The sequence below is a fragment of the Coenobita brevimanus genome, chromosome 110, assembly GCF_032717465.1.
Source record: "Coenobita brevimanus isolate Jiangsu-jjx chromosome 110, ASM3271746v2, whole genome shotgun sequence".
In the NCBI taxonomy this organism is placed as follows: domain Eukaryota; kingdom Metazoa; phylum Arthropoda; class Malacostraca; order Decapoda; family Coenobitidae; genus Coenobita; species Coenobita brevimanus.
In genome coordinates, this window is record NC_137063.1 from 45,996,939 (window position 1) to 46,069,027 (window position 72,089).

General features: G+C 41.7%; 2 protein-coding genes across 2 annotated transcripts; one reads left to right on the forward strand and one right to left on the reverse strand.

Moving 5' to 3' along the window:
* Positions 1-3,263: 3,263 nt before the first annotated feature.
* Positions 3,264-57,993, reverse strand: LOC145417491 (short/branched chain specific acyl-CoA dehydrogenase, mitochondrial). The gene is made up of 9 exons (XM_080286200.1): positions 57,797-57,993; positions 39,300-39,453; positions 37,627-37,727; positions 35,752-35,958; positions 33,063-33,233; positions 32,178-32,303; positions 23,090-23,272; positions 15,016-15,151; positions 3,264-9,833 (listed from the first exon to the last, which is right to left on the reverse strand). The coding sequence occupies exons 1-9, from the start codon at positions 57,812-57,814 to the stop codon at positions 9,655-9,657; spliced, it is 1,275 nt and encodes a 424-aa protein (XP_080142326.1). The 5' UTR covers positions 57,815-57,993; the 3' UTR covers positions 3,264-9,654.
* A 4,300-nt stretch (positions 57,994-62,293) lies between these two features.
* RpL26 (ribosomal protein L26) lies at positions 62,294-71,211 on the forward strand. The gene is made up of 3 exons (XM_080286160.1): positions 62,294-62,507; positions 69,347-69,487; positions 71,068-71,211. The coding sequence occupies exons 1-3, from the start codon at positions 62,340-62,342 to the stop codon at positions 71,191-71,193; spliced, it is 435 nt and encodes a 144-aa protein (XP_080142286.1). The 5' UTR covers positions 62,294-62,339; the 3' UTR covers positions 71,194-71,211.
* The last annotated feature ends 878 nt before the right edge of the window (positions 71,212-72,089 follow it).

Sequence of the window (72,089 nt, forward strand, 5' to 3'; positions counted from 1 at the left end):
GAGGTGGCACCATGGACGCAACTTCGTCTGAGCATTTGCCATAAAAATATCTGTAAAATAATGCAAGGGAGACAACATTCCTTCTTACTTGCAGGGGAGGTAGTTTATTTGTAATGGCAGGGTTGTTAAAGATGCTAACAGCTTTGTTCTGAATTTTGTCTAGTTGTTTTCTCCACATCCATTCTACAAGGGTGAGCAATATTCAAGCTGAGAGCGCACATGACTTATAAATTATAGCTAACTGCTCGTCAGTGAAGAAGTTACGGACTCTGTACAATAATCCAAGTTTCCTTGAGGTGGTTTTAGCAAGTGACCTAACATGTGAGGTCCAGCTGAGGGCATTGTTAAGTGAGATGCCAAGAATTTCAATACCTTTGGAGATGGGAATATTAGTAGCACTGAAGGTAATGTATGAATCTGGCACTATCTGTCTATTAGTAAATTGTATATATTAGTTTTATTAGCATTAAATGAGACAAGGTTGTTTTGTTCCCATTCACTGATCGTGGATAGGTCATGATTTATGGAGATAGCTGTACTGAGTTGAGAGGTAGAGATATAAGACTTTGTAAATGAGACAAGGTTGTTTTGTCCCCATTCACTGATCATGGATAGGTCTTGATTTATGGAGATAGCTGTACTGAGTTGAGAGGTAGAGATAGTTGACTTTGTAATTGGGTGTCTGAGTGTGAATGAACTATGTAGTGTTGAGTCATCTGCATATGAGTGGATGGGATTGTGGGTGACAGATAAGAGATCATTAATATGAACAAGTAATAGGGTTGGTGCCAGAGCTGACCCCTGCGGCACGCCGGTGTTAATTGAGTGGAAATTGGAATATACATCATCTAATTTTACTCTTATTTTCCTGTCACTAAGATATGAGGAAATCAAAGGAACAAAAGACGTTAGTCCATAGCAAGGGAGTTTGGACAACAGGGAACGGTGCCATACTCTGTCGAAAGCTTTAGAAATATCAAGGGCTACTGCATGAGTTTCTCCATGTCGGTCAATCAATCAATCATTTCCTGTGGCACCCTCGGGGATGCATAGGGCCTCGATGAACTCACACCACCACATCCTATCTTGTGCTAACTCCTCAAGATCTCCCCAACATTCATCTCCAGCTTCCCGTCTCATTGTCCTCACCCATGTCTCTTTTGGCCTTCCTCTACCTCTCCTACCAAGTGCCACCCACCCTGGTGTACCTCGTACTATTCCCTGTCTCCTATACACATGTCCTAGCCACTTCCATCGTGAGAATCTAACATATTCATCGACCGGCTGCACTCCCGTTATTTCTCTAATTCTACTATTTGGTATCCATTCCCACCACTTAACTCCTAATATTCTTCTAAGTGCTTTATTTTCAAACACCAAGAATTTATTTTCCATAGTCACTGTGCTGTACCAAGACTCGTGTCCATAAATTAAGATACTCCTAACCATTACCTTATAAAGTTTGATTTTTGTATGCACAGAGAAATTGTTATTATTCCAAATATTTTTAAGCATTCCCATTGCCTGATTAGCCTTCTTTAACCTTTCCTCGAATTCAAAGTTCAAAGAACCATCCTTGGCTAAATAAGTACCTAAATATTTAAACCTATCAACTTGCTTTACAACCATACCTCCAATTACACATTCCTGCGCATTTTCCATATTCATATTGATTATTTCAGTTTTTCCACAATTAATAACCAAACCCACCTTGTGACCTTCACTCACCAAACAGTCCAACACTCTCTGCATCTCTTCTGGGCCATCACAAATCAAAACTATATCATCTGCATAATCTAAATCCAAAAGTTTCCTGTTCTCTCCCCAAAGTATACCTGCACCGGTTTCTGTTACAACGCGTTTCATAATGTAATCAATGACCAATATAAATAGTAAAGGCGATAGAACACCACCTTGAATTACTCCGGACTTGACTTCAAACGAATCACTCAGACAGCCATCAACCATCACTTTACAAAATGTGTCCTCATGCATGTTCATAATGACCCTCACAAACTCCTCTGGTATTCCATAATGTCTCATGATCTTCCCCACAGTCTCTCTCGAAACACTATCAAAAGCCTTTTCAAAATCAACAAAACAAAGACTTAACGGTACTCTCATTTCATTAACTTGCTGCATCAAATGCCTAACTATAAAGATCTGATCATTGCAACCACGTCCCTTTCTAAAACCAGCCTGTTCATCCCTCAGAATACCCTCAACCACTGGCTCCAACCTATTTAACAACACTCTACTGAAAACTTTCAAAGCTATCGGTGACAAAGAGATTCCCCTCCAATTACCACATTCACTCAGGTCTCCCTTCTGAACTTTAACAATCACACCATTCTTCCAAACTGATGGTAGTAACCCCGTCACCCATATCTTATTGAATAGCTTGGTCAAGATCATTATTAATCTATCCCCCTCCACTTTAAACATTTCCGGAAATAAACCATCCTCCCCTGGTGCCTTATTATTCTTTAACTGTTTTACTGCTTTCTCCACTTCTGCAAGCCTCAACTCTCCTGTTTCTATATTTAAATCTTCCTGAGCAGACGGTATATCCTCTTCTGGTGGTATTGGTCTATTAAGAACTGTCTCAAAATGCTCTTTCCATCCATTTTTAATATCTCCATCTTTGGTCAATAAATTTCCTTCCCTGTCTCTAACTGGTATTTCCTTGCGTTTACCAGCATTACCACTCAGTTCTCTAATCGATTCATATGCTATTCTTTGACTCTGTCCATCATTTTTGTTTATTAAGATTTCAGTCTCTGCAACTTTTTCATCCACACATCTTCTTTTATCTCTCCTAGCTAACCTTCTTACTTCTGAATTCAAACTCCAGTACGCAGCTCTTGCTAATTCAATCTCTTGTTCATCAACGCATGTAGGTCAATCTCCATGTAGGTCAATTGATTGATGGATGGTATGAATTAGGAGATTATGTCAATGGTGGATCTTTCGTGGCGAAAACCATACTGCTAACCTAAACCCACAAACGCCTTTGAAACAAGATAAACTAAGCCCAAAAACAATTCATAACTCACCTAAACCAAAAAATAAAACCTGAAAATCATCAAAAATAACTCAGGAAAAAACTTAGTAAAGTTTACCCAAAAAAACTTAGTAAAGTTTACCCAAAAATGACAATGTTCACCCGACCTGTGACTAAAACACATTAATAATAAGTCTGAAAACAGTTTATAAATCAGCCTAAACACAAAGTTTAAGACTAAAATTCATCAAAATTGGTTGAAAAACAAACAAAACTCATTGTTATACTGGGGTTTGGCCATCGTTTGGTGGGGTAGGGTGGTACTTCTACCCCATCACTATGACAGAGTATCGCATCTAGGGTTATCATATCTCGGGGTCTGCCTCTCTGTGTGTGTGAATATATATATATATATATATATATATATATATATATATATATATATATACATACTGTATACAGATTACTGTATCATATTTTCAAACATCTTACCACAACTAGGTTTTACACTGTAAAAACATTGCTCATGTTATGACAAATGTATACAACTAATAATATTATACTATAAATATATACAACTAAACTATAAGTCTACAGGAATTAGTGCTCAAGTCAGTTTCAAAGGCTGCAAGGCAATGACACGACCAAACAGTTTACATCACATCTTTGGTCAAAAGATTAATTCTACAGGATCAGTCTATTGTACTCAAAGTGAAGCTTACATTACTTGCTTGCAGTATCCTTGTACCAGTTAATGTCATTTGAGTCTATTATATACTGGTGTGTGTGTGTGTGTATATATATATATATATATATATATATATATATATATATATATATATATATATATAATATGTTGCCAGACTGCTTAATCCCTTGAGGGGTGGCCACAAACAATTCGTCTTCATGTCGGCTGTCCAATGCCACTTCATTGCCCTGCTTCCAGCTCACATCTCCCTTTCTCATTTACCTCTCCATTCAATGCCTTTAGCTCTTCCTTGGTCTCCCCCTCCTTCTCTCTCCCTCCACCTCACTCACATACACTATCCTCGTTAGTCTCTCGCTCTCCATCCTCTCCACATGGCCAAGCCACCTCAGTGTATTTCTGCTTACACTTTCTGTCATGTCCCAATCCACACCACAGTACTTCACTTCCTCATTTGTCGGTCTGTCTCTCCATGTAACTCACATGCTCCTCTCAAATAACTCATTTCCACTGCTCTGATTCTTGACTTGTGTCCTTCCAAGAATGTCCAAGCGTCACTTCCACATGTTATGGTATATAGGTATCACAATACTGTCCTGCAGTGACTTTTTACTTCCATGCTCACTTCCCTGTTCCTTATCACTGCTTTCAAAGAACCAGCAACCTTTCATCCCTGTTGTACCCTGTCAAGCACTTCACCCTCTAAACTTCCATCCTTACTTATCACACTACCCACGTACTTAAATGCACTCACATTTTCCATATATATATCCATCTATCATCCAATCCTATGTCGCCCCATGAGGAGCATAGGAGCCCGGGGCAAGGCAAGGTGGTCCTGAAATTTAAGATGAGAGTGACCAGCCTCACTCATCCCTGAGTGGCAATACATGAGCAATGAACCCCAACCACCCCTTGGATATAAACCTGCACAGGCTCAGTCCGAATGGAGCGCCTTGATTACCCACTAAACCACCAGGTGCCATAATTTGGTTATATGGTTACCACCCAGCATAGTAAATGGTTTCCTGGTGTACAGGAAACCATTTGGCTTGTCACTCAGTGTAGAGTCACGCATAGGAAGACGGAAGAGGAAAGAACGAAGTAAAGGCAGAAGAGGAAGTGTAAAGTCACCTGTAAGCAGATGGAAGAGGAAAGAATGAAGAAAAGAAAGACAGAAGAGGAAGGAAGGAAGAAAGGAAAGGGCAGACACCCAAAGCACCACTACATCGAGTGAGTGGATGGTGAGTACCCCCACCTACCACTTATACCGGTATATATATAAGAAAATGGTCTGGAAAGAGGAAGAGGGAGTTAGACAGGGTAATAAAGAAGTCAGTCGGGAAGTGAAAGATAACAATGGTAGATTGCTAGTGGAGAAGGGAGAAAAAGTGAGGATCGACAGAACACTTCCAGGAACTGTTAAACATAGAGAAGGAAAGTGATGCAAGTATAAGTGGTTAGGGAATGGCTGGAAAGAGGGAGGTGAACAGAGAGGAAGCAAGCAGTAGAATGGAAGTATTGGAAGCAATGAAGAAAGTCAAAATGAGGAAAGCCCCAGGAACTGATGGGGTATGTGGTGAAATGCTGAAGCATGGGGGAGAGATAGTAGTAGAATAGTTATGGAAGATGTGCAGATTGGCCTGGGAGGAAGGTAGGGTCCCTGGGGATTGGAAATCAGGTATAATTATTCCCCTGTACAAAGGAAAAGAGGAAATAGAAGTGTGTGGTAGTCATAGGGGCATTTGTCTTGGTGTAATAGTAATATATGATCAGAAACTTACAGACAGAGTTAGGGAAAGAACAGAGGAATTATTTGGAGAAAAACAGGGAGGTTTTAGGAAGGGAAGAGGTTGTTTAGATCAGATATTCATTCTTATGTCTTCATTGGAAGAGTTCCTTCCTTCTTCTTCTTCTATCTTTCTTTCCTTCATTCTTTCCTCTTCCTTCTGCCTACGGGTGGCTTTACACTCCTGTCTTTCTTTCCTTCATTCTTTCTTCTTCCTTCTGCCTACGGGTGGCTTTACACTCCTCCTCCTGTCTTTCTTTCCTCTTCCTTTTGCCTATGGGTGAATCTGCATTGAGTGACAAGCCAAATGGTTTCCTGTACACCAGGAAACCATTTACTACGCTGGGTGGTAACCATATAACCAAAATATGGCGCCTGGTGGTGTAGTGGGTAATTATGGCGCCCCAATCAGATTGAGCCGGTGCAAGTTTATATCCAAGGAGTGGTTGGGGTTTATTGCTCATGTAATACCACTCAGGGATGAGTGAGGTTGGTCACTCTCTTAAATTTCAGGACCAACTTGCCTTGCCCGGGGCTCCTATGCTCCTCATGGGGCAACGCAGGCTTAGATGATGGATGGATGGATGGATGGAGGTCTTTACTGGAAAAGTTTCAAGAGAAGGGAAAGAAGTTGTATATGGCCTTCATGGATTTGGAGAAAGCATATGACTGGGTGGACAGATAAGGAATGTGGAAAATATTAAGAATATATGGAGTAAATGGGAAGTTGTTGAATGCTGTGAAGAGTATGTATCAGAGGGCTAAGGCTGCAGGGCATGTGGATAGTAAATTGAGTGAATTTTTCTGTTTGAATGTTGGACTGAAAAAGGAATTTGTCATGTCATCATGGCTGCTCAGTCTGTATATGGATGGGGTTATAAAAGAGATAGCTACGAGGTACGGCAGTGGATATTGGAGCAGCCTTAATGAGAGAGGGCAATGTTTGGAAACTCCCTTTACTGTTGTTTGTTGGTGATACTGTGTTGTTAAGTGAAAACGAAGGAAAACTGCAAGGCTTGGTGAATGAGTTTGGATGAGTGTGAAGGAAATGGAGTCTAAAGGTGAATGTAGGGAAGAGTAAAGTTATGGCCTTTGAGAGAAATGAAGTCACTGGATGTACAGTGAGGCTGGATGGCGAGGAAAAGGAAAATGTAAGTACATTTAAATACTTAGATAGTGTGATGAGTAAGGATGGAAGTTTGGAGGGTGAATGCTTTAAAGGGCACAACAAGAAGGAAAGGTTGGTGGCTCTTTGAAAGCAGTGATATGAAACAGGGAACTGATCATGGAAGCAAAAAAGTCGCTGCATGACAGTATTGTGATACCCACTCTAAAGTATGGAATTGAAGCTTGGACCTTGTTAGAAGGACACAAGTCAAGAGTGAGAGTAGTGGAAATGAGTTATTTGGGCGAGTTCAAATACCTCGGTACTGCAACAGAAAAGAGAGGAAAAGGTGCAAAAGAAGTGGAAAGTAGAGTGACACAAGGAAGAAAAGTAGCTGGTGCGATGAAGGCCTTAATAAGAAGCAGAGGCTTGAGTTTTGCAGCTGCACGAGGCTTACATGAAGGAGTGTTAGTGTCAACTTTAACATATGATTTGGAAACTATGGTGTGGTATGAAAATGAAAAGTCAAGAGTAAGAGTAGTGGAGATGGGACTGCTGAGGAATGTATGTGGAATACAGAGGGTGGATAGGATACGAAATAATGTGATTCGTGAAAGATGTGGAGTGAGGAAGTCTTTGAACACCAGAATCGAAGTGAGTGTACTGAGGTGGTATGGTGATGTGGATGGTGATGTGGAGAGGATGGATGACAACAGAGTGGTGAAAAAAGGTATATCTGAGCAAATCTGAAGGAGGAAGGAGGCAAGGTAGGTCAAGAAGTTGGAGAGATATGGTAAATGAGTGTGTGAGGAAGAGAGGTTTGGAAGTCGGCGAGGCTAGGGAACTGACAAAAGATTGAGCTGGCTGGATGAATGTTGTGAGCAGTGCATGACCAGGGATTTGGCACCCCTTTTTAAAAAATGTGGCAGCATCTGGACTGACTCTATCAGATAAGTTTATGTGATGCTACAGAACGTGGTGAATGTTTTTGGCATATCCAATAGAGCCAGGATTCCAGAGGCTTGAATGATGAGTGAATGGAAGCGTGCCCCATTGGACTGGGCAAATTTGGGCTGTCTGAACATTGCTACTCCTCACCCTGCCCTAGGGTGGGAAAGGAAGTCTGGATGATGATGATGATGATGAGAGGAGCATGTGGAGTTACATGGAAAGACAGACTGAGAAATGAGGAAGTGAAGGAGCATTGTGGTGTGGATGTGATGGAGATCATTGGAAAGGTGCACTGGAGTGGTTTGGTTGTGTGGAGAAAGTGGAGAACGATTAACTAGTGAAGGGAGTGTGTGTGAGTGGGGTGGGGGAAGGAGAGAGAGGGGGGAGGCCAAGGATGAGATGGAGGAAATGAGTGGAGAGGTATATAAGAGAGGGGAGGATATGAGCTGGGAGCACGGCAGTGAATTGGCGGGGGACCAGGTGACATAAAAGCAATTTGTTTGTGGTCACCCCTTGTGGAATTAAGGAGTCTGGCATAAGACAGATAAACAGCAATTCTTTAACATTAAATAGTTATTTGAACATACCAGGATCTAATCTAAATACCACAGAATGGAGCACAGTGATCCCACAGTTACGGTACACTTGTTTATCATGTTTTTCAGTATTGCTTCTAGATGAAAATATGAACTTCAGCTGTTGTAGTGTATTTTGTGGCTATAAAAACATCATTAACATGCTGCTGAGCAGACTGTGGTGATGCAGTCTGTAGTTTTTGATGGCTTTGAGGGATTTAAAAATAAGGCCCTACTCGAGGAGTTAATCCCAGGTGGTGGAGATCACTAACTCTCCTCCTCCTTGCCTTGGAACCCCTTACCTCAAGCCCATCTCAAGTCTCTCCAGTGTTCATGTACTCAGTGAAAGATTTAATATTCTTCCTTAATGTGCCCTTTTCATCACCTTCTGTTAACCAAACCATCTATATGTGTGTTACTGGTACTTTATACAGTATAACATTATGTTTGTGTATTTAGTGCATCTAAATTGTTGTTAAAAATGAAAATTAGGTATGAGCTTGGGGTGCATGGGACCAATTAGGATAAATTCCATAAGTTTTGTATAATTTTATCACACAAATTAGTTATCACTCACTATGTTTCATACCAATTATGTGTGACAGCCAAGGGATCACTGTAATTCTGTTGCATGCAATTAACCTAAAACTACAATACACAAGCTGCCTAAAGTGAGAGAGAGATACAATATGGCAATAATTGGCTTCAAAAATTCTCAAAGAAAACCCTGAAATGCACACAGTTTAATTTTGATAATTATTAGTTTGACACAGGTGTTGTACTTACTGTCGTGTGCAATAACACAGTATATTAAACCCTCTTACATAATTAACTCTTTACCAAACTTCAACTTTAACAAACTCTTTGAGGCAGCCAAACAGTCTCCTCATACTGAAAAAGGTTCTTTACTAACTGACCAAAAAACAGTGTCAGTCTAGTTCTTCTCCGTATTGTGTAAACGGTTTTGCTGCCACTCTGCCATTACACAGTTACTTTTATTGGCTTACTGTACTGTAATTACTGACTTAAAATTTATTGTGCTAGTGAAAGCAACATTATTATTATAATTGTTATAATATTAATACATATTTTTATTATTATGAGCTATATCAGACAGAGAATAGGAGTTGGATGGGCAGCCAAATCGAGGGAACAGAGGGACATGGAAGCAATTTGTTTGTGGTCACTCTAAGTTGGATTAAGGCATCTTGCAATAAATAGATGGGTAGACAGATAGATTACTGACAGCCTGAGTTGGTCCACTGCCAGATGAAAGCCTTTACCATTTTTCTTCACTGTAATCTGTTGGCTGTTATCTTGCTGCATCCAGTCCCAGCAAACCTCTAAGTGTAACCTCCTCAGCTTGTTCTGTGTACATCTCTTTCTTTCATGTCATTAGTGAGTCCATTACTCTGATTGTTCATCTGTTACCTGTTATAAAGTGGATATGACTTGCTCATATCCATTTCAGCTCTTTGATTGGCATCAGTCAAGACAAAGTTTGGGTAATTCAAAACAGTGATCTTATGAGCTGTATTCCTGGCTGACCAGTTTAGCAATGGTGTTAAGCTGTATGTGAGATGTTCCTTCATAAATGGTACCAATCTTGCAGTCACGGTAGAATTTTTCAACTGGGTAATCCTTGGTGAAGCCTACACCACCCATCAGCTCGATGCATTTGGATGTAACTCTGGTGGCTACCTCTGTTAAAAGAAATTACATTTTCAGTACAGAAAGTTCTCAAAGTAGGGGATTTGTTAACAGATACTGTATCAGCTTTGTACATACAACCGGTACTGTACTATAAAATGGGGGAAGTTGTCAAATGTGCTTTAGAAGTAGCACTGGAATGTTAATTCTTCTGCAACGTAACATTGACTTACCCACTTCAGTCTGATGACATACACCCATACCCCATTATCCGAGTTATCGATAACCGGCGCTTCGCTAGACCAAACACAAGAAATAGGGGAACATTCCCACAATCCGAACAATTTGAATGTTCGTCACCTCGCCTTTCCTCAGGTTTGAAACGAGACTCTCCCAGTCCTCCCATCCTCCCTCCATCCCCTCTCTTCCCCCCCCCTGTCCTTCCTCTCCCCCCCTCCCCCATCCCTCCTCCATCCCCCACCACACTCGGCACTGCCAGGTATGTCTCCCTCCATCCCCCTGCCTTCCCCCACCCCAGGTTGTCTCCCTTTCCATCCCCCTGCCCTCCCCCACCCCTGCTTGGCGCACTGCCGGCAGCCTGCCTAGCTGTTCAGGTACATTACCTATGGTGTTTCTGTCAGTCTCTGTTGATTTAGTAAGGTATATGAGAGTTTGGGTTTGGGTCTGGAACGCATCTCTGGCTTCAGTATCTCATGGGGAAAATTGCTTCAATATCAGACATACTTGCTGACCGAACACTCCCACTGGTACACAGCACTGCTGGATATCGGGGTATGGGTGTACCAGTATTTTTAGGTTTACTGTTATTTCCTGATAATTTTATTCACCTTGTATTTTTCTAACTGGAGGGGATAAACATAGATTATCATTAACCCATTCAGTAAGACAGAGCTTTCACAAATAAAGTAGAGTTGATGCTGTTGCTTAACTCCATTCTAGCTGAGGAGACCCATCGACCATAAGTAAGCAAATGCTTCGACAGGGTCATCCTATGGGTACAGCACAGTACGTATACTGTGCAGGGACCTGGTGCCCCCCATGTGGTAGACAGGGCCTCACCAGGATCAGACCAGGGTTCTTCCCCTGACAAGGTGCAGGGACATATGAGTAGGTTTTACTCCTGGTAGACTCTGCAGCATCTCCATCCAAGGTGAACAGTGCCACAACATGTGGGCTCCTCTTCAGGACCTCTGCAGCAGAGTAAAACTAAGTTTGTTTTGTTTCATATTTGAAGGCTCCAACATGCTTGCATGTGTCGGCCCGGTCACCTGATGGCGGTTCTCCATGTTGCTCGATCTCTGGCTGCCTTCCTATTTAGTCCCTTATCCCTGAGGTCACACTTAATGACCTCGTCCCGGTCTTTTTCGGTCTACCTCTTGCTGCCTTACTCACAGTATTAACACTTCTCACTTTCTGCACTCAGTTATCATCCCCCATCCTCTCCACATACCCAAACCATCTCAATCTACCTCTCCTCATTACAACACCAACACACTCCAGTCCCATCCTACCTCTCAACTCTTCCATCATAAACCTAGCCCCCCCCAGCCTTGCACTCAGGGACGCACTGCACATCCACCTAATCACTGCCATTTCTGTATGTTTGAGCCTACGAATATCCTCCTCCTTTACTGCCCAGGTCTCACCACCATACAGCATTATACTCCTAACACATGTCGCATACCAAGATCCCTTAGCATGGAGGGAAAGCCCTTTCAATGTCAGGAGAGGCAACAGCTCCCTGAACTTCTTACAACCACTCCTCAATTTAGCCACAAAGCTAGCTTCAGCCACACCTCCAGCACATAACACGTCTCTCAAATACCAAAACTTTTCCACACACTGAAAAAGACTCACTAACAAATTCAATTCTTTCATGCCTGACAGTCTCCACATGCTCTCCCCGACACATGAAATCAGTGTTATCTCGCAGTCTGCCACTAATACCACATCTCTTATGCACCTACTTATGACAAACACTGCAGAAGATGGAATTACTTCCCATGCCCTTGTGGCAAACTGCACATGGCCACTTTCCCTCTCATTTGACTGTACCGCCTCCAGCCCTAGATATCATCATGAACAAAATAAATATATCCTCAGACTGAAGTGGATCACAGCAAAAAGAGTTACAGAAAGTGTACTTCAGCATTTACTTAGCTTAGCTATCCTATTATACTGCACTTTTGTTACTGTCAGATAATTTTAATCAACTTAAGGCAGGGGTTCTCAACCAAGGGGTTTGCAAACCCCTGGGGGTATGCAAGAGGTTTTCTACAGAGTACTTTGTGGTATCATGAAAATTCAACATAAAATATAATGGGTTTAATTTAACTAATATGAGATGATTACTGAGAGTGGAAAAACTTTTTCATAAAGCATGCACATCATTAACACTCAAATATGTCACTGTCATAATTATAAAAATGTGTTAAGAATATTTTTATATTTGTTTGACAAATTAATTTATTAGGCTATTCAGTAATTTTACAACAGCTACTGTGTGACCATTCTACAAGGACTTAGTGGTACTGGAGTACCAATCTCTATTTAGTGCCTCAGTAATAGGGGTACAGGTTGATGATTTGATAACTCGGGTGGTACAATGCAACAAAAAATCTGAGTACCCCTGGCTTAACGGGTTTAGTAGTAAAAGGTTTGGTAGCAATCTCAATAAACTACAGTATTTTAGTATGGTTACATCTTTTTGTTGCTGCTGCCAAAATGATTCTGTTTAGTTTACAGACAGACCCTTCAGTATGATGGGGTTGATATGGTTCTGAAATATCATAACCACTTTACTGTGGTGGTGTCTTTTTACAGAATGTATTGCTACTTCAAGATTATTTTATTTAGTTTAAGAAAGATCGATTATATTGCTTGGGTTAACCCACCGCACGCCAGTGCCGTTTTAAAATGGTCTGACATAATTCCGCGACCAGTGCCAGTGTCATTTTAAAACGGTTTAAAATAAAAAACTTCACTGTGACCGCATTCTTCAAGATTCACGGGTAAAAATTGGCAGGCATGTAAGGTAACTGTTCCTCTACCATCCCCCAGGCTGTCAAGGCCATACACTCACTCGCTCCCCCCCTCACGCTCACTCTGCCTGTGTGCCTCACCCAGTGCTGTACAGTGTGAAGGTATTTTGTAAATATTTTCATGTAAGTGTAAGTTGTAAATATTTTCTTATAAGTGTAGGGACTATATAGTGAAGTCAAGTTGTAAATACCTTCTTGTAAGTACCAGGACTGTACATAATGAAGTCATGTTGTACCTGTCTTTAAGTAAATGTAAGATAATGCATTCACAATGAGAAAGACACGCAAATTGTGATAGATGCTGAAGTAATAAGTAATCAGAAAAGTGTACTGAACATTGCTATACCTTCCCAGCATAAATACCTGAGTATGCCTTACATAGAAAATGGCTTTCTCTCACATATGTGGTGAGCGTGAGAGAGCGGCTATACTTGTACACGCGTATGCAGGACTCAATAAAACTCATTTCCAAGCCTTGGTGAGCATTTTAATGGCAAAATCCGTTTATTCCACATAAAAAAAAAAAAAAAAAAAAAAAAAGGCCGGCACTGGGGTGACGCATAGGGCTAAAACTAGCCAGCATGCGGCGGGTTAATAAACAGTGTATCAGCTTCAAAATTCTCTCATACACCGAATAAAATCTTTAATGAGTGTCATCTGGCTGGTAAAAAAAAAAAAAAAAAAAAAAAAAAAAAAAAAAATCTACAATTAAATCTCTTGCTTTATTGATGAAATGTTTAAACCTATGACTAAAAAGCTTTAACCTTTTCTCCAAGCAACACCTCTTATAACACACCCTTAAACAGTTGGTCGTACACCACTTTGGGCTGATTTGTCAGTTGCTGCTACCTTGTTCTGATCCATATTAATACCTGCTCTTCTCTGAAGTCTGGATTTTAGCAGTTTTCCCTGTCACTGGTGGTTAGCATTGCTATCATATTAGAGTACTGGCACTAGGTTGGGAAGCTCACAAACCAACAAAATGGTAATTATGAAATTGATAATTATAGTTTGCATCAATGCTGTTATGATACGATGCAGTTTGATGCAGTTAGATAATATACAAGCAGACTGTGAAACAGATCCATTGTCTGACTCCCAGATCAGTTTTTGCCTTATAACTACAATTGCCTGACACTTGCCACTACTTAACAATAACCACTGCACTACAGTTTGAAAGGAATACCGTAGTGTTTTCATGAACAACAGGCACACACAAATCAGTTTCTTTACCTCTCTAAAGCCTGGTGTCTCCAGTAAAGATAGTACAGTATTGAGATTTTCCAAAGTTAATAAAGTTTGAACTTATGAGCTGGTACAGTAGAAATTTTGCTATACAGCTTCCTGCAAAATGTTTCATGCAGCAGGCTTGACTGTGGAATGTTAAATCATTTCCCCCTCCCCCTTCAAATGGGGGCATGGTGGATCAGCGGCAGAGCATCGGACTCGGGACATGGGGGTCATGAGTTCGAGCCACGCCTGGTAGCTGCCATACCGGGAGAGGTAATGCCCTCCTGTCACCTAAGAGAGCTATATGATCTAACAAAGTCTAGCTCGGGAGAACATTTCCTTTCTCCCCTTCAGAGGGAAACAACCAGTAATTAATTTTGAATGTGTTCTTACAGAAACTCATACAGTTCAGGTTTATAACCTGAATAATCAGTATATCAGACTGTTACATTATCTTCTGTATGAAGATCCTTTTCATTCACACTGTCACCTGCTTTGACTGTATCACTGGACAACCAGTGTAGCAACAACTTCCTCACATCACTGGAAAGTATAAGAGACCAGCCTAATGGTTTCCTGTAACCCAGGAAACTACTTACAATGTGGGGTGGTAACCATATAGCCAAATAACAGGGTAAAGTGGAGCCTACTATGAGGGCCGTTTACTGGGTTGAGAGATGCAAATGTTGCATCCATCCAAGAACCAAATCTCCACACTTTTCCCTGTGCCCTGTTGTGGTACGGCACTGTCTGTCACAAGGGAACATTGCTTCACTGCATGGGGATGGCCCCACAGGGGTGACTGATTGCCTGCAGTAGATGGGGCAGCTCGACCAGACAGACAAGAGTTATTCAACAACGACTGGAATGTATGAATTTTTAACAGCTACTCTACTAATACCAGATGACCACAAAACAGATGAACAGTTACTGGTAGACTCACCTGAGCTGTACAATTTGGCCATGGAAGCCTGTTTAATGAAGGGTTGTCCAGCTTCTTTCAGCCTGGCTGCATTATATACCAGAAGTCGAGCACTCTCTATTTCTGTGGCCAAATAGGCAACTGCATGCTGCATAGCCTGAAGGGAAGTGGAAAAAATGATGATGGGAGTCATTAAACTGTCATTCATCACCATCATCCTGATCTTTTCTCTCACCTAAAGTTTGGCGAGGCAGGATTCAGAAACATGGGAAGAGAAAGTTTAAAAAATGGAAGGACTCTGAACAGCATTCCCAGAGAAATGAGCCAAACAACCATTCACACATCATTCAAGCCCTTTACATCCTGGCTTCACCTCAGGAGCCAAATCATATGAACCTTTTCTTTTTATTTAAATAAGCACTTCACAAAACCTATCAGACAGTCATTCTGCTGACAATCGACTCAGAAAAGGGATGCTGAACCCTTGTTGTGTGCTTCTCTGTAAATACTTCATCAAACAATTGATCCACTGTTGAAATTTCAGCCTCTTCAACTAGATAAGTAATCATATTTTATGATACAGTACACTACAGGTAATCATGGGTCCAGGAGACCCAGCTCACGAAAAATAGAAACAACCTGCAGTGGATAAAATGGGGTAATTTCACTGTGAACAGTGGTTTCTGCTAAACATAAACTGACACATATGGAAGTTTTTTTTGGGGGAAAAAAAGTGTCCCACAGTGAAATTACCCTGCCCGATGGAATAATTTCATCGTGACCTATTTGTTGTTATTATTGTTATAATATTTAATGTTATTATTGTCATCCATCCATCATCTAATCCAGTGTTGCCCCATGAGAAGCATAGAAGCCTGGGGCTAGGCAAGTTGGTCTTGACATTTAAGATGAGAGTGCCCAGCCTCACGCATCCCTGGGTGGCATGACGTGAGCAATAAACCCCAACCACCCCTTGGATAGAAACCTATACAGGCTGAATCCAAATGGAGTGTTGTAGTTACCCACTAAGCCACTAAGCGCCACAATTTGGTTATATGGTTACCACTCAGAGTAGTAAATGGTTTCCTAGTGTACAGGAAACCATTTGGCTTGTCACTCAGTGTAGAGTCATCCACAGGCAGAAAGAAGAGAAAAGAATGAAGGAAAGAAAGACAGAAGAGGAAGTGTAAAGTAACCCATAGGCAGAAGGAAGAGGAAAGAATGAAGGAAACAGAGACAGAAGAGGATAGAAGGAAGAGAGGAAAGGGCAGTTACCTGAGAGCAACACTACACCAAGTGAGTGGATGGTGAGCACTCCTGTTATAATACCACAATGCATATCATACACAATTGATTATAGGCAGACCTAGCATACAGTAGGGACTATGCCACTGGGTGAACATTACATCGATGACACCCGTCTAGCAACAAACTCTCATCCCTTTTCTGTCCAGCTCTCTTCTGCAAGAGTTAACCATTACTCCCAGTCCTTCATTTATGCAACAGGTCAGTTCTGGAACTGTCTCCCTCTGTATTTCCTACTTCCTATGATCTCCAGTCTTTCAAACACAGTGTGTCCAGGCATCTCGAAATGACCAGATCTTGAATTTGGCTCTCTTTTGTTTTGTTTTCTCTTGAAAGGAACAATTTGTGGGCTCTTAGCCTTTGGTTCTTTCTTTCTTGCATAAAAAAAAAGTTGGTCGGGGGGGACTCCTGTGGCTCGAGTGCATGGCAGGGTACTGTTTTGTGTGTGTGTGTGTGTGTGTGTGTGTGTGTGTGTGTGTGTGTGTGTGTGTGTGTGTGTGTGTGTGTTCTTACCTAATTACCTAATTGTTCTTACCTAATTGTATCTTTACAGGAATGAGTCAAGCTCGTATTGTCCCGTGTCTTAGACCATATTTATCGTACATATCCTTAAATTTGTGAATTGTTTTGGCACACACTATTTCATTCGGTAGTGCATTCCATTGATCAATTGCTCTGTTTGGGAAACTGAATTTCCTTACGTCTTTATCACCTCTCTTCTTATGCAGTTTTTTGCAGTGTCCTCTTGCTGATGCTTCTCCATATGTTAAGTAATCATTTATGTCTATTTTCTCCTTTCCTGATATGCACTTATATAGCATTATCATGTCACCTCTTTTCCTTCTCTCCTGTAGTGTTGGTAGAGTCAGTTTATTTAGTCTTTCTTCGTAGCTTAGGTCCCTTAAGCTTGGTATCCATCTTGTAGCGGCCCTTTGAACTTTTTCAATCTTGTCTATATGCTTTTTGAGATGAGGACTCCAGACTATTGATGCATATTCCAGGGTTGGTCTAATGAATGATGTTATTATCCTTCTTAGCATGTCTTCATTTATGTATGTGAATGCTATTCTCATATTTGCAAGCAGTGTATACATGTTCCGTACCTTCTCGCTGATGTGGTCAGCCGGAGATAGTCTGTTATTGATAATCACACCTAGGTCTTTCTCTCTTTCTGATGTGTATAGGGTTTTATTTCCTAACTTATAATCCCAATCAGGTCTTTTTCCACTTTTACCAAACTTGATTACATGACACTTGTCCACATTGAATTCCATTTGCCATGTACTACTCCATTCATGAAGTCTATTTAATTCTTCTTGTAGCTCCCTACAAGAGTCTGTGCTAGTAATTCTCCTTTGTATTTTTGCATCATCTGCAAACATATTCAGATAGTTCTCATTTCCAGTGTTACTGTTTATATCATTTATGTACACTAGAAACATGATTGGTGCCAGCACCGAACCCTGTGGTACTCCACTAGTCACTTCTTTCCATGATGAGTAGTTTCCTCTTAGTACTGTCCTCATTTCTCTTTTTATGAGAAAGTCTTGCATCCAACAAAACAGTTTGCCTCGAATTCCTCCTTGATGGTACAGCTTCCATAAAAGTCTTTGGTGTGGTACTGTGTCAAAAGCTTTCTTGAAATCTAAATAGATACTGTCCACCCATCCTTCCCTTTCCTGTATTGTGTTTGTTACTCTGTCATAGTAGCTCAACAGATTAGTAACACATGATTTTCCTTTTCTGAAACCAAACTGTCTTTCTGTTATCATACTGTGTTCTTCTAGATGATTTACCCAAGCTTTTCTTATAAGTTTTTCTAATACCTTGCTTACAACACTGGTCAGTGATACTGGTCGGTAGTTGAGAGGATTTTGTCTATTTCCTTTCTTGAATAAGGGGACTATATTTGCTTTTTTCCAAATATCAGGTAGTTTCCCTTGACTCAAGGATTTCTTGATAATGGTGTGTGTGTGTGTTTGTGTTTGTGTGTGTGTGTGTGTGTGTGTGTGTGTGTGTGTGTGTGTGTGTGTGTGTGTGTGTGTGTGTGTGTGTGTGTGTGTGTGTGTGTGTGTGTGTGTGTGTACATACAATGCAAACAGTTCTGAACCACTAACCTAAAACATGTAAATAATGGACAGATTTTTTTTTTTTTTTTTTTTTTTTTTTTTTTTAATTGCAATAAATGTTGAAAAATTTTGGCAAAAAAATTCATTTCTCCAATGCCATTTTTTTGCACAGTGGATCAAAATTTCACATGACATTGTTAGGTCAGCATTCCTCTAAAACCTAAGCCCAACTGAGGCTGAATCCATGCAATAGTTTGGGAGCTATGGGCCTTTGAATTGGAATTATGGCATCACGGCAAAATCACCCCCGTGACAAAACTACCCCGTTTTACCCTATTTACAAAATTATATATATTTAACTGACATTGTACTAAAAAGTAATGCATACAGGATATAATATACAAAAATGGGGGGAAAATTTTGATATTTAATAAAAAAAAAATGTTGAAAAATTTCTCAATTTTCTGAGAAAACAAGATTGCATTTTTAGGCCATCTCTGTGTGGAAATTGTTTATTATAAATGCAGTAGGTCATCAGTCTTTGATCACTCAGATGAAAGGTTGTATTTACAACAGTTAGAGGGCTATGATCATTTAGGCCCTAGATACCTCAGGTCAAGTGACCAAAACTGGCTGTACTGTAAAGGTAATCATGGGTCTAGAAGACCCACTCTTACCTTACAGGTAAGTAAGATACCATATTTAAGACAGCATGGTGACAGCTACTTCCCTTGTGACATCTGGGTACCAAATGCAGCTACACAAGATGGCTGTAGCTCCCCTACAACACTGTCTACAACAAAAAAAAAAGGAAGATCCCACGTTACCTTCCTCACACTGCCCCATCAAACGTCTCTGCACCACCTCCAAAGTCACTGAATGACTGGTACTACAACAAGACACACCTCACACCCCCCTAGCCCCATCACAACATGGTTTTAGGCCAGTACACTCCACAAACACTCTTCTTACAGACCTCACCCAGAGAGTTTTTGATGGCATGAATTCAGCTAGGCCACCACATAGAACACTTCTAGTCACATTAAACATTAGCAAGGCGTTTGATGCCATCCCCCACCACTACCTCACAAACAAAATATTCAACACAAACATGCACAATAACACAAGAAGATGGCTGGCAAACTACTGAGCAGGCAGATGTGCACATGTAACATTCGCCGGTCAGTCTTCGAATATCAGAAACTTAACAAATCGTGTCCCCCAAGGATCTATTTTGTTCCCTACACTCTTTAACCTATCCATGCACAACATACCCACACCCTACACACTACAGATACACATAGCTTTCCATGCAGACGATATAACACTTACATATACACACCACGACGCAAATACAGCCGCACGCATCCTCCAACCTTACCTCAACACACTACACGAATGGTTCACCACAAACAGGTTCAAAATAGCTCCCGCCAAATCTACAATGACCCTTCTCACAAACTGGACAGTCACATTCCACACCTCACCATAAACAACACTCCCCTACCACACACACACACAACCAACCAAAATCCTTTGTGTAACAAACAATACATCAATGTCTTTTAAACAACACATCACAAACATTAAAGATAAATTAACACCAAGACTCAGTGCCTTAAGGTCACTTGCCCATACAACATTTGGACACAACAAAAAAAACACCACAACAGTATACAAACAATATATACATTCAGTGATGAATTATGCAAGCCCTGTTTGGGCTTCGAACCTCACTAAAACACACTACAACATTCTACAGACCATACAGAACAAGGCCCTAAAAATAATCACAAGCTGCAAAGTACTACACCCACAGACCACCTACACTAAGATGCTAAAGTCCTCAAAGTCAAGGATCATTTAGACATAAGAGGCACCCAAATTCTCGCTGCAGCCTCCACAAACCCACACCATCCACTACACTACATGGCAGCACATCCACACACACCAAGGAACATCAAAACAACACCCAGCACACTACATCATACACAAATACTGTCATCTCTCCCCCCTCCCTCGTCTCAGACCAGCTTCCAGAAGCATATCCATACTCAAATCACTCGCCGCCCCAGTCAGTCACTTGTATACAGACAACACACAGCTCCACGCACGGCCTCCTGATATCCACCCTTCTGAATCCTACCTCCCTCATGAAGACAGGGTCCACCTGGCCAGGCTGAGATATGGGCATCATCCAGCCCTCTTAAGTTATCAGAAGAGGCTGGATGACTCCATTGCTGATGCCTGTCCAGGATGCAACACAGCACCTCATACTATTAAGCACATTATGGAAGACTGCATTGCACACAATCACCTACGCCAACAACACAACATACACCCTTTGAGCTCTGTGGGAAAGCCTGGTCTCGGCCGTGGCCTTCCTTGGAGACTTGGGGCTGTTCGGCCAGACTGCCTCGGAAACAACTACTTCTACTACCACACACACACACACACACACACACACACACACAAAAAGGTGGGGAGGGTCTGTGAGACCCAAGATTACCTATCCAAGGTTAACTGCCTGTAGCACCTAGCTTTCTCTCACATGTCCATTTGTCTTATTTATAGCCAGCCGTGCCACAGCTCATTTTCAAAACTCATACAAACCCAATTCACCACCCTACCTACATCCATTCTCTCTTATTATCTTACCACCTAAGCACAGGCATCTACCTTATTATCAAAAGGCTTCCATAATCAACATTTTTTGGATATCACCATTTCTTATTCTATCCAATATGCAAACTCTACACACATTTCTTAACTGTCCCATTTCTCTTCTTATACTAACTTTTCACACTCCTGCCATACCAGATTCCACACCCATACATTACTGTGGGCACTCATAAATGTTCATGCAAACTACCTGCAACCTTACATTCAGATCTGTACTGTACAGTCAGCGTTCACATAACATGGGAATATTGTCCCCGGAAGTTCCCGTTTTATGAGAATTTCACATTATAGGGCTACGTGTTTACATGTTAAAGGGTTTCAGTGGTATCTAAGCCAGCCGCAAGTTCACTTTTGGGGGCCATAGGTTTGAAATGAGTGTCTCAACACAGATGTGGTGGTGTACACGGCTCTTCCCTCTCTTCTCCCCTCCATCCGTGAGACAGTGAGAGTGAGAGAGTGCAAGAGTGAATGAGTGAGTGTGTGAAGTGAGTGAGTGAGTGAGAGAATGGGTGAGTAAAAGAGTGAGTGAGTGAGACAGGTCAGGGGGGTAGTAGTTCTTGTCTCCCTCCCCATCCCCCCACCCTCGCCCACTCCTGCTTGTCTTCCTCCCCTTCCCCCCACCCTCCCTCAACCCCACTTGTCTCCCTCCCTGCCCTACCCACCCCCACTTGTATTCCTCCTTTTCTCCTCACTCTCTCCCACCCTAGCTTATCTCCCTCCTTGTTTCCCCGCCCCCCACTTGGCTCACTGCCTGCATGCTGTCATTTGCCCTGAACCGCACCTCCCACCGCCTCACCTTCTTGCACATGATGTTTGACGTCTCATTTTTAGCTGATGCAATCCATGCTCTGTCTATTACTTGCTGTGTTGTGTGATTTCCAACCATAATTATGTGCCTCATGCCGCATTCTGTCTATCACTGGTTGCATAGTATGGCTTTGAAACATAAATTGAGGCCTCCCACCATGTTATGTCCATTGTCACTGCATAGTCAGGTGCTGTAAAAAATGAGCAGCTTCCTCTGATTGCATTATATCTATTTTTTCCGCATTGTGACATTTTTGGGACACAAAATGGTACCTTTTTATGAGAGATTTGGACTTTAGGATCATGTGTTATGCAAGCAGTGACTGTATTTATAGTCTCCATAATTATTCTTCCACATACATTTCCTACAACACTCACAGACTTATTTCACAATTTCTGCATTGTCTGTGATAACCTTTACTTTTGTAATGGCACAATAACAGCCTTTTCAAATGGCAATATGTACTATATACAGTACTTGTACAGGACAGCATATACTGTGCAAAAATGTTAGTTTTTTCTTACCACCAGTACCTGTGATACTTTGCTGAAATACCAGTACAGTAAAACCTCGATATAATGGACTTCAATAGGCCGGAATTCGCTTTTATCGGACTCAAGGAGCTACTGGACTAAATTCCTATATATCGGAAAATGGCTGATAAAGCCAGATGCAGTCTGGACTGCCTGAACACTTCAGCTATGTTCACAACAATAAGGGAAATAAATGACATGTTTATCAGTGTACAGTACAGTATTATTATATTTATTATACCATTTGATTAATGTAGTAATGGTATAACACAATACAGTACTGCAGTGGTAGTGAAAACAGTTTAAAAACCATTGGTGCAATCCAGACTAATGTCTGATATATCGGAAAAAGTCCGGATTGGCAGAGGGAGTTCCGGATGTCACTTTTAATGGAGTTTCGCTTTTTTCCGGAATGGCTTGGGCCCCAGTTAGTCTGTTATAGTGAGGTCTTACTGTATTACCAAATATGTTTAGAGATTTAACTCCTTATTGCCACTCTGCCACCCCCCCCCCTTTTTTTTTTTTTTTTTTTTTTGGATAAAAGGAAAAAAAAAAGTATGGAAAGGGAGCTCAGCTTCAGTTCTTTGTTCCAGTCAAACTCACACTTTCCACATACAGTATTCCTTGCCTAAGGTTATTACTGCTTGTCCTCCTCCCATCCACTTCACCTCTCTACACCCACACAGAATGTATTTTACCTGGAAATCAAAGATGGCTTGACCAAACTGCTTGCGCTGCAGAAGGTAGGGCACAGTAGCATCAAGACAGCCTTGTGCCAGACCCACCATTTGTGCTCCAATTGCGATGCGTCCCTCATTTAACATTCCTATGGCATACTTGTACCCTTGGCCAAAAGTTCCTAAGATGTTCTCTTCTGGTACCTGTGAAACCATAAGGATAGCTACTGCATTCAGCTTTCATACAACAGGCCCGCAGCCAGACTTTTCATGGGGGGGAGGGGGGGGGGCATTTTCTGCTGAATCTGGACGTGCATGGCAACTGGCTGGTCAAAGGTCTGCTGCATGTTTGCTATGCGGGTCTAAGTGTATGCATAAGAGATGTTGAGAAGCAGCACAAAACTTCTGAACAACAGAGTTTCTCTTTTTGCACTGACACAACAGACCACAAGAAAGTGTACCATTAGGTAGAGGGTCGTCAAATGCTCTCAACCTCCCCCTCCCCCCCCCCTGGAAAAAAAAAAAAAAAATCCTTAGAAACTGTGACAGAGGCTCTTAATGTTGCCAAGTAACATACCTTACATTACTCAAGTAGGCTATGATGCACACCTCTAATTTCTCACAAACCCTTTATCTGCCGGCAGGCATGAAAAAGAACATGTGTAAAAATCATGTACAGGTGTATACCATACCTAATGGAATTTATTACTGATTCCTTCATTACTGTGTACATCAACTTAAATACTGTGCTATAAATGCATTTAGTTTCTTGTTAAACAGTACTGGGCAGGAACTCTCAATCTTGTCTGCTCACAAACACTTCAGCTGCTGAAGAAACACAGCTGCACCTGATCTGAGTCAGTCAATCAATCAAGTCTTAGTATGTGATACAGTACACCACTGTCATCATTGCTTAACCCTAGTCTGTTTGGTCAAGTAATATAGTACACTATTGTCATCATTGCTTAACCCTAGGCTGTATAGCCAAGCAGGCCAGTCAACTATAGGTAAGCAAGTGCTTCTATGGGGCTGTCCTACAGGTAATGTACAAATGTACAGTACAGTACAGTACAGTGCACCATGCAAAGAACTGATGCTCCTTTGTAGTACACAGCACCTCACCAGGGTTGAACCAGGATTCTTCTCATGTTGAGGTGCAGGGAAATATGAGGAGGCATGGCTCCTGAGTGGATGCCACAGCTGCTCCACCCAGGATAATTGTGCCACCGTATGTAGGCACATTTTCAGTGCCTGTCCAGCAGTACAGTGTACTTAAAAAAAAATAAAATAAATAAAAAAAAATAAAATCCAAAGTTTTAAAAAATAGCAGGATACATGCAGATCACTTATACATTTAGCATGATATATGTACTGGTACTCCCTTTTAAGAAAATCATCCTGAATGAACAGGAAAAGATTAAGAACCACTGCTGGGGGTATTACAAAAGTACAGTAATTACACTCAATCCTTGTAAATTGCGGCAATTTGGGTCTGGACCACTGCCGTGATTTACAAATTCCGTGGTTTATAAATAATAACTCTTATGTGAAAAATGAATTTGGGTCTGGACTTTGGCCAACCACCCCCCACAGCACCCTGCCTACACCTATCTAGGCACCATTAAACACAAACATACCCAACCAACCACCCATGGCTAGCATGGAAGGGCTTAGGGGGGTTGATACTGAGCCGTTGACTTGCCAGTTTGTGAAAACTCTTAGCCTTCTCCCTGATGACTTAGCCGTTGACCGGAATATTCTTCCTTGCCTGCCTCAGGACGAACATCTCCAGACATCTTTCTGTCCAAATTACTGCCTCATCTCTGCACCGAACCCGGCCGTCAATAAGCCCAGTCCCGTAAGCTTCGACGCACTTCTTCACTTTCTCCCTGTTTTTGTAGATCGTCCTTATGGTCGACTCGTTCGCCATCCTGAAAACTTCTCTCCCTTCTCAACATGACGAATGAGCTCCAAAAGTTGACTGTACGACAACGGCGGCAGCTTCTTGACACCATGTTGCTTAAAGTGCTTCATCGGGGGTTCGGGAAGGGCCACAGAAGGTGGGGGGGGGGGGAGGTGCACAAAAAAAAAAAGGCAGGTAGCTTTCATATTCCACAGCGATGGTTTGTAGTGTGCGGACTGGCGGGAAGAACAACAACAACGTGGCGGCATTAGTATGCACACTTGCCACCAGGGATGCATGGTGATTGGTTGTTGGGTCGCGATTTTCAATTTGAAGATTTTCAATTTGAATGCCGCGGTTTACAATTCTCCTGGGAAAAGGCCCACTTGGGTGCCTAGGTCCGCAATTTTCATGACTTAACAGTGATTTAAGGGTGCTGGCAGTCTGACAGCCACTTAGCCGTAATTTATGAGTCTGTGAATTATGAACACGCGATTTACGAGGATTGAGTGTATATACTCTATGCCAAAGTACTGAAAGAAGGGACCTGTGATGTATATTGTAAAACTAAGATATTAGAATCATCAGACTAACTTAATCTAAAGTGATACTTGAGAATGATCAGGAGCACAAAAGCTTACGACAGGAAAAACACCTGGAGTGGAAGGTGTGAACACAGAAATGTAAGAGAGGGAGACAGTAACAGATTCAACCCAGAAACTATGTACAGTGGCCTGCATCAGAAACATTCCCCAACCAGCATGGTTGGCTGACCCAGTGGCAGGCTTACCATAGGGGAAAAGAAAAAGTCCCAGCTCTTGATTTTAAATTGTGTTTTGGCATGATTAGGCTGAATACTGAATTTGGGTGAAAAGAGTCAACACAAGTGGTGTAGAACACAGATTTACTTCTGAAAGCTTTTTTAGTGGCTTGCTGAGTAGCACCTGCATGAAACCACAGCACAGAAGACAGTGTAAGAAAAAAACTGGGAAGCTTGTCGTTATTGTGATGTTGGTCTCAGAAATTCAGGTGGTAGCCATGGACTTCAGAAATTAAAATAAAGAGTACACAAGTTAACCATATGAAAAAAAAGGAAGAACAAGGGAGGAAATGAGCCATGATTAAACCAAAATCCCCTCTTAAATTCTGCTAGATAATGGACATGAAGGTCAGCAGCATACAACAGGAAGGAAAACCAGATAGCACCACTACAAGTGAGCCCATGGGGAGAGTTCAATAGCACAGCTAACCAATGTTCCCTATTTTAAAATGTAAAACTATTTGTTTTGAGCAACATTGTTTGTTCTGAGCAGCTAACACTCAGTATTCACAGCCACAACAAGATGTGAGAAAAGGCCATCTCATGCCCAACATGTCATTCAGCACATTTTCCTGAGGGGTCATCTCATGCCCAACATGTCATTCAACACATTTTCCTGAAGGGTCATCTCATGCCTTTGTTCTGCCATGTCACATCATACTCCGTGCTTACCGCCACCATTCACTAAGAACAGGCCACCTTACTTTCAACATACTGTGAGACCATGATAAACGAAAACCCGAAGTACGAATTTTTTATGTTACAAAAGCAATGAATATAGGACAAATTCCACAATACGAAAGTATGTCTCAATGATACGAAGTGATACGAAAGAAAATACAAAACATTCAAAATGGGCGCTCGCTTGCGGCGAGGAAATGAATTAACTCCTCTCTGGTAAACAGTTTTTCGCATGCTTCTCAGTTGAGTCCACAGTTTCGGGACAATTCGCCGTCAGGTCGATTCCCCGTCATTTATTTGCATATCAGTTAGTTAGCAAGTACAGTATATTAGTTTTCGATTTATATGAGTTATAAAGGTGATGGTGGTTTATTCTTTTTATAATAAATGTAAAATATTGCATCAAATAGTTGGTATTAATGGAAAAAAATATAAATATGTTGAAACATGAATCAGGTGACGTATGATGTTTCACTTCATCGTTTAACATAAGGTTACATATGAGACATTGGCATTTATATAAATGCCTAAAAACCTCAAGTGAACGATCGACATACTCTAAAATTATAAGAATAATCTTCACAGTACGTCTACATTCTCAGCTAATCAATCAATCTCAACCGACTACATCCAAAAATTAAAATAAAAATTACTGAAGACAGCTATGGGAGACGCCAGATTATTATTCAAAGTTAACTACAGCGAGGCAGAAGCAAGTTAATTATTGACTACAAGTGCAAATTATGAATAATATCCAAAGCCTATGCTGTTGAAGGAACATAGACTTTGATAGTTCCCCATGAAATTAGTTATTATAGTATTATTCAATTAATATTAAGTATATTTATAGAATGACGGGGAATCGTCCTGGGTGCGAATTGTCCTGACAGGGAATCGTCCATGTTTTGATGGCAAATTGTCCTAAGACCGAGTCCACGTCCCTCCTCGCAGCTTTGCTGTACGTGAGGATATTTTTGCAGCTCTACACCTTTTCATACTGTTAAGACATGCCTCCCAAGCGCCCTGCATCATCTCCAGCATCGGGGGAGCCCGCTGCAAAGAAGAAGCAGCACCATACTCTAACTCTGGAGAGGGAATTGGAAATTATACAACACCACAAGGAGGGGCAGGGGGTATTGGAGATTGGGCGTGCTTTAGGCCTTGCAGCTTCCACAACTTGGACTGTGCCCAAGAAAAAAGAGATGTACAGTCGACCCTCTGTCCTCGCAGTTCCTCTGTTTGCGGTTTCGATTGTTCGCGGTTTGTCACCAGGGAAACCAAATCACCTTTTTTGAAGTCCAGAGAAAAATGGACATACATTCAAATTGCGCACCACATGCTGCATACTGCCTGCAGCGCCACCCGTGCCACCCCCGCATTGTTTTGAATCTCTCGCGGCAGGCTCTCTCATTCTCAGGTTCCGAGATACCTGTAATTCGCCATCAAGTCAATTCGCCATCAAAACATGGATGATTCCCCGTCAGGACAATTCGCACCCTGGACGATTCCCCGTTATTCTATAAATATACTTATTTTTGAATAATTAATACTTTAACCCCCTAACCGTGGGGCGTCACTTTTGTGACGCTTGGGAGCAAGGGATCATACCGAAGCGGGGGCGTCGCTTTTGTGATTCTGTGTTATTTTGAATTCACCCGGGCTTCCAAGTGGTGGCTTATATCATCTATCAGTACTGCCAATGTCTAACACTAGTCAGCACTCCTAATCTCATCTGTACTCCCATCCATTGTTGATAATTTAGCCATTTCTCCCCGTTCTTGACTCCCCTCCCTACCCCCCCTCCATTACCCTATCCTCTCGCCTGCCCGGCCGTGCTACGCTAGTAAATCTTCCCTGGAATTTTTCACTGATTTCATCCATTGAAATAAGCCCTATGCCCTATTCTTATACCAAATAATATATACAAGAAAGAAATAAGGTAAGTGAGAGTGCCATACACCTGGAATTGGCTAATTATCACCTGACAACACCTCACGTGCACTCGTTCGCTAATTTTCGCTGTTTATTTCCCCTTGAAATATGCCGTATAATCTATTTTCGTAATAAATATACATATAAGGAGGGAAGGGAGAAGCCTAAGTGATATTTACATTCACCTGAAACTACCTAATTTATAATGTTTTGTCTAGGTTTCCTGCCAATCATTTCACTGCTATATATTAGCTGCTGTCAAGAGGCTAACATTGGCAGTAATGGATTTCCCTAGGTAGGCCACCACCCCGGCCCACCCTTATCAGTTCACTCTCATCTTCCAATGTGGAGGTATGTCTGTTTGCTCTTGCTGACTTCAGGGACTTTTCACCCCTATGCAAAGGGCCCTGTGACCTTTACCCCCTACTAAACCTCGTGTGGAAAGAGGTAAAGGGCTGACAATTGATAAAAGAGTGACTACGATCTTTCTACTGAGTAAAATAGTGCAAGTGGAACTGTAAATAATGTGTAAATAATGTGTAAACAGCAAGTGAAAGTAATGAATGTAAATATACGTGAACAGTGGAAAATAGTTTTATAAGTTACTTCAAGTGACAGTGCATAACACACTGTAAATAAAATATAAATGTAAATAACGTAAATAAAATAGAGAACGTAAATAGAAATGTAAATGAGTAGTCTATCTATCTATCTATCTATTGCCAGACGCCATAATCCTGTAAGGGGTGGCCATTTGACTTTGAGTTATTTGTTTTACGGGGAGGGGCACTAACCCTCCACCAACCCACTTGTTGACACATAGGGAACACGTATGGTTTGGTTATATGGTTACCACCCAGTGTTGTAAATGGTTTCCTGGCTTACAAGAAACCATTAGGCTTGTCACTCAATGTAAAGCCACCTGTGAAGGAAAGAAAAGCAATAAGAAGTGACAGGAAAGATGGGAGAAATAGGAAGAGAGGAGGACAGGTACAGAAAAAGAATGATAAAGGCTAAGGAAGAAGTAGGCAGCACTACATCAAGTGAGTGGATGATGGTCGCCACCACCTACCACTATATTATAAGAATACGAGTATATACACTAGGAGTAATGAAAGTGAAAGTTTCACTCTAGCATGTCTGAATACTATGAGTTATGAGAGTGAAGGTGAAAGTGACATTCACTCTCAAGGCTAGTATACGGGACGAGAAAGTGAATGCTACGTATTTTACTGAAAGAAATTGAATCCCTACAGTGACAATAAACTAATACTACTGAAGGAAACTTATGGATAAAGACTGCAGATATAAATAAGTGTTCTATAGTAATAGAAATATAAAGTGTGAGGGGTTTTATGAATAATAAATGACAGAATACCAACAGCGAACTAGCGCAAGTGGGAAGGTCATAAGCGCTCGTAATTTTCATTGCTTTCACAGTGGTTTTTATTTGGAGTATGGATCCCAAACTACTTGATAATCATAGAGTAGTGTTTATAGTGTTAATATCTGGCTGTGGTAATCATATTACGGGTTGTCGGGAAGTGTAAAGTGGAGACTTCGTTACCCAACTTCAGAGGTCTCCACAAGTCCTACGGTAATCGACGAAGGCTCAACAAACATCCCAGGAGAAAGCTGAAGGTATGTGCCATATGCATATGTAATTTTAATATTCTAGGACTAATAACAGATTTTTGGCAAATATTTTTTGAGAGTCTGTCGGAGCCCGAATAACCCCGCTGGAGACGCAAAACATTGGGAAACATGCCCGCGGTGTTAGGGTTAATAACTAATTTTCAGGGGGATCTATCAAAGTCTATGTTCATTCAATAGCGTAGGCTTTGGATATCATTTATAAGTTGCACTTTTAGCCAATAATTAATGTGTTACTACTTCACTGTAGTCGACTTTGAATTATATTCTAGCATCACCCATAGCTGTCTTCATTAATTTTCATTGGTACTGCAACATCCTGGGTATATTTTAAAATGACTCTGAAGAGGTACAAGTATATATTCATCTCAAATGACAATATCCAACGTGTTATTCTGATCGGCCATAGTGGATGCAAACCGTGGGGAAAGATATGGCTGAGTCTCAACAGATGTCACTACATTTTTTATAAAAACAATAAACCACCACCACTTTTAAAACTCGTATATTTAAAAGACTATTATAGTATGTAAATAAATGACAGGGAATCGTCCTGACGGCGAATTGTCTTGTTATTGTTGTAACGGCGAATTGTCCCGAAACCCATTCTCACTATGACCACGCTTGTGTGCTTGTACTTGCTGATCTCTCTGTGACACCATCATTTTATCTACCATGGGCCCTAAGAGAGCAGCCAAGACATCTCCTGAAGGCACCCCAAAGTGCCAGAAGAAGGTAATGACCCTGCTGGAGAAGGTAGAATTGCTGGATAAGTTACGGGAGGGAAAATCCTGGTAACGGTGGTGGAGGGTGAGAGTGTAGCTGTGATGAGCGGTGTAAGCGGCCATCCACCTATGCAATTGAACTATTTTTTCATACTTTAATTATAAATAAAGTGTTTATTGACATGTACACAGGGGTTTTCTTTCATTAAAGAAGGAAATGGGGGGCTAGGGGTGTTTTTAGGGGGACACCAATTTTACACGGATTTTCGATCTTCGCGGGGGTCTCAGGCCCCTAACCCCCGCGAAGACAGAGGGTCGACTGTACAAGAAAATGGCCACCTCGTTCTCTACATCTACAGGTATTACTTACTTCAAAAGAGGAGGGGAGTCTGATGGGGTCCTTGGATGCATCCCCCCATTTCTATGTATGTTTCAATGGGGAAAATCGTTCCGATATATGAAATTTCGGATTACGAAAGTTTTTTTTGGTCCCTGTCCCTTTCATATATTGAAGACTCACTGTATCTCCTTGCACACCCTCATCTGCCGGCTACTTCATGCACACTAGGATGCCCACTCCACCTACTCCACCAGGAATACTTAGGGACTACTGATGTGAGAGATGCTCAGATCAGTAGCTGGGACCTTATCCCAGTTCCTGGCCATGAACAAAGGCGTTGATCTCTGCAACTTTCCTATATTTTGTCCATCCATCCGTCCATCATCTAACCCTATGTTGCCCCATGAGAAGCGTAGGAGCCTGGGGCTAGGCAAGTTGGTCCTGACATTTAAGATGAGAGTGACCAGCCTCATTCATCCCTGAGTGGCATTATGTGACCAATAAACCCCAACCACCCCTTCGATATAAACTTTTACCGGCTCAATCCAATTGGAGTGCCATAATTACCCACTAAACCACCAGGTGCCAAAATTTGGTTATATGGTTTACACCCAGCATAGTACAGTAAATGGTTTCCTGGTGTACAGGAAACCATTTGGCTTGTCACTCAGTGTAGAGTCACCCACAGGCAGAACGAAGAGGAAAGAATGAAGGAAAGAAAGACAGAAGAGGGAGTGTAAAGTCACCCATAGGCAGAAGGAAGAGGAAAGAATGTACTTTCTCAATTAAAATGCTGTCATGTCAGCACCTGTGTCAGTTGACTCATTAATAATATGCCTTGGATAGTACTGGTATGAAGGTACTGTACATAAAATGTGTGGGGCCTAAGTCCAGGATACAGCTTGGAACAGTAATCCATATATATTAATAAGAGTATGGCCAAAACTTACACTGTGACTTCAAACTAAGGATGGCATATAATCAGCAAAATATGAACTCTGTGGAATAACTAAGTAGCAAGTAGAGCTATCTAGTAGCCTGAGGCTAATACTCACCACAACATTGTCAAAGTGCACAGCACAGGTGGCAGAGGCTCGAAGACCCAGCTTGTCCTCCATTTTGCCCACAATAAGACCTGGTGTCCCGGCATCAACCAGGAAGCAAGTGATTCCCCGATAACCCTTTGGAGAAAATATAATGGTGTGATACTTATACACTTCATCTAGTGTGCCTTACAAAAACACATTATCTTGCAAGAACTGATGACTGTGTGTACTTGCATAAGGGTACTGATGTAATGTAATCTTTTATTTTAGATGAATTTCTACATGGAGACATCAGGGATATTGAACTGAGTAAGGAAATGGCTCAGAATCACAATACATCGAGGGCTGCCATCTAACTGAAAAGACCTAAGCATGCTAGCTTGGTCAACAATCTCTTAGCATAACAGAATACACTCTTACACTACTGTACAGTGATATTGCTTTACATTAAGTTACTAAATTTTCTTAATCTGGGGAATGGAGATAAAAAATGCTGGCCAAGGTATGTTCCTTATGTGTCATAAAAAAAAATTATTAAACTCTGTTCACTGTAACTTCAAACTGCCATCCCTCCATCTTGAATGCTAATCTGCAACACAAGATTAGAAACAGAATATGGTGCTACTCATGAGGAACTGCCTGGAAACACTACAGAATCATGGCATTGGCTTTTTCTGCCACTAAGCTATAAGAAATAAGCTAAAAAAATTACAAAAATCTCTGCAAAATTAAGATGTATGAAGGTAGAAGCAGGGGTCTGGTATCCCCTCCCCTCATCATAATATTGGCACAAAAATGGGAGGAGGGGAGACTGCATCTAGAACACTACAATACAGTACATACATGCACAACAAAAGGCACATAATGATAAAAGAAAACTTCCTGTGAACTAACAGCTGTGACGTCGGCATTGGCCATGACCAGGAAGACCCCTGAGTATGGTGCTGAGGAGATCCACATCTTGGAGCCATTGATGATGAAGTTGCTGCCATCTTTTTTGGCTGTGGTTTTCATGGAAAAGGCATCGGAGCCAGCCTCAGCCTCCGACAAACAGAAACTACCAGACTGCGAATAATGTAGGGTTTAAGCATACTCCTTACACAACAAAAAATTGTACAGTAATTTCTTGTTACAAGTCAACTCTTTTGATGATGTGTGTTTGCCACAGGGTTCAAAGTAAATTATAGTACAGTTGCCTTAAAAGTTCTACTGGTACCTATAATGTCCCTATATTCCTTAATTTACAGTATCAATTGTACAGAAGTAAATAAAATTATGAAGTATAGTACAGTAAAAGTCCTCCAATCCGACCATCAATAATCCGAAAATCCCAACACTCCAAATTTGTCAAGGCGAAATGTTACAGATTTTTCTGGTCTTTCTTCAGTTTTTTCTGGTCTTTCTTCAGTTTTTTCTGGGCTTTATCTAAGGATTTATCTGGCTTGGACTTGGATGTACCTGCCTGCAACTATTCATCTATATTTCTATGAATTTCTGGAGAGTAAAACAATAACCCATATAGTTTTAAGTGTTTATTAAATGATCATGTACATATTTCTAATGTTTTCAAAGGGCCCTCCTAATAGTTTGCAAAAAAACAACAACAGTCCGAAAGACCCTCGGTCCCCTGCGATTTGGATTACAGGACTTTTATCGTACCTACAAATAAGGACATGAGAAGGGTCTGGCACTCCTGTTTTTAAACTTGGAAATTGGCAGAATGACTATGACAAGTGTATGTGAAGCTCATCTTTAAAGAAAAATAAAAAATAATGTGCAAATGGTTCAGCTTGAAGAGGTGTGACCAGGATTTTGACGACTTAGACAATATGTAAGTGACTGCGATCCATTTCAGTTAGGATGTTTGATAGTCCTCTTACTACTGTACTGTGTTTTTCTCTGTTTCTGGATTCTAATTCATCCCACCTCTTAGTGGGAATTAAGGTTTCAGATGACAATTGCTACTCACGCATTACATTATTAAACTATATACCGTAAAAGTCTTGTAATCTGAGCTGCAGGGGACTGAGAGTCTTTTGGACTATTGTTTTTTTTGGACTATTAGGAAGGCCCTTTGAAAACATTACAAATATGTACATGATCATTAAATAAACACTTAAAATTATATTAGTTATTGTTTTACTCACTGGAAATGCACATAAGTATGGATGAACAGTTACAGGCAGGTACAGACATACCTCAACTTACGAACATAATTGGTTCCAAGAGGCCGTTCGCAAGCTGATTTTGCTTGCAAAATGAAAACCCCTTACAGTACTACACATACAACATAAAAAAACTGTACTGCTCACTGATCTGTCGGTAGGGTTTTAAATGTTCTTAAGCAATTTATATTGTATTATGAAATATAAATGCATAAAGTAACATAAAAAATACCCAAGAAAAACATACAGTATAAGACACAACCCTGTTCCTGCTATTGTCTGATGCCTATATACAACTGACGAAAGATAATGGAACGTTTGCCACCTGCGAACATGTGGATGTGGCAAGCATTTCAGTTGTTTTGTCAGTTGTAAATATACATTGGACATAAGCGATAACAGAGTTATTTTATAAACATTACTGTAGCTCACCTGAGGACAGACATAGCAGAACTTGCAGGAAGTGAGAGGAGGCAGGTGGAGGAGTGAAGTTAGCTGGAAGATGCGGGTGAGGAGAGAACTGTGGGCGAGTTGGGATTTTCGGGAGAAGCAGGTTGAATGAATGTGGCTGAAACCTTGGCAAAGGAGGTTGAAGGCTGTGGTTCATCTAATTTCATTTCCACCCTTGAGAAAAACCTCGTGATTGACGACTGGGAAGCATTCTTCTTTTCCTTGTCAAGGATGAGACGACAGCAGGCCAGGGCATTATGCACAACAGCATAGACTCTGCCACTTATCAGCCATATTAAATGGAATGAAAATACTAAAAGCACAATGAGCAGCAATCCTCTCTCCTCCAGGTGAACAGAACAAAACAAAAACAAAAGATGGCGGGTTAGCCACCTAACACCCACACTGCTGTCTAGTGACCCACCTCGCAACTACTGTCACCTGCCACGTTCAAAAGTGGTCGCAACGGGCCACTACAAGCTAAATTAGTTTTTCGTGGTTACGTTCGTACCTGAGAAATGTTCATTATTTTTTTCATGTTTGCATCTTTGAAATGCTCAGGTCTTGAATGCTCATAAGTTGAGGTATGTCTGTACATCCAAGTCCTAGGGCAAGTCCAAGCCAGTTAAATCCTTAGATAAAGCCCAGAAAATTTCAAAAAATTTCGCCGTGACAAATTTGGAGTACTGGGATTTTTGGATTACTGGCGGTCGGATTGGAGGACTTTTACTGTACACACACACACACACACACACACACACACACACACACACACACACACACACACACACACACACACACAATCGCACGCACGCATGCACTCGTGCACACACACACTACAAAGCTTGGGCAACTATTGGTACAAAGAACACTTTAAACATCAGCCCATATGAGCTGTCGACTCTTCACCTATTTATGCAATTTTGTCAAAATTTTTAAGACAGGCAAACTGCATAAACAGTACTTACATACTCTTGAGCCAGCTTCGGTAGATATTTGTCCTTCTGTTCCTGTGTACCCAGTCTGCGAAGTAGTGTGTTTATTATTGAATTCTGGATATCACACATCGCGCTTACTGACGGGTCCACCTTAGCCAGCTCTTCCACCACTAAGTTTGTCACAAAGAATGTTGAGCCACAGCCACCATATTCCTCCTCAATCTCTATTCCCATGAACTGTGATAGATGGAACGGTATGAATATAAGGTATCTGTACAGTATTTTAGTACAATGTTAATTGGGAAGGAAAAAAAGTACAGTACAAGATTGTAAACAATGTGGAATGACAAAGCAGAAGTGTATGATAAGGGAGTGCAGCTTGGAGTAGTGATGACTGATGACAAAGAGATCTAGAGAGCTGAGGCTAGGCTACAACAGTCTAAATATTTAAAGTTGAATGACTAGTATGTTTCCTGGTGGCACTGCATTGTCAAAAACCTCTGGCCACACACTGGAGTTTTAAGCCCATGTGGATAAGGCAAAATTACCACCTTGACTGGTAACATTATACAGTTTCACACTCTGTCAGTAACACTAATTACTTACTGATAGTGGTAGGTTGAGGCACTCACCATCCATTCGCACGATGCTCATGGATGGTGTTCCTCTTTTCTATCCTCTTAGGTCCTTCTTTCCTTCCTCTTCCTTCTGTCTATGGGTGACTCTACGCTAAGAGACAAGCCAAATGGTTTCCTGTACACCAGGAAACCATTTACTATGCTGGGTGGTAACCATATATCCAAACTACAGCACCTGGTGTTTTAGTGGGTAATTAAGGCACTGCAACTGGATTGAGCCTGTGTTGGTTTATATCCAAGTGGTGGTTGGGGTTTATTGCTCACATAATGCCACTAAAGGATGAGTGAGACTGGTCACTCTCATCTTAAATGTCAGGACCAACTTGCCTTGCCCCGGGCTCCTATCCTCCTCATGGGGCAACACAGGATCCGATGATGATGATGACTTACTGATACTGGATTGTAGTAATAAATCAGCTACAGCTGCTCTTACAGTGTCATGCTATGCTATTTACCTATATTAATAAATAAAGACACCAATGTAGTCAACAAACCTTCATAATAATGATGAGTACACTAGTGGTACAGTGCTGTTTTAGAATGTTTCTTTTAATTTGCCTGTACAGTAATTTATCAAATAATGTGTTATACTAACTACAGTACAGGCTATGCAGATGCCAACCCTTTTCTGCCTCTTGAAATGTGGTAGGTGGGGGCGCCTACTAACCACTCACTCAATGTAGTGCTGCTCTAAAGTGTCTGCCCTTTCCTCTCTTCCATCCTTCTGCTTCTGTCTTTATTTTCTTTATTCTTTCCTCTTCCTTCTACCTGCAGGTGGCTTTACACTCCCGCTTCTGTCTTTCTTTCCTCCATTGTTTCCTCATCCTTCTGCCTATGGGTGACTCTACACTGAGTGACTTGCCAAACAGTTTCCTGTACACTAGGAAATCATTCATTATGCTGGGTGGTAACCATATAACCAAATTATGGTGCCTGGTGGTTTAGTGAGTAATTAAGGCACTCCAATCAGATTGAGCCTCTGCAGGTTTACATCCAAGGGGTGGTTGGAGTTTATTACCCATGTAATGCCACTCAGGGATGAGTGAGGCTGGTCATTCTCATCTTAAATCTCGGGACCAACTTGCCTAGCCCCGGACTCCGACGCTCCTCGTGGGGTGACACAAGAATAGATGATGAAGAAATGAAAATGTTTATATCAGCAATTGGCAGGGACACTGAAGAATATGCTGTACCATACTTTGATTTCAGACTGCAAAATAGGAATATTAAAGGACATCATCTGTAACAAGTAATTCTGGTGACTCACCCCATTCTCAAAGAGTCCCTTGCGAACTTTCTCATCCATATGACTCTCAGCATCCATTTTGCTGACCAACGGTGCAATCTGCTCATTAGAAAACTTGGAAACTGAAAGAATGTAAGAAAATTAGAAGTGTACACTTCACATGTCTTACTGCACAAATGATACAGAATACACTGTACATACAGTTTGAAAAGCAGTATTCTCTACTTACATTTGTCCCTCTTATTCATCAGACGACTACACAGTTTCCTTTCCAGTCAAGTATCCTAATTATGTGGTCTCTCCACAGGACTTCACCTGGCAGTTATCAAGGTCTCCCCTTATACAGTGAAAACACACACACACACACACACACACACACACACACACACACACACACATATATATATACAGTACCCTCGCATCCAACACGGTAATATTGTCATGCATGGGTCCTGTGTTGGACCAAAAACATGCTGGACAACCAATAGAGCTTATGGGGAAAAATGAATTATGTCAGCACCCTAGGAAAAGTCACCCTAAATACCTACCATATACGTATATATATATTGGTACTATTGTAATTATAATAAATGGTACTGTGCTATGAATGATAACTAACCTTTTAGGATAGTGTTGGTGGCCTTGCTGGGAATGGAAGGTGGTATCCAAGGCTGTAGGTAGTCCTACTGGGTCCCCGGAGGATGGCTGCTGGCGTCACTAGCGGGTAATGGCTGCTGCTCCTCCTCAACCTCCCTCATAAATCCTTCAAAATCACACTCAGAATCACTATCTTCGTCCACAGCCATGGAAGGTCCTGCTTCTGCCTGTCCTAGCACTCTGTAAGCCTTCACTGCTGCCAGGATCTTGTCTTGGTTTTTTATTATGGTCCTCACGTTGGCTTCATTAATGTCGGAGGCCTTGGCAATGTCAACTTTCCTCTCCCCTTTCTTCTTCCTCTCGATGCTTTCTAGCTTGGTGGCCTGAGGGAGGTGCTGACGCTTCTTGGGGTTCTCAGAAGGCTTCCTAGGCATTGTGAGCAGGGTAAAATGCAGTAACAAGGGCAGAAAATGCAGCAAGAAAAAAGCGCCTTCCAATGCGAATTATGCGACTGAGTGGCGCTGTGGCGGGAGAAATTTAAACAAAACATCATGTGACAGCAGAAGCATTTTTAATTGGGCGGCACCACGATCACGTCACGATAGTGGGCAGGGAGGGCTACTTGATCAGAAGTTTTCATTGGCTATCATCATCATGGGAATGTCCAGTATGACCGTGTTGGACCGGGGGTGATTGTGCTAGAGGTGAACTCTGCGGATTTCGCCCACTTCTCGGAGCTCTGTGCATGTTATGCTAACACACTCGTGTTGCAGTAATTAAATCACATTAAATAATACTAATTATTTGCTCTCCGTGCTGGACGTGACTCGTGTTGGACTAACGGGTGTTGGACGCGAGGGTACTGTATATATAGATATAGATATATATATATATATATATATATATATATATATATATATATATATATACACAATATATATATATATATGTAGTGAGATAGCTAGTTGATTTCCCTCAGACACAGCCTATGGGTTAATAGGCTGTCCTTTAATAATACAGGTATACTGGCACTGTGGACATGACTAGAAAAGACTACATGAAATAAAAAATCCATATACAATAAGGACTAATTATACCTGCATCTTTCATCATCTCCTCCTCAGGTGAGAGTACGGTTAGTGGTGATGGTCGAAGGCCCACCCCTGCTTCCTGGTGTGCTGCTGTCTGCTGATGCCGCATACACATACCAGTCAGTCCCTGCAGATTTCTGCATTTGATGGCAACAATGCTCTGAAAGCATAAAGAAACAAGGTGAACTGAGAATAATACCATACAGTGAAACTTCAATACAGTAATCCCTCCAAGATCCAACGTAATAGAGCCCAAGCAACATCCGGGACATGGTCTTGTCTGGAACTTGGGAAAAATACCCCTGGATATTTACTTAGAGACCCCAACCCAACCTAACTTTGAAAGCCACCTAATTACCTCCCTACCAGACATGCACAGCACCTATTTAAGACCCTATTCACACAAATATGGGACAGAAAGCATAAAATAAATGAAAAGGAAGAAGCAGAGAACGAGCAATTAGAAATAAGGAAAATATTTAGCAGTGTACAGGGTACTTATGACACGTCTGTGGCCGCCATGAAGATTAACCTGCCTCCTTTATGGCTCTGACAGTGGCGAAGGAGCACTTGAAGCGCATACAGTAATCCAGTGTTGCACTGCACTTATATAATCCTTTGCGCAGTGAATTATAATTGTATAACACTGCACATTATATTTTTACTTGCGCCATGCTAGTTGCAACACGCAAGTGTTGCACTCTGCACTTAATCCTTTGCACTCTGAATTCTAATTTCTTAACAATACACAATACTGTAGATTCCCATGTGGTCTAGTGGCGAGGTTTTGCAGTTTATTCATTGTTTATTCACAAAAGTGAGCACGTGGGCAGCCACGGTGACGAGTGTGCAGTCATGATGGTAAGTAGGCTGGAAATGGGGAGGATGCAGGGGAGCTCTAGCGGATGTCGCTGGAACTACATGCCAAAACATAACTGTTCGTCACCACACGGCAAATTTACAGTAGGGATGAACACATATCGGCCTCCCCCCCCCCCCATTTTGACATTTTTTGGTTATTTTTGGTGTCCCAGATCCCAAGCCCAAAATGTCCGGGACTTGGGGTGTCCATGTCTTGGGCGTCCGGGTCTTAAAGGGATTACTGTATAACGGACTTCAGTAGACCATAATTCGCTTTTATCAGAATCGAGGAGCTACCGGACTAAATTCTTATACAGTACAGCATATAGGAAAAAGTACGATAAAACCAGAAGCAGCCTGGACTCCTGACTACTCAGCCATGTTCACCACAATTAGGTAAATAAGAGTCATGTCGATCAGTGAACAGTACAGTATTATCATATATACTATACCCTTTGATTACTGTCGTGAATGTATAATACAGTACGTTACTGCAAAGGTAGTGAAAACAGTTTAAAAACCGTTGGTGCAGTCTGGACTAATATTTGATGTATCGGAAATAGTCTGGGTTAGCAGGGGGAAGTCCGGATGTTGCTTTTATCGGAATTTTGCTTTTTTCAGAATGCCTTGGGCCCCATTTAGTCAGTTATTGTGAAGTTTTACTGTACAGTATTTTATATACTGTACTGTTCTATATACAGTAATCTTCCGCCAACCACGTGGTTCACCAACCGCAGAATTCACGTATACACGACAGTACACAGTATTTGCAAACCAAATCACCTTCTTCAGGTCCTTGGTTCATGTACACTCGGTTTGCAGTGGCTGCCATCAGGTGGCAACGTTCTCCCACGCTAGCAGCTTTCCCACCCTCCAGCTCATTCTGTGTTGTTACTGGGAGCAGACTGAGTAGGTATGCTGTTACAGTATCTCTTATCAGTTTATCAGTTGTCATCAAGGGCCCAAAACAATAAGTCCAGTGAGGATGAGGATTATGACGAAGATGACAGCGAGGAAAGTAACAAAATGAGGTAAACATACACTTTAAGCAGTAAAGGCACCTAACCAAATCAGTTCTTTTTCTTCCTGATAGTTTGTTGTATATTTCGGATTATATCAGGGATGGTAAATAAACCTTTCTTGTTAAATTTGTTTCCCTGTTGTTTTTTAGCTGTTCTGCTGTGACATCTCATTTGATTCGTCAGCGTAATGGCGGAAGGAACTGTCCTAACCTAAATGTTTAAACTTAACCTAACCTAGCTTAACTGTACCTAATAATTTAACGTAACTTAACCTAACCTCCAGCTGGGAAGTTCATCTCGTTTTTGAAGGCTCCAACATGCTTGCATGCGACTGCCTTGGTCACCTAATGGCAGCTCTCCGTGCTGCTCGATCTCTGGCAGCTTCCCTTTTAAGTCCCTTATCCCTGAGGTCACACTCAAATGACCTCGTCCCAGGTCTTTATCAGTCTACCTCTTGCTACCCAACCCCTAACATTAATACATCTCACCTTCTGCAGTCAATTATCATCCCCCATCCTCTCCTTATGCCCAAACCATCTCAGTCTAACCCTCCTCATCACAGCACCAATACACTGCAGCCCCATCCTACCTCTCAACTCTTCCATCGTAATCTAGCCTCCCCAGGCCTCGCATTCAGGAACACACTGCACATCCACCTAATCATTGCCATTTCTGAAGATTGAATCCTTCGAATATCCTCTTCCTTTACTGTCCAGGTCTCACTACCATACAGTGTAACACTTCTAACATGTGCCACACACAGAGATCCCTCAGCATGGAAGGAGGGCCCTCTCAATGTCAGGAGAGGCAACAGCTCCCAGAACTTCTTCCAACCACTCCTCACTCTAGCCACAGAACCATCTTCAGCCCCACCTCCAGCCCATAACATGTCACCCAAATAACAAAACTCTTCCACACACTCAAAGAGACTCACCAGCAAGTTCAATCCTTTCACGCCTAGCAATCTCCACATGCTTTCCCTGACATGCCACACACATGAAATCAGCATTATTTCACAGTCTACCTCTGATACCACTACCATACATCTCTTATGCACCTAACTATCTGTCTATTGCCAGACTCCTCAATCTCATTTGGGGTGACCACAAACAAAACGCCTCCAAGTCACCCTGTCCCCTGCCATTTCACTGCCCTGCTCCCAACTCACACCTCCCTCTCTCATATACCTCTCCACCCCATCCCTCCATCTCATCCTCGGCCTCCCCCTTCCTCTTCCCTTCTCCACCTCACTCACATACACTCTCTTCGTCAGTCTTTCACCCTCCATCCTCTCCACATGGCCAAACCACCACAGTGTGTTCCTCATAACGCTTCCTATCACATCCACATTCACACCACAACGCTCCTTTATATCCTCATTCGTCAGCCTGTCTCTCCATGTGACTCCACAGGCTCCTCTTAAAAAACTCATTTCCACTGCTCTCACTCTTGAATTGTGTCTTTCCAACAACGTCCAAGCTTCACTTCCATACGTTAGAGTTGGTATCACAATACTGTCATGTAGTAACTTTTTCACTTCCATGCTCACTTCCATGTTTCTTATCACTGCTTTCAAGGAACTAGCAACCTTTCTTCCCTGCTGTACCCTTTCAAGCACTTCACCCTCCAAACCTCCATCCTTACTCATCACACTACCCAAGTACTTAAACGTACTCACATTTTCCAATTCCTCACCATCCAACCTCGCTGTACATTCACCGACTTCACCTCTCTCAAAGACCATCACTTTACTCTTCCCTACATTCACCTTTAGATTCCGTTTCTTACACACTCTCCCAAACTCATCCACCAAGCCTTGCAGCTCCCCTTCGTTTTCACTCAACAACACCTGCTTATCATAAACACTGCACAAGATGGAATTACTTCCCATGCCCTTGTGGCAAATCGCACATGGCCACCTCCTCTTCTTTGACAGTACCGCCCCCAGCCCTTGATACCATCACTGTTTTATCTGCATTTACTTTTAAGCCCTTATGCCTCATACCATCTCTCCATCAGGAAACGAAATCCACCTTTGAGTACATTGTTTCTTCCATTACTCTGGAAACATAATCGCAGGTATGGCTCAAGGAACGCGATGATAATAACAGGAGAGTAATTTTTCAGCAGAAAAATGTAATTTACCACCCTGAAAATAGTCAGAAAAATATAGAAACAAACCGGAGGAATATGAACTGAATTGGTAAGGTCTTTCTGCTGCTTCAAGTAAATTGTACATTTATTGAAAGTGACTCTTGCTAACCTTAGCAAAGGAGAACTCATGGCCAATAGTCTTGGTGTCCTCTTCATTGACATAGTTCCCTTCAGGGAATCGAGCCTATAATTAAAGCGTGGACTGGACACATTACTGACTTCATACAAACAGGTGCAGAAGAATCTCCAGAATAAAATGAAGGAACCATCTATCCTGTGCTACTTCATGCCATCATCCCGAGTCAGCTGATAGTAGTCCCCAGCCCTCCACCAGAATGGCACTCTAGCCAGCTGATAACCTTCGTAATTCTAAAGTTGTTTAGTAAATTACTTTCGTCATCGTTTTTGTTTTTGTTTTTGCAGGCTCCAACATGCTTGCATGCATTGGCCTTGGTCACCTGATGGCAGCTTTCCGTGCTGCTCGATCTATAACAGCCTCCCTGTTCAGTCCCTTAACCCTGAGGTCACACTTAATGACCTCGTCCCAAGTCTTGGTCTACCCCTTGCAACCCCACTCCCAATAATACCACTTCTCACCTTCTGCACCCAATTATCATTCCTCATCCTCTCCAAATGATCAAACCATCTCAATCTACCTCTCCTCATCACAACACCAATACACTCCAGTCCCATCCTACCTCTCTTCCATTGTAAACCCAGCCCCCCCAGGCCTTGCATGCAGGGATGCACTGCACATCCACCTAATCATTGTCATTTCTGTAAGTTTGAGCCTGCGAATATCCTCTTCCTTTACTACCCAGGTCTCACTACCATACAGCATCACACTCCTAACACATGCTGCATACAAAGACCCCTTAGCACACAGGAAGAGTCCTCTCAATATCAGGAGAGGCAATAGCTCCCTGAACTTCTTCCACCCACTTTTCACTCTAGCCACAGAGCTAGCTCCAGCCCCACCTCCAGCACATAACATCTCCCCCAAATAACAAAACTCTTCCACACACACAAGAGACTCACCAGCAAGTTCAGTCCTTTCATGCTTGACAATCTCCACCTGCTCTTCCCGACACGCCGCACACAAAAAATCAGCATTATCTCGCAGTCTACCTCTAATACCACTACATCTCTTGTGCACCAATTTATTACAAATATAGCACAAGAATGGAATTACTTCCCACGCCCTTGTGGCAAATCGCACATGGCCACTCTCCCTCTTCTTTGACTGTACTGCCACCAACCCTAGATATCATCACTTTTGTTTTATCTACATTTGCCCTTAAGCCCTTGTGCCCCATACCATCTCTCCACTTCCTAAATCTTTCCTCTGCCTCCCTTTCATTGTCTGCAATCAACACCAAATCATCAGCATATAACATCTCCCATGGGAGTGTGATTTCTGAAGTCACATGAAAGGGCTTCAAGTAACATGATAAACAACATGGGACTCAAAACTGACCCCTGATGCATACCAACATTCATGGAAAACTCATCACTCACATCTCCATTCACTCTTACCTGGGTGCAAGCACCCACATACATGGCCATAACCACCCTAACCAGCCACTCCTCCAACCCAAGCTTTCTCATTGCCCACTTCACCACCTCTCTAAGACTCTGTCAAAGGCCTTTTCCAAATCAACAAAAACAAAATACAGATCCCTTTTCTTTTCAATATATTTTTCCTGAAGCTGTCGAACAATGAATATGGCATCAATGGTCTCTCTGCCTGGCATAAACCCAACCTGAATCTCATCAATATTCACTCTTTCCCTAATCATACTTTCTAGAACTCTCTCCATTACCTTCATTTTCTGATCTAAAACCTTTATACCTCTATAATTTCCTCTTTCCAGGGCATCACCCTTCCCTTTGTATACATTTACAACTACACTCTTCAGCCAATCATCTGGGACAACACACTCATATATAATCCTATTTATCAGGTCAGTGACTAACCTCACCCCTATATCTCCTGAGACCTTCAACATTTTGGCAGTCAACCCAGACACACCTGCTGCCTTCCACACCTGCATCCTGCCTATTGCCTCACTCACAGTAGCAGCGTCAGTCAAAGGCCAAGGGCCAAACATTGGATCTGCTGGCTCCAAACCTTCCCTGTCCCAGTTATACTCCTCATTCAACACCCGGCTATAATGCTGTCTCCATGTATCTTTAATATCCCCGATGTTCACCACTACTCTTCCTTCATCATTCTTCACACACTGCTCACCTATAATATCCCAATTATCCCTCTTCATCTGATTTGCCACCTTAAATATCATATTTTTTCTTTCCACATGATTTAAGTTATCAAGTAAAAGGCTCTGTGACTCAGACTTTGCCCTGTATACCTCTCTTCTGGCCCTATGCTTGGCAGCCAAGTAGTCCTCCTTGTTACCACCCATCTTCCATTCCTGGAAAACCCTTCTTTTTTCCTTAACTGCAGCTTCTACACCCTCATCCCATCACCAAGTTACTTTATGTCTTGGTGGTCCTCTTGTCCAACTGCATGTTACATCAGTAACTCTCAAGAGGTTGTTCTTGGGGGCTCTGTACTGTTCATTAACACCTCTGTCTACAGCTCCCTGTTCAGCCACCACTCTCCTCATCTCGCTATAGAAGGCATCCCTTACTGCTTGGTTTTCCAGCTTCCATATTTTCCTCTTAGGTACGTAAGTCCTCTTTTTCATCACTCGTTCTTTAAGCACCATGTCACAAATCAATAGTTTGTGCTGCTACACGCACTCCTCGCTTCCTATAACTTTAACATCCCTCACTAACCTCCTGGCAGCCCTCCTGACCTGAAAATAATCTATCTGACTGCTATTTCCCCCAAACTTATACATAATCAACCTACTGTACTCTCTTTTCCTAAAACATGTGTTGCACACAATCATGTTCATTGCCTCCCCAGACACGAGTATCCTTTCCTTTTCCGCATTTCTTATACCATATGCGCATCCCCCATGTACTCCTTCATAACCTTGAGCTGCTTCACCTACATGACCATTTAAGTACCCTCCCAAGACCACTGTCTCATTATCCCCCATACCACCTACTACACGTATTATGTCATCCCAGAATCCATCCTTCTCTGCATTATCCAAGCCTGCCTGTGGAGCATATGCCAATATAATGGGGTGCTTCTGAAAAGCCTAGTATTCCGGTAGATGCTACCAACGGTGGGACAAACACATTCCCCGCACTGTTTAAAAAGCATATTTCTCTTTGTTAAACATCTACACAGTTGTGTGAAACTGTGAATCATAGTAATGTCATACACCGTAACATAAATAATACAAATAGAACACGTATATGTAACGTAGTGTGAATTGTTTATATTTATCATAAACGGAAATTAAAATATAATTGATGGCATATGATGGCAACCTGCCATTTCAGTGGTCCTATATTATTTAATTTCTGCTACATTTAGTGCAAGTTAGGTTCTTAATACATAGTTTGTTCAGACTGTAAATTACACCTAGTGGGTATCTTGACTCATTCAGTCTCTTTGTGGGCAGAAATTTAACATTGAGTAAATACTGGGACTCAACATTTTGCTCACTCCCCTCACTAATGCACACCACAAGACCCGTGTTGCCACGGTTTGCGAAGGCCATGGTGTTGACCCCTCAGACCCTCCAAAGCAATTACAGTACCTTACGTTATCTAACCTAACCACACCACAAGTAGTCTAAATTGTATTATTTTAAGCATTAGTCTTCGTGCATTTGTTTTGAAAACAAATCTCTCATGAAAAATCTTAAACACTGGACTGTCTTGTGCGCATGTGTGAAGGGAGTGAGCAAAATGTTGAGTCCCAGTATTTACTCAACATTAAACTTCTGCCCACATAGAGACTGAATGAGTCAAGATACCCACTAGGCGTAATTTACGGTCTGAACAAACTATGTATTAAGAACCTATGATTCACAGTTTCACACAACAGTCTAGATATTTAACAGAGAAAAATATGCTTTTTAAACAGCGCGGGGAATGTGTTTGTCCCAATGGTGGTGACATCTACCGGAATACTAGCTTTGAAAGCACCCCATTGCAGTCGTCATTCCACCGAACAAAATTTTCACTACCTATCGCTTACTCTCATAACATTCATAACACCCATTTCTCCGCAATCAACACATCCACACCTCCATATCCGTCTGACCCCCCCTGCCAAAACAACTTATAGTAGCAATCCTTCCCAACAATCTTTCTGCCTGATCCACCCCTGTACCGGACTTCCTGCAAACATACCACATCCACCCACCTCCTACTGAATGCCCCAACGACATCCCCTGCTCTTCCCCTCAAACTTCCTACATTCCATGAACCCACTCTCATCCCCCTGCGTGATTTAATGCCCTCAGGCTTACTTTGAAGTATATTCTTGTATTTAGTTATAGTTGGTAGTAATAAAGGGGGGGGTAGACATACCACAGGCCCCACTCACTGCACAGTCCCAGGTCCAGGCAATGGATCTGGGACCCCTGGCCCACCAGCTTACTGTTGGCTGTGGTAGTGTCCTCAGGGCACCCTGCCAGGACAGCTGCAGGGACACCCTCCAAGCGAGCCTTGGCACTGCAACTGCCTCGCCCTTATACACCCACTGATAAGGCAGCTTCCTGAAGCGATATTCCCAGGTTCGGGCCCCTCTCTATTGGGCGGAGGCTGCAGCCTGGGCACCGCAGTGCCCTGTACACTCTCGCCTTGGACCCATGATCTATGCCGGTGGAACCCCCGTCACGTCCCCCCCCAAAAGTCCGCCTCTAGGTAGCAGGGGCAAAGTTTTCTGGCCGCATGCCCTTGCTGGTGTCAAACCTGGTAAAGTAGTGGGATACGCTGTGTGAAATGTAAAGCGCATGTGGTGTAGTGCATAAGATAGAGGAAATGTTTGGGAGAATATGCTGGTCTACACTCCATGTTACTGTCACACTGAAAAGGTCAGCAAAGGGAGATGGTTAGGTAGCTAGTGAAATAGGAGCTTCAGCTCTCCCTGTCACCAGCATTCCCGTTCCCCTCGGGAGTACCACCCTGTTCGGCCCGTGCTACAGCCTCCTCCTACTTTTGTTTATATATGATTACATTTGGTACAGTGCAGTATTGTGCAACCAGAAAAATAGTACACTTTTTTCATGATGTACCCCTTTTACCTTCGACCAAGGTTTCCCTAACTCTATTTATCCCATAGCTAAAAAGTTAACTTCACGAACCACAGTTTTCCCAACTGTGGTGGTTTTCAGGAAACTAACCCCCATGGGTGGCAAGGAGGTACTATACATACTGTACCACACACACACACATATATGTATATGTATATATATACAATGCTCGTCAGAAGTATCGAGCGCCCTGCGTTCCTCCTACGAAACAAACCTTTCAGCATTGAAAAAACATATAAATAATGATTTTATTTACCTTTAGTAAATAAAATCATTATTTATGGAGTTGAGAGGTATATGAGGGAGGGGGGGGTGAGTTGGGGGGAGGGGAGTCAAATGGTGGGTGACAGAGTGACTTGGAGGCGTTTTGTCTGCGGCCACCCTTTGCAGGATTAGGGCGTCGGGCTATAGATAGATAGATAGATAGATTTACCTTTAGTGCTTCGTAGGGTATCCTTTACGCTTCTTCACGGACCTGAGACATCTTGGAAGTGAAAGGGCGAGGTTCCCGAGGTGCTGGAGGGGTATTTTGTCCCAGGAGTCACGAATGGCTGCTTCCAGCTTAGGCAGGGAGCTCACATCCTTCCCTTGAAGTTCTTCTTTACGAGGTACCAGAGGTTTTCTATCGGGTTGAGGTCTGGGGTATTGCCTGGCCAGTCTTTCATGAATGATAACCTCGCAGTCACGAAGCCAATTGGTGACCGATTTGGCCTTATGAGCAGGTGCACCGTCCTGCTGAAACACTCATGCACCTGTAAGCTCGAAGGACTCAGGTAAATGATCACAAAGAAGCTCCAGATAAACGTCCTGATTCACTCTGCAGTTCTTGGGAAGCACAACAAGCTTCCCCAAACCTTTACCAGAGAAACAAGCCCATACCATGAGTGAATCAGGGTGTTTAACTGTGCTTTCCACGTAATGGGGGTCAAGCGGGTCACTACCTTTGTGCCGGTACACCCATGCTCCTCGATTACAGGTAACACTAAACACTGCCTCATCAGACCACAACACTGACAACCATTGCTCCTCACCCCAGTTAAGGTATTTGTTAGCAAAGGCAAGCCTACGCTGGTAACGTGTAAGAAGAGGCTTTCTCACAGGCCTGTGACTTGTGTAACCATGTTCATGGACTCTTCGAGACACTGTGCACACAGAAACCTCACCAAACACTTCCGGGTCGCTTTCCTTTATTTTCCTTGCACTCACACGAGGATTAGACTCTAGTGCACGTTTTAAAACATTAACAGACCTCGGGGAAGCTTTCCTGGGCCTACTAGACCACGGTTTCTTTGTGGGAACGTCACCACTGTTTTCCACTTGAAAACGGGCACACCACCTACGCACTGTCGATTGAGCCACACCAACCAATTCACTAATTTCCTTCGTGGGGTGGCCTGCCCACTTCAGAGCAATGATCTGGGATATGATTTCACTCGATAGTTCACGGGTAGGTGCCATAACAAAGTGGCGAAAGCCAAAACACTGCAGGACAATAGGTTAAAAATGGCACAATAAGAGAGGGAGACGCGGTGGAGTTCCTCTCTCTCACGCAACCCGTAGACAACTGAGGTGGGAACCAACCAGCACGCGGTAAGGCCTCAAGCTCCCGTGACGTCATGCTAGTGCCCCAAACATCTGGCTCATTTTTAGTACCAAAAACGGGTGATTCTCTTTTGGCCATAAGTATTGCACGCCCTGCCATAGGCGCTCGATACTTCTGATGAGCACTGTATATATATATACAGTATATACAGTAAACTCTCGATAATTCGGATTAACTGGGGGGAACCCTATGTTGGATTATCCAAAAATCCGAATTATTGGAGCTCATGTTTGCCCCTATCCCCAAATCAAACCCACACTCACTAAAACATGGCTTTTTCACAAAAACATTGAACAGTAGAGTATATTATTACTTTATACTCAAAGAATGCACAATACAATACATAAAATAGTGTCAAACCTTGATAATGATGTCTTGTAACACAGTAGTAGAGTACAGTACACTGAACTCTACCGAAGGTAAGGTATTGTACAGTTCCCAAAAACTACATTTATTACTACACTCATGACTACAAAAACTGTTCACGTCCACTTATCACTGGAACCCTTTTTGGACTTGTCTCGCGTAATTTGGATTTCTACCAGAATTAAAATTATTTGTCTGATGGTCAAAAAACATCCGAATTAACCGACTTCCAAATTATTCGGGTTTGAATTAGAGAGGGTTTACTGTATGTATATATATATATATATATAAGTAATCCCTGTAATATCCGAACGCCCAATATCCAAACATCCCCACTAACCGGACATAATCGTCCCGGGATCCAGTATTCCCAAACTGGGCCAAAGAACGCAAAAAATTAGAAAAAAATTTGACTTTTTTCCCTCCCGTAATTTGAAATTGCCGTGTGGCGTCAAACAGCTGTTATACCATGATCCTTTCACCCCTTCTTTCCTCCCCCTCCCCCCTCCCCTGTCAGGGTTGCCATTTGGTATTTTTCATTACCAAGTGTGGGCCAATTTGGTAATGAAAAATTCGTTTGGTAATGAATCAGAATAATGCATTACCAAATGGATTTTTCACATGTATGAGGATACACAGGATGGAGATGGTGGATTGTTTGCTCTCTCTGATTAATCTGCTACCCTACATAGCGTGAAAATAATCAACATGCTGTTAATTATAAGGAGAGTGATTACATGTATTTCCACTTGTATATATAATTAGTGATGAATAAATGCTCGCTTTACGAATTTGGTAATGAAAAGTTAAATTTGGTAATGAAAGTTGAGGAGATTGGTAATGTGGCCGTTGCGATCTGGCAACTCTGTTACCCCGCCATCATCAACAGTCATAGCCAAACTTCGATCGAGAGCAGATGCTTATAGCAGTGCAAGCCACAGGTGCTTGTTTTTTGTGAATAAACAGTGAATAAACTGCAATACCTCACCACTAGAACACACGGGAATTTACAGTGTTGTGCAGTGTTAAGAAATTAGAATTTAGAGTGCAGAGGATTAACTGTGGACTGCAAACTGGCGGTTCAAACCAGTCCAGGAGCCAGGGACTTGTAAGTACCCAGAATGTTTAATATTGTATAAACTCACCTCTAAAACCTCATTTTATGATTCTTTTGCATTTATTTCAGTCTTTTATGTCCCTTATTGGTGTGATTTGGGTCTTAAATAGGTGCAATGCATGTCCAGAGGGAGTTGTATAGGTGTTTTTCTGAGATAGGGTCCATAAGTACAAGTCCAGGAGGCTGGGGCCCAATATCCGGACAGGATCACTATCCGGACATGCCTTTGGCTCTATTACGTCGGATATTGGAGGGATTATATATATACAGTATATATATATATATATATATATACACACAGTATATCCATCATCCAATCCCATGTTGGCCCATGAGGAGCATAGGAGCCTGAGGCTAGGCAGTTGGTCCTGACATTTAAGATGAGAGTGACCAGCTTCACTCATCACTGAGTGGCATTACATGAGCAATAAACCCCAACAACCCCTTGGATATAAACCTTCACTGGCTCAATCCGATTAGAGCACAATAATTACCCATTAAACCACCAGGTGCCAAAATTTGGTTATATGGTTACCACCCAGTGTAGTTAATGGTTTCCTGGTGTACAGGAAACCATTTGGCTTGTCACTCAGTGTAGAGTCACCCACAGGCAGAAGGAAGAGGAAAGAATGAAGGAACGAAAGACAGAGGAGGGAGTGTAAAGTCACCCGTAGGCAGAAAGACGAGGAAAGACTGAAGGAAAGTAAGACAGAAGAAGATGGAAGGAAAGAAGGATGGAGGATAGGAAAGGGCAGACACCTGAAAGTAGCACTACACTGAGTGAGCGGATGGTGAGTGCCTCCACCTACCACACAGACACACACACACACACATATATATATATATATATATATATATATATATATATATATATATATATACTGTATATATATATATATATGTATATACAGTATATATATTTATACACACACACGCACAGTTGTATATGTCCTTGTAGTCTAGAATAGAAAACACTATCCATATCCCTCTTAGTATAAGTTAGACACTCTTACCAGAGCTGCATAGCACTTGTTTACTGACCTAATGCAGTTAACCTACCCTCTTGTTGTAAATGGTACATGCTTGATTTCTCACTGATGCATATTTTGCTGGAACACTGAGATGATGAAAAATAATTAGACTGATTTGATGTCTAACAACTATGTGCCTTATCGCACAAAAAACAGCTTATGGACTGGTAGGTGGTGGCGACCATCATCCACTCACCTGATGTGGTGCTGCCTATTTCTTCCTTCACCTTTATCATTTTGTGTCTGCCCTCAACTCTTCCTGTTTCTCCCATCTTTCCTGTCACTTTCTATAACTCTCTTTCCATTTCAGGTGGCTTTACACTGAGTTACAAGCCTAATGGTATCCTGTATGCTAGGAAATCATTTACAGCACTGGGTGGTAACTACTGTATATAACCAACTCATAAGTGTTCCCAACATGTCAACAAGTGAGTTGGTGGAGGGTTAATGCCCCTCCCCATAAAACAACTGACTCAAATACAAATGGGCACCCCTTGCGAGAAATGGCATCTTGCAATACACAGACAGATTGATAGAAGGCATCTGACTATAGATAGGTAGATTGATAGCTAGAAGTATTATTGTGTCCTGTTTTCTCATCATTCACTTTGGGAAGGTTTTGAAATGTTTAGTAGCATTACTGAGTGAGATAAAAGTGTTATATAAAAAATTTTATATGATCAAGAGGTTTTATGAATACGGCTCCTGATGTATTAACAGCATAACACTGTCAGAAATTAAGTACAGCAGTCCCTCAGTTATCCGACGTGCAGTATCCGGACGCTGGACCTTGACTGTATTAAACAATTATCCGAATTTACTTGCAATTATCCAGATGTAAAAGTCCCCAAGAACTTTGACCAGCCAGTCGACATGTTCAAACATTCAGTATCGTGGCTGCTGGGCTCGAGCTGAGCGGGATGTAGGCCGTAACCCACAACCAGAGCTAAAATATACTTCCACCCCTGTACTGAATGGTCAAGGTTGCGACTCGTCTGATCACTCCCAAGAAACCTCTTGCACCCCGACTGTATCCCACAAGCAGTATCAAAACACCCATATGCATCCCCACCGAATGTCCAAGGTCGCACAGCCACCAGGCTAAGTCTTTCCCAACTCCCACTGAGATTGTAACACAGCCTGCAAGCCATGAGTACATGTTCGGTGACAGCGGCCATCCGCCTTTCTACCAAATGTTCAAAGTCACCCGGTCACTGTGAGTTGTGTTTCCGCACAGCCACTCAGCGTCTGTCAGACCGCAAGCCACGAGTAAGTGTACAGTAAAAGCGCCTGTCTGCCTCATGACAGAAAGGTGAAAATCCTGCCCATACCCTCACTTCTCCCTCCTTCCCATCCCTCCTCCATACTCTCCCGGCTCCCCCTCATTCCCTACCCTCCTCCGTGGTGATAACACTGACTCGTGAGTTTTTACATTTTTTTTTACTATTTATTTGACTACTATTGGTTGTATTGAAATTCCACAAAACCCATGAGAAAGCTCATGAAATTTTGCATCTAGACATTTGCTTATCTCTTGGAAGATGCTACCAGAATTTTGCACTAGGATGGTGGGAAGTTATATGCAGGTAAGTTTTACTCCTGAACACTTTATTCTAACTGCATTTCTGTACTTTTACTTGTCAGTTTTATGTGTTTTTATTAGCATATCTTATAGTATAAACAACGGCAAAGATAATGGTATACCCTTTTTACTAATATAACCAATTTCCAGTGGCATATTTGGCCATGGAATTTTTTTTGAGCCATGCGAACAATCACTCATCACATATAACTGATTTTCAAACCATCTTCAGGTTTTTTGTGGATTTTTGTTGTTATTGTTTTCATGATGTTTTGCACTGACATGGATAGTCCTATGCTTGTTTTGATGTCTCAGTATGGCAGAATGACCAGAAAACAGTGCAAAAATTAGGAGGGGTACTGTACTGTACATACAGTACCGTAGTATATAGGAAGGGTGTTTTTTTGGTTTTCATTTTTAATTTTTTTTTTTTTTTTTTTACATGGTTTTCTTGGTGTTTAGCATTACTATGGATATTCCTATGTGTGTTTTGATGTCTAAATATGGCAGACTGATCTGAAAACAGTGCTAAAATTAGGAGAGGTATAATACATACAGTAGTGTATAGGTAGAGTGTTTTTTGGTTTTCTTTTTTTTTTCCCCATGGTTTTCTTGGTGTTGAAAATTATTTTGGATAATCCTATGTATGTTTTGATGTCAAAATATGGCAGAATGACCAGAAAACACTGCCAAAATAAGGAGGGGTACTGTACATACAGTAGTGTATAAGTAGGGTGTTTTTGGTTTTCGGTGGTTTTTCTGCATGGTTTTCTTGGTGTTTAGCATTACCTTGGATATTCCTGTGTGTGTTTTGATGTCTAAATATGCCTAAATGTCTGGAAAACACTGCCAAATTAAGCATAGGTACTGTACAAATAGGTTAGGTATAGGTTGGAAGTTGGGTATAGGTAGAGTCTGGGTATAGTAACAGAATAGTGTTCATTATCCGGATGTTGCCACTACCCGGACATGCCTTTGGCTGTTATGTCCTGATAAATGAGGGATTACTGTATCACCATCCATTTCTTTTCTTTTCTTTCTTTTTCCACGTATGCTTAAGTGTGTCAGTGATGTTGATCTTACTTTAACAACAGACAATTGCAGTGCTGAGCAGTTATCATCAAATGCTGTGGGATACATCACAGTGTGTATGCAAACTGCTTGAACTTGTGCATTTGGACAGTGCTGCTTTGTTACTGAGCCAAAAACATCACACTGGGCAGTTTTCTGCCTACTTGCCTAGCCACCTTCACACCTCCATATCAGTTGTTTAATTCACTTCCATGAAATATATGATGATGGTGAATCTTTTGGTTATTTTGAAAGGGAGCCTTGAAAAATATCAAGATCCAAATTAGCATACGTGAAATAACAGAAGACAAATCTGTCTTCAGAAACAGACTAACCACAGAGGTATTTCACTGAACTCACTGGACTTACTTGACAGATCCAAAGTGACCTCTTGGATGCATAATCCACCAAGCAATGCTGCTAATGTTTGCATAACAGCTGAACTCTAGAAGTAAACACTGTTAGATTCAACTGGTGTAACTACATTCTACAATTTTAGCTGTTATTTATATGGAGTATTTTGCACTCATCATGGAGAATCAATATTTTAGGAAAATCGCATATCCATATAATTGGGATTCGACTGTACACATAAACCAGTATTGTATCAGTTCTCTTTATAAGTTATGGTGGAGTTGTCCTATTGCAATACACTCAAGCCTTACATAATCAAGTCCTGAAAACAGACATAATCTGGCCAAACCTGGCATAGTTCTGTGGGTTTATTGTTAACTGAGGTAGAACTCCCAGGTGCATTTTATAGGACTTCTTTGTCATCAAAACCAATTAAAACCTTTTGTAATACTATATAAGAAACTGCAGATTATTCAGAAAATCTATCTATCTATAGCCCGACGCCTTAATCCCGCAAAAGGTGGCCGCAGACAAAACGCCTCCAATTTGCTCTGTCACCCACCATTTGACTACCCTCCCCCCAACTCACTCCCCCCTCCCTCATGTACCTCTCAACTCCCTCCCTCCACCTCATCCTCGGTCTTCCCCTCCCTCCACCTCACCTACATACACCTTCTTAGTCAGTCTTTCATTCTCCATTCTCTCCACATGTCTAAACCACCTTAGTGTATTTCTCCTAATCTTCTCAACCACATCCACATCCACTCCACAACTTTCTTTCACTTCTTCATTCGTCAACCTGTCCATCCACATGCTCCTCTCAGGTAACTCATTTCCACCGCTCTCACTCTTGACTTGTTCCCCTCCTGCAAGGTCCATGCCTCGCTTCCACACGTCAGGGTAGGGATCACAATACACTCATGCAGTGACTTCTTAACTTCCATACTCACCTCCCTATTTCTCATCACTGCTTTCAGTGAACCAACAACCTTCCCTCCCTGCTGTACCCTTCCACACATTTCATCCCCCAAAGTTCCATCCTTACTCATCACAATACCCAAGTACTTGAATGCACTCGCATTCTTACTTACCAAATGGGCACGGCAATTCCACCTGTATTATGACAAACTCACAATCTCAAGTTAAGTAATTCTGATGCATCCGGTATGCAATACAGACAGTTAACCGTTCAACTGTGACTGCAAGAAGTGATTGGAAAAAGACAAAATTTACCTAATTTTTGGTAGTTAAAGAAGCAGCCAAGTCGCCTGTGGCGATGTTTACCAATGGTCTTTCCAGCTGGTTGCATTGTTTACCAGCCATCGCTACGACTGGATGTGTCAGTGTATCCTGTGTCAAAGCTACGGGAAACTTCAGGATTTAACCAAACCTAACCTAACCAAACCATGCCCAATCCAACCTAATCTCAAACATTTTACAGCCAGCCTTCAAATTTAAAAATGCACATTAGGAACGTTAAATATGGCTGGCTACTGGTAAAGTTGGCTGAATATTTACGCATTCTAAATCCTCAATCATTGCTTTTATAGGTAAGTTTATAAAAATGCCCAGTGGCTGTGGTAATCCAGGAATATTAAAAGGTAACCTATGAAAGATTCATTTCAATAGAAAGTATGGAAAGGCCACAACCTTTTGATAAAGAATTAATAAACAATGTCAACTTGAAAGAAGTGCATCAATAATAGAGTGAAAAACATAAGAAAACTGCATACTGTACTGTACAAAACACAGTCCTCTTATGATGCAGCTAATGTGGATGTCTTCAGTTTCAGTGAAGTCTCAGTTGCCCAGTCATTTGTGTGACTTGAATGACACTGAGACAATTACAAAATATTCATTTCATTCATTGCCAGATGCCATGTAACCCAAACGGAGTGGCCAAGGGCTTAGAGTTAATTGTTTTACAAGGAGGGGCACTAATCCTCCACCAAACCCACTTGACACGTAGGGAGAACGTTATGCCAACAGCATCTGGTGTTCCCAGGCGGACAAAATATACCTGGTAATAAACTTAACAAAAAGGCTCTTGGTGATGCCCCTAAAATATGATTCTGCCACGCAATTAATAGTTTATGAAAGCTCTGTAATCCCTGTCAGAAATGGTACAATGAAGAACAGTGTTCTATGACACTTACAGCAGGCCGGCGCAGCATTTTGGTGTTCTTGTTTCGATGCCGGCCAGTAAGCTGATCTGCCTTTTACCCTCGCGTCACTGGAAGGAGTTTGAAGGAATATGTTATTGACAGAAGGGTTCCGCCATGCACTATAAGCACAGAAGCCCTGTCGTAGTATCAAAGTTGTCCAGGGACTCTGTGGGAGAATCAGTTCTGCAATCAACCACTATATTTCTTGCAACGGCAACTCACAGTCACTTAACCAGTTTGGCGATTTTGATTTCGGTTTTGTTAAAATAAGAAACTTGTACAGTTTAGAATAGCCTTCAATATTCATTGTCTCAAGTTCTTTACCAGCACATACTTGGGTAAAATTCAAATGACCATCAGTATTACCGATAACAGTGGGATAAGTTTAAAGTTGTTCAAAAATAATCTCCGAATTTTGGACAAAACGAAACATCCTTTCATATTTTGTTTACATAAAATCATTGCTGCCACATTATCAGCTGATTACATGACAACTCTTTCTGAGAGAAACATAAAAGAAATGTGATAGTTTTAACCAAAAGACTAAGACAGGTCTTCTTTTCATCATTAGCTCATCTATACAACATATATAATAAAGTGATGGAGATTATAGCAAATACTGTTTTTAACAATAAGGTTGTCCAACTGCTCTCTCTACCCACAGTGCACCTCGCCGTCGCCGATCATCACAGCGCTCTTCTATACGGAGTGGCGGAGGTGGGCATGGAAGAGCGTTTTTGTCATATCCAAATTTAGTAATATCTCTGTTGTCCTTCAAACTTTCAATTTTATTTGATTGTGGGTGTGTAGTTAAAGATATTGTAGAACACCAGTCACAGTGTAAGTTTGGAAAGGTGATCTGTAGAGACTGATGTTTATAGATTGAAATTGGGGAAGTATCGAGGTCTGGTAAAAGCTGTTGATGCTGTTGTAAACACGTGAATGTGGTCGAGTTTCTCGAGTATGGTGGATACTTATGTCGTGAGAAATTTATCGACAAACTAAAGGTACATCGATTTGTATTTTAAGAATTACTGTAGACAGGTGTGTTAATATGGAGTGACAAAAAGTTAGTGGGCGCATTTTAATGATGCTATTATGATGGACGATGCATTTATCCAGTGATTTATTTAGTTGGTTATGGATATTGCATACACTGACCTTACCATGATCTAACCTTGCGGCGTCATTTATTTTTCCGGTGTAGAACCGAAGTGTTGTATATGCCTTTTGTGAGTGAGTTAAGGTTTGTTTATTAATGTATGTATTTAAGTAGCCTACACTCAGTTGACGGCGTAAAAATTATCTTGCCAATGCTGTAAATTGGCAAACATAAACCGATTGGTGTCAGTATCGGCCAGGAAGGGAGTATTATCCGATAATTAGAATTGAAACAATTGGCACAGTAACGAGAAACGGCCTACCGTAAATGCTAGTTTTACCCATTGACCTTTGACTCGGGAATAATTTTGTTGATAATCATTAAGGACCAGGACCACTTTTTTCTTTACCTGTAGCTCTTGGGATACTTTGAATTTTGTGAGTGCATTTTCAAGTTTCCTTTTTTTTTTCTCTCTCTCTGTAATAGGACCACCTCTTGAAAAATACTGACCTTTGAACTGATTCTGTGACGTTATAAAGGTGTAGAGATGTGTGTGTGTGATTATGAAAAGGATCCATTGGTAAACAAGGAAAATATGGTTTACCTAGGGATAGGGTAGGATAGGTTAGGTTAGGTTGGGATAAATAAGGGTAAATATATCCTTTATTGCTTTTTCATATTTTTTGGTGTTTTTTTCTTCAGTTTGATAGTTTTTTAGTTCATTTGGGTGTTTTGGGGCCTCATTTGTGCAAATGAATACCCGGTAATAACCATAATATGACTATGACAATCGTGGGCCTAATCTGTTTAACTAAACGTAACCTAACCTAGCTTAACTGTACTAAATAATTTAATCTACCCTGACCTAACCTAATCCAACTCAGCCTAACGTAACCTAACCCAGCATCCAGTTGGGAAATGAAATCCACCTTTCAGTATGTTAAGCAAGATTTGGTAATATTCATTTGCACACAAAAAAGCACAGATCCACTGGGTATGGTATGATTGCTCGCTAAAGAAATGGCAATAAAAGAAATAAATACCTAAGTAAGGTTGGGGTACCAAAATTTAGATGTGGATAAATAGCCACTGTTAGGGATATTTTCATTCCAAAAAGGTGTTCTGGGATGGAGCCTGTCTTCTCGTACCACAAGATAGGGTCTGTCTGTAAACAAGTGCCGCATTGTTAAGCGCTTCACCACCTTAACAGAAAATATTGAAACCTGAAAGTGGATAAGAAAATATTTGAAGAATTCTGTGCAGGGCTAAACAGAAGAAAGCTTCAAACTAAGATGGTCGTATGTTTTCTGAAGGATACCAGTACCTTTATTAATTTTAAAAGTTACAAAAAGCATTTAAACACTATTTGTTTGCAATCCCTAATGTTACCGAAGACGTACATGCCATCTTGTGATGTGTAAAGACTGATGGACGCTATCCTAGAGTGCTATTTTTATTTAAATTATATAACCCATCAGGTCTCTTGCTAACTGCTGATGGTTGCGAGCCATTTGGCTCCTAAGGTTTCAGATTTACGAGCCAAATAAATTTTTAGTAGCCAAACTGACTACGAGCCTACATAGTTTACGAGCAAAAAATATATTTATTTATATATTTACATACTGTCTATTTTTATACATTCACAGTGGCGACAAGGAAAGACTTAATAATCGATCACAATGTGCTTTTTTGTTCAATTAAGTGAGATTTACTTATTTTGTAGTTTACTGGGTTTTGAAGTGGATGTATTTTCTCCTCGCCAAAAGGCGACTTGCATGTCAAATTTGTTCTCTGAAGGGAAAAAATTCTCGCATTTTCAAGCTGTAGCTTGCCAAACAAGAACCCTGCCCATATTAGTTTCTATTTATCCAAGTCTAACCTGATTTTTCTTAACCTTATTTGCCTTTACCCAGCTTACCTTATGCTAACCTAACCAAGCTTTTTCCAACCTAACCTAACCTGTTCCTTATGCAACCATATGAAAAAAAAAAATTCCATACATTTGCATCTGTTTTATTGTATTATTTTTTGCAATAGTTTTCAAAAAGTTTGTCTTTTTTTTTTTTTTTTTTTTTTTTTTTTCCCCTACCCCTTCAGGGGGGTTGAAGTCAGAGTAAAATATAGTATGGTAATCAAAATCAGTTGAAATACTTTAATCAGATCCAAAATATTGAAATTCATTAAAAACCAACCTGACAAAGTTAACCAGCCCTGACTAGCCTGTCCTAATCAAACTAAACCTGATCTGTTCTAAACTGGGGAGGCTTTGCCCCAACCCCCAACCCCCAGTGACATAAAACCATCAGACTTCACAAAACCTAACCTTGAAAGCCACACAAACCCTCGGTGCTTAACTGTGAAAGCCACTTACCTTTGGGAGAAGGTGTAGTATTGTCCTATTCAACCACCTCAGCATCTCCAAGGATGGAAGCTGCCCCTGTTTGGCAACCACTTGCACGATTACACTGCCAGACATGATTGTCCTCTGTACCAGCATGGATTGCCACAATTTTGGCACTCCACCTTATTTGAAGATATGCTGTGTTGACAAAAAAAAGTCAAGGCTGGTGTTTATTTTCATAAGCAAGGTGGAAATCTGTGGAAAAGCTTATCCTCTCCCCGTCGTGATTGCTGAGTTGTAATAACAGAGTATAGTAATCCTGTACTAGTCCTGAAGTAGACCTATGACAAGGATGTGAAATAAGCTGCAAAAGGGCAAAATTATGAGCCAGGTTACTGTAAAGTGAGTGTGACTACTATACGAGCCCAACTTGAATTGGTTCCTTTTATAATGTATATTTGAATCATCACAAGAACCATCACACCTTGAGGGTTTGCTGTATATAGCCAGTTCAGCACAAATAATGGCCATGATCTTGATGTCAGATGAACGTTGACGACGACCCATATTTATACAGCATCAGGTGGTTGTAATTTTTTGGTTCTACTTACCCAGAGTGTAACTGCGAACAGAAACCAAGCAGCCCTAGATGTGTCAGGATCCCGAACTCCAACCTTGACCCATCGAAAATAGTTTGTAGTTGAAAATTGAGACTTGGTAGATATTTGGTATGCTGTCAGAAATCAAATTGTCCAATTTTAATCACACAAAACTCGAGATTTTACTGTGTATGTAGTGTATGTATTTGTTTTGGTTACATATTTATATGTATCATGATGAAACTAGCTAATCCATTCTATGAGGTATGTAGCGGGAGAGTATATGGCCTTGTCCGTCATTGTGGTTGGTCAGTGCTGGGGGTAAGGCCAGGGTTCTCTTGTGCTGAACCTCACCTGATGCAAACCTGCTCTCTTGCTTCCTACTCCTTGATCATGATATAGCCACTGAAACATTGTTAAAATAATTCCAGTTATGTTCAGATGATGTATGGTAAAATTTATCAGGACTGATTTTTTCTTTCAGTATCCACCATGAAATTGAACAAGTTTAAGACTGCCTCCCGGCGCAAGAACAGGGAACGGTACTTTAATGCTCCCTCTCATATCCGCCGTAGGTTCATGTCTGCACCACTTTCCAAAGAACTGCGTCAGAAGTATAATGTTCGATCAATCCCCATCAGAAAGGATGATGAAGTTCAGGTAAGAGGTTTGTCAACTTCACATGTTTTCATAATAATGATAGGAAAGTACAATAATACTGTAAATGTCTTACATACACTGTACACGAAGTATGGAACATGAAAATACTTGGGTAATAATTCTGTACCTTCTGCACAAAGATAAGTAACATCATTTATGTTCAGGTCTTGTTATATTGCTGGAGACAGTGAACTGAAAACTGCTGATTACTACAGTACTTAGTGCATTACAAGCTGACTTTCATTATATATAGTGTACTATTTTGTCTCGAGTATCTTAATTTATTCAACTGTAGGTGTGTGCATATTTTCAAGCCATGGTAAAACATAAGACACAACCTCAGCCAGTGAAATACATTGTAATGAAGTATTGCTGAACTGCAGTAAACGTAAGTCAAGTGAATTTATGACTGGTCTTACCAGGAACTTGATTTTGGTTGGATATGATTGCAGAAGCAGTCTATGGTGGAAGGATTTTTATGAAGGGATTTTCATTTACTACAGTAAAGACAGTGGTTGGTATTTAGCCTAGCTTAATTAACATAATGAACATTTGACTTATTGACCTAACACACCCAGCAGTTCAACACATGCCATAGTAACAGTATATATTATAGATCCTTAATATAAGAGAGGATATCTGCAGTACAAGAGTAGGTCAGTTGGCCCATATTTACTGAGGTAAATGTTATCGGTGTTAAAGAATTATTGTTTGGCTTTAAAAAGATATTCAGACCTAATATGTTTGTCAAACGTAATTGGGGTACTTACATAACACCTGCCAGGTAGCTGCTTATTGACTGTCAGGTAAAAAATTGGTGTCAGAACCTTGTAATTATTCCAGTAACCATCAGTTAAGAGAGGTGAAACCCATATGTGCTTCACCATACATACTTTTTCCAAAAACTCCGTCTTCTTGCAACTCCCTTGCCTCCTAAACTTATACAGTACCGGTATCTTGCTTTCTGAAACAGTCATTTACCTTATCCATTCCTCTTGGCATACCGTACATCCTTCCACCTTCAAACTCATAGATATCCTTTCCACTGCCCCATATATCCATTTTTTGTACATAGCCTATTTATATTTTTCAGTTACAGCTGAAATGCTGAAAGCCTCAGGAGATATAGGAGTGGGGTTAGTCACCGATTTGATAAGTACAAATATATATGAGTGTGTTGTCCCAGATGATTGGCTGAAAGAATGTAATTGTAAATGTGTACAAGGAGAAGGGTGATGCCCTGGATAGAGGAAATTATAGAGGCATAAAGCTTTTGGACCAAGTAATGGAGGGATATAATGGAGAGAATTCTAGAAAGTATAATTAGAGAAAGTGATTATTGATGAGAAGCAATTTGGGTTTATTCCAGGGAAAGGGACCACAGATGCCATATTCATTGTTCGACAGCTTCAGGAAAAATACATAGGTGACAGTCCCTAGAGAGGTGGTGAAGTGGGCAGTGAGAAAACTTGGGATCGAGGAGTGGCTGGTGAGGGTGTTTATGGCCATGTATGTGGGTGCTTGCACCCAGGTAAGAGTGAAGGGAGATTTGAGTGATTAGCTTTCTGTGAATGTTGGTGTGCATAAGGGATCAGTCTTGATCCTCTTGTTGTTTATTATGGTACATGAAACCCTCTCATGTGACTTCAGATGAACTCCTGTGGGAGATGTTGTATGATGATGATTTGGTGTTGATTGCAGAGAATGAAAGGAAGGTGGAGGGAAGATATTAGGAAGAGGAGAGATGGTATGGGACACAAGGGCTTGAAAGTAAATGCAGATAAAACAAAAGTGGCTGGTGGCGGTACTGTCAAAGAAGAGAGAAAGTGACCATGTGTGGGGTTTGCCATAGGGGAATGGGAAGTAATTCCATCTTGTGCAGTGTTTGTGTTAAGTGGGTGCATAAGAGATGTAGTGATATTAGAGGTAGACTGCGAGATAATGTTGATTTCATGTGTGTGGTGTGTCGGGGAGAGCATGTGGAGATTGCCAGACGTGGAAGGATTGAACTTGCTGGTGAGTCTCTTGAGTGTATGGAAGAGTTTTCTTATTTGTGGGACATTATGTGCTGGAGGTGGGGCTGGAGCTAGCTCTGTGGCTAGAGTAAGGAGTGGTTAGAAGTTCAGGGAGCTGTTGTCTCTCCTGACATTGAGAGGGCTTTCCCCCAGTGCAAAGGGATCTTTGTATGCGACACGTGTTAAGAGTGTAATGCTGTATGGTAGTGAGACCTGGGCAGTAAAGGATGAGGATATTCACAGCCTCAGACATACAGAAATGACAATGATTAGGTGGATGTGCAGTGCATCCCTGAGTCCTAGGCCTGGGGGGGGGCTAGGTTTGTAATGGAAGAGTAGAGAGGTAGGATGGGACTGTAGTATATTTATGTTGTGATGAGGAGTGGGAGATTGAGATGGTTTGGGTATGTGGAGAGGATGGGGGATGATAACTGAGTGAAGAAATTGAGAAGTGTTAATGTTACGTGTAGGATAGCGAGAGGTAGACCAAAATAGATGTGGGATGAGGTCATTGAGTATGACCTCAGGGATAAGGGACTGAATAGGGAAACTGCCAGAGATCGAGCAGTGTGGAGAGCTGTCATTAGGTGACCAGGGCTGATGTATGCAAGCATGTTGGAGCCTTCAAAAACCAAATGAAACGATTAAGCTGGTAATTGGTGGGGGCGTCCATCATCCCCTCACTTCATGTAGTGCTGCCCACTTCATGTCTCATGTCTCATTCTTTGTCTGTTTATCCTCCTCTCTTCCTGTTTTCCCACCCCTGCTGTCACTATTACTCTTTCCACATCAGGTAGCTCTGCACTAAGTGATATGCCAAATGGTGTCCTGTAACTCAGGAATCACATACAATGCTGGGTGTTAACCACATAACCAAATAACTGGGTGACATGGAGCCTACTACCCATTAACTGGATGGAGAGACACAAATGTAACATTCACATTTCGTTTTGTTTTTAAAGGCTGGATTGTGCTTGCATGCGTTGGCCTTGGTCACCAATGGCAGCTTTCCATGCTGCTCGATCTCTGGCACCCTCCCTATTCAATCCCTTATCCCTGAGGTGGCACTATGACCTCTACCCCCAACATTTACACTTCCCACTTCTGCACCCAGTTGTCATCCTCCATCCTCTGCAAATGCCCAGACCATCTCAGTCCACCTCTCCTCATCACAAACACACTCCAGTCCCATCCTTCCTTTCAAATCTTCCATCGTAAATCTAGCCCCCCAAGGCCTCACGTTCAAGGACACAAAACACATGCACTTAATCATTGACATTAATGTACGTTTGAGGCTATGAAAATCCTCCTTAACTCCCCAGGTCTCACTACCATACAGCATTACATTCCTAACACATACTGCATACCAAGATCACTTAGCATGAAAAGAGCCCTCTCATTGTCAGGAGAGGCAACAGCTCCCTGCACTTTTTCCAACCAATCCTTGTTATAGCCACAGAGCCATCTCCAGCCCCACCTCTAGCACATAACATGTCTCCCAAGCTAAACTTCCACACACTCAAGAGACTCGCCAACAAGTTCAGTCCTTTCATGCCTGACAGTCTCCACATGCTCTCTCTGATATACCACACACACAAAATAAAGAGTTATCTCACTGTCTATCTCTAGTACTCCTACATCTGTTTGCACCCACTTATACTGCAGAAGATGGAATTACTTCCCTCTTCTTTGTAGCAAACCACACATGGCAACTCTCGCTCTTCTTTTACAGTAGTGCCACCAGCCCTAGATACAGTATCTGCATTTTCTCTAATGCCCTTTTGCCCTATACCATCTCTCCACTTTCTAAGTCTTTCTTCCACCACCCTTTCATTCTCTACAATCCACACCAAGTCACCAGCATACATCTCCCACAGAGCCCATTTCTAAAGTCACGTGATGGGGCTTCAAGCACAATGATAAACAATAAGGGCCTCAAGACACCCCTGATGCATGCTGCAAGTCACAGAAAACTCTCAACTCAAATCCCCCTTCACTCTCACCTGGGTGCAAGCACCCACATACATAGCCATAACCACTCTAACCAGCCACTCTTCAATCCCAAGGTTTCTCATTGTCCACTTCACCACCTCCCTAGGGACCGTCATAGGCCTTCTCCAGATCAACAGAAACAAAGTACAGATTTCTTTTCTTTCCTATGTAATTTTCCTGAAGATGTCAAACAGTGAATGTGGCATCAGTGGTCCCTTTACCTGGCATAAACCCAAACTGCTTATCATCAAAATTCACTCTTTCCCTAATCATGCCTTCTAGAACTCACTCCGTTACCATCATTATCTGGTCCAAAAGTTTCACGGCCCTATAATTTCCTCTTTCCAGGACATCACCCTTCCCCTTGTACACATTTACAGTCACACTCTTTAACCAGTCATCTGGGACAACACACTCATACGTAATCGTATCATCAAATTTGTGACTAACCATGCTCCTTTATCTCCTGAGGCCTTCAACATTTCAGCAGTAGAGTCCAGATGCACATGCTTCCTTACCATCTACATCCTGCCTATTGCCCTGCCCACAGTAGTAGCGTTTATTAAAGGACAAGGGCCAAACACTGGATCTGTAGACTCCAAGCCTTCCTTGTTCCAGGAAAACTTGTGATTCAGCAACCTGGCTCTCTCCAGACATTTCTGATATCCTCACTGTTCACCACTACCTTTCTTTCATCATTCTTCACACACTGCCCACCTATGATATGCCAGTTCTCCTTCATCTGATTTGCCTCTTTAACCCTTTAAGTCCTGTGGTTGATGATCGTGGACCTCAAAAAATGTGCAATAAAGTCCCGTGGCTGACGATCATAGAAAGGTTACAAGAAACTGGAGAGCTGTAACCCTGCCTCTTTTAAATATAATATAAATGGTACCTAGCCAGAATTGAAGAGTGTACTGAGATGGTATGGTCATGTGGAGAGAATGGATAACAACAGAGTGGTGAAAAAGGTATTTTTGAGCAAATTTGAAGGAGGGAGGAGGTGACGTTGGCCAAGGATAGGGTGGAGAGATGTGGTGGATGAGTGTGTGAGGAAGAGAGGTTTGGAAGTCAGTGAGGCTAGGGAACTGACAAGAGATCGAGCTGGCTGGGTGAATATTGTGAGGAGAAGTGCATGATCAGGGATTTGGTACCTCTTTTTAACGTGATAGCGTCCAGATTGACTCTATCAGATACGTTTGTGTGAAGCTACAGAATGCGGTGAATGTTTTTGATGTATCTGATAGAGCCAAAATTCCGGGGGCTTGATGATGAGTGAATGGAAGCGTGGCCCATTGGATTGGGCTCGCTATAAAAGGCATTCCTTACTACTAGATTTTTCAGCTTCCATGGTATCCTCCTTGGTGCACAGGCTGCTCCTTAAGCACTGTGTCAGATCGGTAATTTGTGTTGCAGCACACACTTTTTGCTCCCTATAACTTTAATGTCCCACACCAACCCCCTATCAGCCCTCTTGATGAGGAAATAGTCAATCTGGTTACTATTTCCACAAGACTTGTATGTGAACAATTTTCTCCTTTTCCAGAAATGTGTGTTGCACACAATCGTGTTCATTGCCTCCCCAAATTCGAGTATCCTTTCCCCTTTTACATTCCTCATACCATGTATGCATCTCCAATGTACCCCTTCATATCCTTGAGCTGCCTCGCCCACAAGACCTAGTCCCCCTCCAAAATTTTTATCTCCTCATCCCCCATACCACTTGCTAAGTGTATCATGTTATCCCAGAATCTGTCTTTTTCTACGTCATCCAAGCCAGCCTATGGAGTCTACTGAACAGTTTTGAATGTTGTTATCCTTTCATTCACCCTTATTACATTCATAGCATATTCCACCCATTTATCCTTAACGAGCACAGCCACACCACCACATCCATCTGCCAAAATAGCTTGTACCTACAATCCCTCCTGACAATCATTCTGGCTGAGCCTTAGCTGTACACAGCCAACATCCACCCACCTACTCATAGCTGTAGCTACTTCCCCTGCTGTACTCTTCAGAGTACTCCAAGATGCCACCTTGGAACCAAATGTCCACTAATCCCCACATCTTGCCACAGCTGCATGGGGATGTTAGTTCACTGCAGGAGCAATTGCATGCCTGCAATTGATGGGTCAGCTGTCAGACAGACTAGGGTTGTGCAACAGTGACAGCAGCAGATATTAAATGATTTCCTTACTGTTCATGTGCAAATCACTTCTTATCCACTCATTACATTCCACACATTCCTCAATTATCGCATTCCAAGTTTACTTTCATCTATTTGCTCTCATGCTGACCAAAGCCCAGCACCTGTACATTAATGTAGGTAGTAGGCATTAATGCAACTTTGTGCTGTCCTCATACAGCCTCCATGCCCAGACCTGTTCCATTATGAAGGCATTTCTCTTCCCTTAGCCTCTGTTTTTCACATGCTTTACACACTAACCCCTTTCCTGTACTGCTTTAATGTATTGAAACTCATTTACCAGTTTGTCTCCATTTACCAGTTCATCAAATAGTCATCTCAGTATTCATCACCTTACTCTACCCACATTTACCTTCAAATAGTGCCACCCAGACATTCATAAAACTTTATACTGGTTCTGCAAATATCCTGTTCACTGTTACAAGCAACACATCATCTGCATACGGTACATCAGGTGTGAGATACTGTACTCCACACTTCACCATTAATCTGCATCTCAACTCCTCTGTCCACAACTCTTGTTATAACTCTTCGTAACCCCATCTGTTCATTTTTTGAGTTGTCGTACGGTTAATATTGATGCAGCTTTTTTGTAATCGTCATTATTCATGTTAACTTTACAGGTGGTGAGGGGTCACTACAAGGGCCAGCAGGTGGGCAAAGTGGTCAGTGTCTACCGTAAAAAATATTGCATCTACATTGAGAGGATCCAACGCGAGAAGGCAAATGGTGCCTCAGTCTATGTTGGCATCCACCCCTCAAAGGTTTGTAAGGATGTTAGTTGAATAAGTGGAACAAAAGAGTATTGGGATCCTTACTTGGGATTAATTTACATTAGTGGTATAAAAATGTTTAAATATTTCATGTGTATGTTTAGTACAGGTGACACCTTTACCTGTGTACAGTGATAGCTCGATTATCCAGGCTACATGGTGTGGAGGGGTGCCCGAATAGTCCAAAATCACAATTAATATGGTGGAAACAAAACAAGTACCTTTAGATTGGTTTATTAATGGAATACAGTATTGTTTGTATCAGTACTCTCTCATTCACACATACACACGAGAATGAGCAAGCAAGAGTATCTCTCTGGTGGTGGCTTCCCTTCCTTATCAGTCGCCCCACCAAACTCTACCCCATCACTCTCGTGTGCAGGTCGTGAACGGGAGACATGGGTGGGGGTAGACTCACTCCCGCTTACCTGTGGCTTGCTTGCTGTTTAAACAGGAGCTATCATACGGATAATTTTATTTATTGTCATACCACTTCATCATTCGGTCATAGCCCGGACACTCCGCAAATCGGATGTTCTGAACATGGACAATTGAGCTTTCACTGTACAGTGTTAAGCAAATGAGTGGGATTTTAATGTACTCTGTGCACCACTTATTAGTCTTTTAGCTGACCCCAGCTATGCTATTGTAGTGCATATTTCGCTGATTATTTGTACATGAATAACATTTCAACATTATGGCCATCTGTTCTGGTTACCTTGTCATATTTCTTTAGCCTAATACAAGAAGAGATCAGCGGAAGACAATACAAGCTGTGTTTGCACGTACGACATCAAAAGCCATCTAAATGCCATTAAATTTTTTAGTTAATTCTTATGTCCCTTTGTATGGATAATTCTTGTTTTATATACAGTAAGGAACAACAATTCCCATAGTTCTGTAATCCACTGTCTGTGTCACATTTAGGACATATTCATCTTCCCTGATGCATATCAAAGAGCATCATTTATGGGGAGAGAAACATATCAAGTTTCCCCTTTGGAATATTATCCAGCTGAATACAGTATGAATTGGGAGGGGGGGGGGATATTTGGTGAGCAATTGTTCCTGACTGTACAGGGTACTACAGGGATCCCAATACTTGATTTTTTATTGTAAGCTTAATAGAAATATGTATTTACTCCCTCTGTATGATGACAATGGCTAATCCATTCTCTGAGGGGGCAATTGGTGGGTGAGTTTGTGGCCTTGTCCGCCATTGTCATCAATCAGTGCTGGGGTGAGGGCAGGGTTCTCTTGTGCTGATCCCCACCTGATAGACACGCTCACTTGCCAGTTGCACCAGGTTCACTCCTGGCTCCTAGATGTTCCAAGGCTGCTGACTAGAGGGAATCATGGAAATATGTCATTTATATTAGGGCTTTCAGTAACTATTTACTTGTACAGTATGCAGCGTGTATTGGTAAGAAGTTTTAGACGAGGTGCTATAATATGTAGATTATTTGGGTAGAAGTTCAGTACAGTGTTTTTTAGGTACTGGTAATGCTGTAGATTTGAGATATTTGAAAGCAGGATAATAGTTGTGTTATTTCTCTTATGGGTGGTTTTAGGTGTGTGTGATGAAACTGAAGCTGGACAAGGACCGCAAGAAGATCATTGAGAGGAGAGCAGCTGGCCGGGCAGCCAGACAGGGCAAGGACAAGGATAAGTTCACTGCTATGGATACTTCAGCATAAATAAACACTCTTTGATTACATCAATTTTAATTACCTTAATAATTAAGGTAATGAATAAAGTAATGCTTAGCAGTGGAAATGCTGTTTGTTTAAAAAGTAACGACAGTTTTGGGCCAGAACTGTAGTATTTATTAATGAACAGCAGTTCCATGTGGGTATAATTTTCATTATGTGAAGCTACAGAACGACGTGAATGTTTTTTGGCATATCTGATAGAGCCAGGATTCCGGAGGCTTGAATGATGAGTGAATGGAAGCGTGGCCCATTGGATTGGGCAAATTGGGATGTCTGGACATTGCTACTCCTCACGCTGCCCATGCGTGGGAAAGGAAGTCCGGATGATGATGATGATGATGATGACATTTCACAGCACAGATCAAGAAAGAAAACATATTATTGTGCTAGTATGTGTTTAGTTTCATATTGGAGGCCACACAAATGCACAACTGCTTTGGAGCATGGTGGTACTTCATATAAGAAATTATTTTCCTATACTTTGCTGAGGATTTGAAATATGGCAGAGGGTAGCAATTTTTCGGTAAAAATGTTAAATGTTTCAATCACGAATATTTGCATGTAAATTTCAAATTGGGTATACAATAGTGTGAACCTTGTAATGGTAGTTATGGAAAACAGAAGAATGCAGGATTGAGGTTGCATTGTAATATGTACACTTTGATTACCCGGTAGATGATGATGAGTTTTAGCAGTCTATCTCTCTACCTATTGCCAGATGCATTAATCCTGTAAGGGGTGGCCACAAACAAATCACCTCCATGTCGTCCTGTCCCCTGCCATTTCATTGCCCTGTTTCCAGCTCACACCCCCCTCTCTCATATACCTCTCCACTCCATCCCTCCATCTCATCCTTGGCCTCCACCTCATTCACATACACT

Excerpts from the sequence above, each read along its gene's own strand:
- LOC145417491 (XM_080286200.1), bottom strand. Across the intron at positions 33,234-35,751 it reads CGAAGCTGGCTCAAGAGTAT|TCTGGTAGTTTCTGTTTGTC; the intron begins GTAAGTACTGTT and ends CATTATTCGCAG. Across the intron at positions 32,304-33,062 it reads CCAATGCCGACGTCACAGCT|GGTTATCGGGGAATCACTTG; the intron begins GTTAGTTCACAG and ends TTTTCTCCAAAG.
- RpL26 (XM_080286160.1), top strand. The coding sequence starts at position 62,340 with ATGAAATTGAACAAGTTTAAGACTGCCTCCCGGCGCAAGAACAGGGAA. Across the intron at positions 62,508-69,346 it reads GAAAGGATGATGAAGTTCAG|GTGGTGAGGGGTCACTACAA; the intron begins GTAAGAGGTTTG and ends TTAACTTTACAG. Across the intron at positions 69,488-71,067 it reads TTGGCATCCACCCCTCAAAG|GTGTGTGTGATGAAACTGAA; the intron begins GTTTGTAAGGAT and ends GGGTGGTTTTAG.